This window comes from Lithobates pipiens, unplaced genomic scaffold, assembly GCF_037356315.1.
Source record: "Lithobates pipiens isolate NorthernLeopardFrog02 unplaced genomic scaffold, aLitPip1_a1.2 Scaffold_16, whole genome shotgun sequence".
In the NCBI taxonomy this organism is placed as follows: Eukaryota; Metazoa; Chordata; class Amphibia; order Anura; family Ranidae; genus Lithobates; species Lithobates pipiens.
This window is the reverse complement of record NW_027507748.1, coordinates 526,604,342-526,676,430: the sequence shown is the minus strand read 5'-3', so window position 1 is coordinate 526,676,430 and position 72,089 is coordinate 526,604,342.

Genomic DNA, 72,089 nt, shown 5'->3' with positions numbered 1-72,089 from the left:
GTAGGTTGTGATTAGCAGACTGTACCTCACTCAACCCTATATACTGTTGTACACTATACCTTACCAGTCCTTAGAAGGACCTTTGTGGAAATAGTAGGTTGTGATTAGCAGACTGTACCTCACTCAACCCTATATACTATAGTACACTATACCTTACCAGTCCTTATAAGGACCTTTGTGGAACTAGTAGGTTGTGATTAGCTGACTGTACCTCAGTCCCTATACTGATAAAGGACTGCTGCAGAATAGGGCAGCAGTCAGCAGTAGTGCACCTCAACCCTATATATTGTGGACCTATACCAGTCCTTAAGGATTAGCAGACTGTACTTCACTCAACCCTACATACTCTAGTACACTATACCTTACCAGTCCTTAGAAGGACCTTTGTGGAACTAGTAGGTTGTGATTAGCAGACTGTACCTCACTCAACCCTATATACTGTAGTACACTATACCTTACCAGTCCTTAGAAGGACCTTTGTGGAACTAGTAGGTTGTGATTAGCAGACTGTACCTCACTCAACCCTATATACTGTAGTACACTATACCTTATCAGTCCTTAGAAGGACCTTTGTGGAAATAGTAGGTTGTGATTAGCAGACTGTACCTCAGTCCCTATACTGATAAAGGACTGCTTCAGAATAGGGCAGCAGTCAGCAGTAGTGCACCTCAACCCTATATATTGTGGACCTATACCAGTCCTTAAGGATTAGCAGACTGTACCTCACTCAACCCTATATACTCTAGTACGCTATACCTTACCAGTCCTTAGAAGGACCTTTGTGGAACTAGTAGGTTGTGATTAGCAGACTGTACCTCACTCAACCCTATATACTGTAGTACACTATACCTTACCAGTCCTTATAAGGACCTTTGTGGAACTAGTAGGTTGTGATTAACAGACTGTACCTCACTCAACCCTATATACTGTAGTACACTATACCTTACCAGTCCTTATAAGGACCTTTGTGGAACTAGTAGGTTGTGATTAGCAGACTGTAGCTCAGTCCCTATACTGATAAATGACTGCTGCAGAATAGGGCAGCAGTCAGCAGTAGTGCACCTCAACCCTATATATTGTGGACCTATACCAGTCCTTAAGGATTAGCAGACTGTACCTCACTCAACCCTATATACTGTAGTACACTATACCTTACCAGTCCTTAGAAGGACCTTTGTGGAACTAGTAGGTTGTGATTAGCAGACTGTACCTCAGTCCCTATACTGATAAAGGACTGCTGCAGAATAGGGCAGCAGTCAGCAGTAGTGCACCTTAACCCTATATATTGTGGACCTATACCAGTCCTTAAGGATTAGCAGACTGTACCTCACTCAACCCTATATAATCTAGTACGCTATACCTTACCAGTCCTTAGAAGGACCTTTGTGCAACTAGTAGGTTGTGAATAGCAGACTGTACCTCAGTCCCTATACTCATAAAGGACTATTGCAGCAGAAGGGCAGCAGTCAAGTATAATATTCTTTCTATATTTGGAAGAAAGAATATTATACGTGTACAACCCTATTACCATGCCAGTCCTGAAAAGGACCTTTGTGGACCTAATAGTAACAGCTACTGATTAAACTGACTGTCCCTCACTGCCACACACAGCTTCCTGTCTGTCCCTATTTAAACTGACAAAACACATGCTGCTGCAACAATAACTTGAATAGCACTCAAAACTATATCCTGTACTACTACACCATACCAGTCTTGAAAAGGACTTTTGTGGACCTAATAATAACATCTAATGATGAAACTGACTGTCCCTCTCTGCAACACACAGCATCCTATCTGTCCCTCTCTCAGCACTGACAAAAGACAATCTGCTGCAACAATGACTTGAATAGCAGTGCCTTAAACCTATATCCTGAACTACACCTATACCATACCAGTCCTTAAAAGAACTTTTGTGGGCCTAATAGCTAGCGATTTGGGTCAGTGCAGTCTCTCCCTGCTCCACACAGCAACCTCTCCCTATAGTGACAGTAGAAAGAATGTAAAATGGCTGCCGGATCGGGTCTATTTATAAGTTAGGGGGAATGTCCAAGTGTCCATGTGCTGTAATGTCTCAATTGGCTGTCCTGTACCACATGATGGATGTGTCATCATAGGTCAAAGTTTTTTTACACTGTAAACACGTAAGTCCGCTGGGCGAACAGCGGCAATAGTCCGCCGATTGGGCGGACCGCGAACAGCCGAAATTCGCCACGAACCGACCGCCGGGCAAACCGTTCGGCCATCCCTACACACAAACACACAGAGGGCAGTGCATTACACACATAAACATGCATATATACAAACATACACAAAGCACTGCAGTACATACATAAAAATACACAAACAATCGCAACTCAGTCCTCAACCCAAGCTAAAGCCCCTTTCACATGGGGTGGACTCTGCTGAGCAGGCGGATGGCTTATCTTTGTCCGTTTTGCTTATGGAGAGCAGACACAGACACAGCCCACTCTCCTATATGAGCTGTTGGATGTAAACGGACCATCTGTCCACTGCAGAGTTGTGTTCTAAACCGGCATTGCAAGCTTAATACCAAGAGCATTTTTGTAAGTGTTAAATTAATTTTTTAATCTTTTATTCAATAAAAAATTGAATCACTCTATGGAGATCTCCTGTTTTTACATGAATAAAACCTCCTATCATCTTGCCATGAAGCTGAAAGCACAGCACAACATAGGATTTTGGTCATACTGGCAGACATTTTAACATCCAGAAGTCGGTGAGTGTGGGCACATAGGAGGGGAGCACCTTATTGCCCTTATTTGCACTTTACTGGCACAGAAGAATTGGAGCACGGAGTGCACTTTTGAAGATGATATTCTTCTGCACTTTCCACTTTGAAAACAGCACGATTATGCACTTCATTTATGAACTTCATCTATGAACTTTAGTTGATGTGATTTTTTTTGGATTTGAATTATCAATTTTGCACAGTTTGAGTATATATATATATATATATCTGAATTTATTTTTTTGTATGGGGATAGCGCTGGATCTTGTACATTTAAAGAGGCCTTACACTTCAGATTGTCTATGATGGTTACAGATGGCGCAGACACTGGACACCCTAAGGTACCTTTTCACAGAGGGACAGTTTTTCAGATGGACCCGATCTGACCATCCATTGCTCTTTATGGAGTGGCATGTGTCTGTTGACACCTGCTGACATCTGATCCTATCTGCTAATTGGATTGGATGCCCATCGGGTGTAAAGGGACAGGTGGTCCGTTTACATCCGACTGCCCATAGAGGAGAGTAGGTTGTGTCTGTGTCCACTCTGCATAAGCAGAACGGACATGGACAAGCCATCCGCTTGCTCAGCAGGGATCAGCGGATACATTCCTTGCTAAACAGGTGGAATTCTGGTGGAGTCTGCCCCATGTGAAAGGGGCCTAAGGAATATGGAGACCCAAGCAATTGACCAGTTACCAACTTTGTCTTTAACAAAAAAAACAAAAAACATTTTATTATAATTCTCTTCAATACTTCAATGTGCGCAGAAGATGTTGGAATTTCTAATAAAAGATCACAGCAGTAACTTTGCATCAGTTGACTAGATGGTATTATCTCTACAGGAAAGCAGGAGGGGGTGTGTGTCCCTTATTCTGAGTCATTTACATGACTCATTCACTTGTGTGTTTAACCTAAGATCCTGTATTGGAGACACCACAGGTCTGCAGTAAACCAGTGATATGAAACATTGGAATACTAGGCTCACATTTGCAACCTGCTGGCTGCAAAAAGGTAGCTATGACATACTTTTATGCAAATTGTCATACAATCCTGAATAAAACAAAATATATGAAATGTAATTTTTTTATTTACTCCTGAATCAAAAAAAAAAAAAAAATATATGTATATTTATATATTTATGTACTGTCAAGAGGGCATACAGCCATAGCAAATAATGCAACTGCAACGGATCCTTTAATTTGGTTGTGTAGTTTACTATAAAGATTTCTATAGTCTGGATATATCTGTTGGGTAAATAGTTTAAAGCCTAACTCCAAGAAAAAATTAATTACCCTATTTCATAGTTTTGATTGCAAACACCTCTTTTTAAGCCATCCTGCAGTGTAATAGATCAGTCTCTGTTTCCTCTATGAGCCAAGCTAATTTCCTGCTCGGTGGGACCAGATATTTTTCCCTGCTTGTTATCTTATTAGGCACTGGTCCCCTCACTGCCCCCATGAGTTCTCCTGCCTATGCAGCTTATGAGAGGACCCAGACTCTGCAAGTATCATCTCCACCAACTAAAGGTCATGCAGGTAGTGACACCCAAAGAAGAACTTCACGAAACAAAAGAAAAGAGAAGAATCATCATGTGTCCATGGCTTCAGGTAAGTAAAATGGGTATTTGGATTTTTTTTCATACCAGCAGTTAGTTTTAGGAATATGGAAGGAAAGGTTGCTAATATCTTGTAACTGGGCTTTAGGATATTTGTGATTTAGACATGCAACACAGCAAGGTGGCTGGTCCCAAATCCCTCGCTTCACAAGAGTCTCCATAGGTCCCAGACCTTGTCTAGGCTGAATGTCTACAAACAGATCTAAAGAATTGAGTCCATGTTGACAGGTATCAACATAAAGAGCCTTGATATGTTTCACACACAACATACTTTTCTGAATGACTAAGATTTCCATGTTCTGTATTGGTTTGCCATTGCAAGAGCATAGTATTCCGCTTTCTTCATATAACATGAGTTCTTTATAAGATTATAAATTTTTCAGTTGGGAAAAAATCAGCAAAACCTTAAAAAGGCTGGTATCCTTGGTAGTCTATAGCATAATTGAATATCTTGCTTTTGGTTATAGTCTATTTATCAACTTGCTTGAGGTGATTGTAGCCATATTAGTGCACTTGCAACAGAAACAAATGTGTTCTGTCCATAATACTTTTTTATTTGCACTAATACAATTTTTCAGGACAAGCTTTTGGGGTACCGTATATACTCGAGTATAGGCCGACCCGAATATAAGCCGAGGCCCCCAATTTACCCCCAAAAAAACTGGCAAACTTATTGACTCGTGTATAAGCCGAGGGTGAGACATGCCTGTCCATCCCTGTGTGTGTGTCCGTCCATCCCTGTGTGTCCGTCCATCCCTGTGTGTCCGTCCATCCCTGTGTGTCCGTCCATCCATCCCTGTGTGTGTGTGTGTCCATCCATCCATCCATCCCTGTGTGTGTGTGTCTCCATCCATCCATCCATCCATCCATCCCTGTGTGTGTGTGTCTCCATCCATCCATCCATCCATCCATCCATCCCTGTGTGTGTGTGTCTCCATCCATCCATCCATCCATCCATCCCTGTGTGTGTGTGTCTCCATCCCTGTGGGTGTGTGTATCCATCCATCCCTGTGTGTGTGTGTGTCTCCATCCATCCATCCATCCGTGTGTGTGTGTCTCCATCCGTGTGTGTGTGTGTGTGTGTGTGTGTGTGTGTGTGTGTGTGTGTGTGTGTGTCCAGCCTACCTGTGTCCCGAGCCTTTGTCCCGAGCCTCCGTCCCGTGTCGTGCCTTGCCTTCGTCCCGTCCCGTCCCGTCCTGTCCCGTGCCGTGCCTTGCCTTGCCTCCGTCCCGTGCCCTCTTCGTCGGCGGCCATTGTAAAATTCAAAAGCCGCGCCTCCTCCTTCGCCTGTGATAGGCGGAACACTGAATTTCCCAGCAGCCTGTGTTCCGCCTATCACGGACGTCGTATCATCCTCGTCCGTAGTACGAGGATGAGAAGATGCCCGTGATAGGCGGAACACAGGCTGCTGGGAAATTCAGTGTTCCGCCTATCACAGGCGAAGGCGGAGCCGGAGGCGCGGCTTTTGAATCATAGAATGGCCGCTGTCTGTCTGCTCGACACGCTGATCGAGCGGGCAGACAGCGATGACTCGAGTATAAGCCGAGGGGGGCACTTTCAGCCTCAAAAAAGAGGCTGAAAATCTCGGCTTATACTCGAGTATATACGGTATGTCCCCTTCTTTAAGGTTCTAGCAGTACTGCTAGGACCTTGAAGAAGTGGACACACCCCGAAAGCTTGTCCTGAAAAATTGTATGTTAGTGCAAATAAAACAGGTATTACAACAGCACTCAATTGTTTCTGTCTATTTACCAAAAAACTATTTCTAGCTCAAAGGGAAGGTGCACATGCGATACCGACTCCATTTTTCTCAATACAAGGCTTGACTGTAGCCTGTCAATCTGCTGATAGGCTTCCATTGAAATGGATGCATGAACAGATGGGTTCCCTCCCTAGCTGGAAAGATGTTGTTTGAAGTTGCGTGTCATGGGATAGGTTCACTGCAATATGGCCAGAGCCCCAGGAAATCATATGTTATTGGTAAAATTCTTAGCAAAGAGAAAGTGCAAGAAAAGATATGAGCACAAAAAACTCAACTATCCTTTAACACACAAGGACACTGTGACTAATAGCTTAAAACTTGAAAACTTATTTTAATGTTCGTATTGACATTTGCGACCTTAGTGTTGCTGTCCTTTGATAACATCAGCAAGATAATAATGGCATAACAGCAGGTATGCCAAGGGTTCTCTACCTTTTAAAAAATGCCTTTTTTTTGTGAATTCAACAAGAAGGAAATTCTATCAGACCAATGACTAATTATTCCTTACCTCATTGATGCATTGAGAGCACCAGCTAAGTAATGGCTCAGTGGCTGGACATTTGAACTGGGTTTCTTTAGAAAGAAATGTATACTTTAAAAGGAACATTTTTAGCTTCAAGGCTTTGTGTTAAACTGCAGCAAGCTCGGATAAAAGCATCCCTTCTGGATAATCTCATAGATGGATAAACCCTGATAGTATTTACCATGACATCTCAGTACATGAAAGGAGACTCTAGTAACATGATTTCACAAGGCTATAAATTACCACAGCATGCTCTAAATCTTAACTTAACAGATGGCTTTGGGTCATGTTGAACAACTCTGCCAGATCTCTCATTGCCCTTCAGAAAGGGAGGATTACAGATCTGAATGTAAACATGTAGGAGTTGGAAATCAGAACAGTCTAATTCTTGCTTGTCCTTAAAGACACTAAGTCATATCACAATGATAGTAACTACTAAGTAACACAGTAAGATACAGGATTGGTTCCCTACGATTGAAGTTCTGGTGATGGTATTAGCATGGGAGCCTGAATGAGAGGTCAGCAAGAATTATAAAGATTAAGCTATATTGGTAAATTACAGCAAAGGCTCAAATAAACTGAATAGCTACAGTTCTTGATATACAAATTGTATGCACTGCATATCTAGGCACATGACAAAGACCATTATATTGCGGACTACGCTATAGCAAATGGTAATATACTTTTGTTACCAGACTAAACTTGACTGATAAATTTGTTAACTGCCATCCTCCTGATGAAAGACCCTAATAACACACTGACTGCGGAAGTATGGGTTCCAAGACAGCAGCCCATTATTTAAGCATCAAAAACAATTAACAATTAAACTTAACAAATAGCATAACCACTGTTGAAACTGAGAAGGGGGTCTTTGGTGTCCACTTGCCACCCTTGTACCAAGCAGTACCTTACCAGCTCTAATATTGACTATAGTTAACTTCCAAGGGACTCAACCCCCATTAAAACAACTGACACCAACGAGGGTAGAACCATACTACCACATGAGATGGGCTTACCTTAATACAGACTCCTAAAGACCCCCTAATCCACCATTAATTTAAATGAACATATAGCATAACACCTGCTGAAATTGAGAAGGGGGTGTTTGGTGTCCACTAGCCACCCTTTTATCCAGTCATATCTCCCCAGCTCCAGTATTGATCATAGTTGGCTTCCAAGGGACTGAGCCTCCTATAAAACAATTGACACCAATGAGGGTAGTGCCATACCACGAGATAGGCTCACCTTTGTACAGTTTCCTAAAGACCCCCTAATCCACCAATAACATGTAAATCTAAGTCCATTGTCAAAACATTTACAAGGGCACAACTTTCCCTCCTCATTGACCTTCCAAAAATAATTTTTAGCATCCTCTGCAGATCCTACCCCTTTGGCTCTTCCCTACTACCTAACCCTTGATCTCCAATCAGGTAAAAACTAACCTACGGCAGGGCCACAAAAGACAGCATGGCTTACAAACCTCTTTTTATGAAACCTGGATGGTAGCCACAATCATAGATCAACTAAGGCGGTAAGACTGGAGTTAGGCTATACATTTTAATGAAAGTCAAAGTAAGTACCTTAATGTTCTTGTTAGACTAAACAGTCATGATCAAGTGCATCCACCAGATAATGGCACTGGTTAGTCACATCATAGTATTGGGTGACTAGCAGTTCTGTGTACAACCGTGCTGAACTACTTAGAGGTCACTTGTCTAAAGACAGGCTGCAGGCACTCTCTTCTTAATTATACAGGATTTTACACTACATATGACCTGACCTTTCCCTTAACATACACAGATGGTCAGCAAAAGTTCATAAGAGCACACGTGACCTTTCTGAAAGCCTTCTGGCTTGATCTTGCAGGGTGATGCTCCAGTTATAGTTTTGTAGTGAGTTTGCTTTTCTCTGTCCTTTTTGTGGGGGATTGTGTGGATATGAGAGAACTAATATAATTGATATTTGTACAATGTTATTTTTGGGTTGTACTGATACTCAGCTTAGCGTATTAATAAAATAGGTATTGTTATTGCACCAAATGTGATTGTTGTTATACATGACTTTTCAGTTCTTATTGTCATGTAACATCATTATGTGTGATCCAGGCCCCATGTGATGACAATCTAGCAGTTGCCCTTATGCCATGCTTTGGAACTTTTTAACTTTCTGGTTTGCTTCTAGTGACACTACGCCTACGTTCACATTGGAGGTGGGTTTGAAATTGTGCGTGTTCAGCTGAATTCACGCAATTTCAAACCCGCATTTCATTGCTAGTTCAGGGGCAATTTGAAGGACATCTGTGCAGGTTCATGCGCAGATGTCTAATGAAATCGCCAAAGAAGCCGCCAAAAGTAGTGCAGGAACTATTTTTGGAAATTGGTGGGGTGCCGCACCGATTCAGATGGTGCCGTTGCTGGCATAAGGCTATGATTTGGCATGCAGTTTGACATGTCAATCGCCCTGATGTGAACGGGGCTACAGGGGACACCTGTTGATCAACAGTGAATGGGAATGCCAGCACTGTGCCTCTCAGTATTTCTTTTGACATTACTTGCAGAGTTATGTGTTAATTGTATCTAAACCAAATAAAAAAAAAAACATATTGCAGCTTACCAGTCCTTAGGTCTGGTGGCTGCATTTGATTTCTTGTTTTTTTTTTCCCTGGCAATCATGCCAGTAATGCAATTCTTGTCCTAGGGTGATTAGAATAGGGCTAGACAGACAGAAACCCCCACCTCTCATTTTCTCCTAACATGTATGGGTGGAGTTCTTTAGTCTAGAGATGAGAACAATGTAACTAAAGTGCAGCACAAGCAGAGAGCAACTAACAGGATTTGTGGCAAGATCAATACATTTTTTTTCACTTATCAATCAGATATGACCAAACACTTTCAATAGCATATTTAACAGATCAAAATGGACTGAATAAGTAGAATTTACTGTTGGAGTTTTAATACACTTTTTTGGCGGTAGTAGGTTTTGGGATCATCTACCCCATAGCAGCATTATGTTTTATTATTCATGAGATACGATTGAGGAGGTTTTGCACTCAAATAATTAATGCCTACAAATATTTGATTCACAACATACACCATGTTTTTTTGTGGGATGTATGTGAGAAAGAAAGAAAGAAGGATGACACGAGTCACAATGTGAAATAATGTGTTTCATGCAAAGTAATGAAGTAGAATGCCTACAGTTTCTGTTTTTCTTCTCTTTGGAGATTAATAACAAAGTATATCTTGAAGTATATCTTGAAGAAATCCCTTGATACCGTCCTCTGTGCCTGAACTAGTGAAGAAATTAATGAACTAGTGAGGCATTTTTTTATTTTATTTTGTGCCCTAAGGTGATAATCTTTGGAAACTGAGTCATTTTTTTGAATCTGTTCAATAGAAAAGTTATAGTATCAATCAGTCTTCGACAACACACCCTGCACATTTATTATTACTAATATTATTTTACTTTTACATTAAGCCTGTTTATGCATCCTGCTGGATTAGTGAATGCAAATGTGTTTCAAAAAGCTAATTCTGGGAATTCAGACTAACAGCTGCCACCTTCCTTCTTTAATTAACCAAGTTCCAGTGGAACAGCTACTGTGAATTTGCAACATGGCAGTGACTTTGATAAGCTAAGCAGCTGAATTAAGCTAGCCATGAAATAGAAAAATAAACCCAAGGCAAATAGTGCTTGGTGCTTACTGTTAACCTGTTCAGGTAGTGTACATTATATATAACCAGGGCTACAAAAATAATATTTATTTAATAATAGCTTTCATTGGATTTAATATACTAAAGTAGAAAGTTAAATGCTTGTGGATAGTACTGGCTATACATTATGCGATTTTGATAACGCATGCATCAGATATGATAGCTGTTCAGTCTAATAATCAGTGATTGAACACTAATTAGTATTTGAGATAAAAACAGTATATGAAATATCACTAAGTTAATAGTACTAAGATTTTGTACATCTGATGTGATTATTGTATAAAATGAATGAGTCTGCCTAACTTAACTGATAATTGGATTGTTGATGGGTGCAGACGATTATTTCATATGCTTTTGGGACTATATTGCTGTTTAAAAAAATTAATTGCAATATCTCATCTGTTCCTATTGTCATCAGAAGGGATTGCCTAATGCACATGCAAATGCATTTACTTGTGTGTGGCTAGCTTTAAGAGGAGAATCAATTCCTTTTGCTTTACCAACTAACACACTGGGGTTTATTTACTAAAGGCAAATCCATTTTGCACTAAAAGTGCACTTGGAAGTGCAGTCGCTTTAGATTTGAGGGGAAGATCTGAAATGAGGGGAAGTTCTGCTGATTTTAATCCAATTAAGTAGAAGCAAAAATGTTGTTTTTTATTTTCCTTGCATGTCCCCCTCAGATCTACAGCGACTGCACTTCCAAGTGTACTTGCAGTGCACTTGTAGTGAAAAGTGGATTTGCCTTTAGTAAATAAACCTCACTATCTCCCAAATGTCCCTTTTTTGATGATCTGACCCTTTTTTTTAAACAGAATCCACCTGTAATATTTTTTCTCCTCCAGTTGCTCTTCTTTTTGATTTGACCTAGTCGGCCGGACTTTCCGAAGGACGGACCTGCCCACACACGACCAGACTTTTCCGGTGGGCTAAGTCCGGCGGACAACCTTGCGGACTATGGCGGACTATGCCGGACTTTTGAAATGAACGGACTTGCCCACACACGGAGGAAAGTCCGTTAATTTTGAACGTGGCTCCAGGCAGACGGAACTAGCGAAGGAAGTCAATGTCGCCGTCCATCGGCGGCGACAGAAGACTGGGCCACCGCTAATAAAAGAGCTAAAAGAAGGAGGGGAGGCCCGGCAAGAAGAACCGAAGAGGGGGACAAGACCCCCGAAGTCGGAAGAAGAGGCGGCGGCGACAGAAGACTGGGCCACTGCTAGTATAGGAAGCTTTAGGAAGAAAGCGGAGGCCCAGCAAGAAGAACCAAAGAGGGGGACAAGACCCCCAAAGTCGGAAGAAGACCCCCGGACGGCGGTGGCGACGAAGAAGAAAGCTGGGCTCCTCCGCTAGTAAAAGAGCTAGCAGAAGATAGCGGAGGAGTCCGGCGAGAAGACCCCCAAGAAGATGACCCCCAGAAACTGTGCAATAAATTATTTTAAAACCTTGTGTTGTGTTTTATTTACATTTTTTTCACCAGGTGAATGGGTAGGGGTACATTGTACCCCAAACTCATTCACATAGGGTGGGGGGGCCAGTATCTGGGGGCCCCCTTATTAAAAGGGGCTCCCGGATTCCGATAAGCCCCCCGCCCGCAGACCCGGACAACCAACGCTAGGGTTGTCGGGAAGAGGCCCTTGTCCTCATCAACATGGGGACAAGGTGCTTTGGGGTGGGGGGGCACACGGCCAAAGCACCCCCCATGTTGAGGGCGTGCAGCTTGGTACAGCACAGGAGGGGGGGGGCGCTCACTCGTCCCCACTCCCTTTCCTGACTGGCCGGGCTGCGTGCTCGGATAAGGGTCTGATATGGGCTTTGGAGGTGGACCCCCAGGCCGTTTTTTCAGCGTAGGGCTTCCCCTTTAAGTCCATACCAGGTGACGGGGCCAGCGACATGTCAATCTTGCCCATGGAGGCGGCGTCATTCACTTCCTTCGCTAGTCCCATCTACCTGGAGCCGCGTTCAAAATGAACAGACTTTTCTCTGTGTGCGGGAAAGTCAGTTAATTTCCAAAGTCCGGATTGTCCGGTGGACTGCCGAGTCCGGCGAACAATTTTCAGTCAAAACTTCTTTCTAAGTTTGCCAGATTTTTGGGGGAAAAAAAAGTCAGCTGGAGCCCACACACGGGCGCATTGTCTGGCAGACTCTGGTCCGCCGGACCAAGTCCGCCAGATAGTCCGATCGTGTGTACGTGGCATAAGCAATAAAATCGGGGCTGTTGCAACTTTTTATGTTAAACGGCATTTGCGCAGGCTTTTTTTAAACACATTTTTTGGGGGAAAAAAACAGTTTCATGAATATAAAAAAATAAAAATAAAACACTAAAGATGACCCGATTTTTTAGTATAATGTGAAAAATGATGTTACGCCAAGTAAATAGATACCTAACATGTCACATTTTAAAATTGTGCACACTCGTGTTATGGCGCCAAACTTCAATACTTAAAGAGGCGGTTCTTTGAATTTTTTTCAGATTACATGTTTAGAGTTACAGAGGAGGTTGAATGCTATAATTATCGCTCTAATGATTGAAGTGTATGCAACCTGTGTGTATTTGGCTCTTATACTAACCAGTGCCTCACCAGCCACTGACCTCACTGCATGTCCCTGGTTTCTTCTCACACTCCAAAGACATGGTGGTAGGTTTTTTGGATGGATCCTGTCTATGTTGGCTCTTGTATGTATGTATGAATGTGAGTTAGGGACCATAGAATGTAAGCTCCTTGAGGACAGGGCCAGATATGAATGTACAATATACTGTATATAAGTAAAGTACTGCATACATTGGCCGTGCTATATAAGTACCTGTAATAAAAAACGAAAATAAAACATATTGACACAAGTAGCAAGTAAATAATTAGCAATGTAGAAAGCGAGCAGTGTGAATATTGAAGGTATTGGAAGGTCTTTATGAAGACATTTTTCCTGTGTTAGTTACATACAGCTCAAACTCTCATTGTCCTTGGCTGTTTGAAGGTCATACACAAGAAACATTTTGAGCTTTAGCTCAGCTAGTTCCAAAATGATAATGCCTAATAGCAGTTTTTAGAAACACCTCTACACTTACCTTTTAGCAGGGATAAAGTGTACTGCACATACAAGCTACTTTTTATTTTTGTTCGGAGAATCTATATAGTCTAACATGCTTGGTTAACATGTTAGTGTAAAGATGAATCTTAATGTGCAAAGTGCAATAATTCATAGCAACCAATAAGGTTTTATCAACTTAAAAAAATGAACGTTGATTGGAAATGCCATAGCTTGTTGTATCCCTGAAATAGATATGTTATGAACAGGCAGGCATTCTTATTTAATAATATGACAAGTCATATGCCATTGCAGTGCATGTATTTAGACAGGAAATAGCTGCAAAAGGGCTGCGGGAGGGCATCAGAGGATGAAAAAAGTCGGTACAATATATATAAAAAAAAAAGGTTTTCAATATACCTCCATACCTCTATACTGGAAAGATCCAGAAGCCGGAGAAAGACCAAAAGATGATGTTGGCACCAGCAAGGGAGCCAGTGGAGGTGACCATACTTGCACTTTAACTTTTTTTTGTATGAGTCTCACAGTAATATAGTTTTAATAACTGCTGATTCTGCCAATAGATTAATTCATTTTCCCCTTCCTTTAAAAGGGAAACTTTGTTCATTCTCCAGCGAAATAATGCAGCAATGTTGCCAACCAGTTAATGGCCCCTCTATTCCACACTGGCCATTAATGTTCACTCTACTTTACACCACCCCTTTCCTATCCCATCATTGTCCTAATTTTGATACATCATTTTGATAATCATTTTGATACATTCAGAGCCCTTTCACACTGCCAGCGCCCGGGCATAGGCTGTAAAGCGCCACTAGTTTTACTGGTGCTTTACCGTAGTTTTTGCGGTGCTTTTTGGGCACTAGCGGGGCACTTTTAACCTCTGCTAGTGGCTGAATAAAGGGTTAAAAGTTCTCGCAAAGCTGTGCTGCCGAAGCAATTTGCAGGCGAGTCGGCGACACTGCCCATTGTTTCAATGGGCAGGGGTGCTTTAGGAGCGGTGTATTCACCGATCCTAATGCGCTGCAAAAAAGCTCTTGCAGGACTTTTTTTGCCGTCCTGCCAGTGCAGCGGCCCAATGTGAAAGCACTCAAGCTTTCACACTGGGATTGCAGATGAGGCATTTTTCAGGCGCTTTACAGGCGCTATTTTTAGTGCTAAAGCGCCTGAAAAATGCCTCCAGTGTGAAAGGAGTCTAAGTATTTTTATTAAAGTTTTTTTTTTAAATTGTATAATTTGGTGACGTGCTTACACATGTGTTTAATACATGATCTGAACATATACACACATGATTACATTTGTTTAATATTTTATATTTTTGAATACTGTAGTGTAATGTCTACTGGCAATATAGGGATGCAAGGCTATGTAATTAGGCATGTGGGTTTTTACTCTTTTATTTCTCCACAAGATGGCGATGTGCGCTCCCATTCCCATAATATTGTTGTTTCGTTTAAGGTTTTGTCCATTCGGGAAGATGGACATATACCTCTACCAATGGCTGCACAGATTATTTGCTCATTTCACCTATGATGGGCCATGTTTGAACATCCAATGAGTGCCTTTGGGTCATTTCGTTTGACCAATGGCAGTGCTCCCTTGTCGTGCTCATGGAGTATTTATACCGTGGGCACAGGTGTGTGTGCGTACCCCTGATGACGTCATTCATGATGAAACGATCATCAGAACGCTACGCACACATGCTCTACGCATGCACAATCACTTTTATGGACCTGTAACCTGTAAGGAATTGCTTTTGGCTTGTTTACAATGGAAATTTATACTGAGTCTGAACCAGTGTATACAAAATTGCAACATTACCAATACAACTGTGGACACTTGCAATGTTTAGTAACCCCTTCATGCTGCAGCATAAAGGGTTCATTAACAATGACACTAATGCAGCACAAATGAGTTAATTACCTGCCACTGGTCACTAATGCATCAGTGATCAGTAGTAGTACATTAACTCCTTCATGCTGCCCCCCCTCCCCCAAAGAGTCAAACACTCCAGCCAGTTCACTAGAAAAGCCTGATTACTAACAGTGTAACACATTGCAATGTCAATGTCTCAACAATTAGTTATGAAAAAGGATCTGTCAGCCCAGTCCCTTCTTAAATTATAGCTCACTTGTACAAGTGTCACTAAATGATATATTGTTCACACATGCCATGGTTATATGTGGAATTACACCCCAAAATACATTCTGCTGCTCCTTCTGAGTACGGGGATACCACATATGTGAGACTTTTTGGGAGCCTAGCCATTTACAGGACCCCGAAACCAATCACCACCTTCAGGCTTTCTAAGGGCGTAAAATGGTGATTTCACTTCCTCATTACCTATCACAGTTTCGGAGGCCAGAAAGTGTCAAGACCCCCCCCCCCCCCCACCAAGAAGACGCTTCAAGCTATTTGCTGAGAGGCATGTTGAGTCCATGGATTATTTTATATTTTGCCACAAGTTTCGGGAAAATATATATATTTTTTTTTTTTTACACAAAATTGTCACTAAATGATATATTGTTCAAACATGGTAAGGTTATGTGTGGAATTACAACCGAAAATACATTATGCTGCTTCCCCGGAGTATGTGTAAAAAAATAAAAAATAAATTGTAATATTCCAGAAACTCGTGGCAAAATATAAAATATTCTATGGATACAACATAGTCGGGATTCTAAAAGCTGTTGGGGGAACCCCCCTTAGATCGCATGGTGCTACATGCACTAATTCCACAATCAAAAAGGTGACTAAAAAGTGTCACGCTTGCGTAATAATTGTCCACATACAAGTGGTACCCCAGTTCTCTGACTCCACGTGACTATCTTTTCCCTTATAAACCATAAAACTATATGTATAGTCTGTTGCCCTGTCACAGAGCTTATACATCTTGACCCCATATCTGGCACACTTGCTGGGAAGATACTGTTTGATAGACAAAATGTCAGAAAATGTAATCAGGGACTCATTAATGCAGACAACTTGGTCAGGAGTAAACAAGGCTGCAAACTATTGGTTGAAGTGGTTTACGAGGGCCAGAATTTTGTGGTGCCAGGGTATCCAGGGTCACCCCAAGTCTGACAGAATTCATTGTCATTGAATCGCAAGATCTGCTTGTATCGTGTCCTTGTAATGGAGGCAGAAAACACAAGCATATGGTGAATTGGGTCAGTGGACCAATATGACAGCAACTCAGTTTTTTAAACTATGCCCATGAGGAGGGATAGGCCCAGGAAGGTTTTAAATTCAGAGACCGTAATAGGTCTCCAATCTCTGGCAAAGGCCAACTGGGGAGTAGCGGCGATGACTTGACCAGCATACAAATTGCTTTTGTCCACAACAGATCTATAGAGATCTTCAGTGAAAAACAGCAAATTAAAATCGCGTGACATAAAATCAACTGTTTCCACCTGAATTCAAGGTTGGTTTGTGAATGGGGGAAAGTATGGGTGCTGCAGAAGTGGTGTGCTCCCAAATGCAAATGCAGCAGAAAGGGCACTATGGGCTCGAAGGGCCTGTGTTTGTCTTCTTGGTGGCAGTGGGACACTACTTGTGCTAGTCACCTCCCCAGCTTGAACTGCATTTATGGGCTCGCCATGTGACCACGTGATACTACAGTGCTGGATGTATGACCAGGATGTACTAGGCCGCTAGTGCTTGCCAGTTCACCAGAAGGATGAGCGGCACTAGTACTGGCTCTCTGCTCCATACGAGAGCCCTGTGGTTTTTGCACCTCAACAACAGCAGAAGAACGCGGTCGGGTACACCTGACCTTGGCAGGGACCACTACTCCGTCATCAGAGCCATCTGTCAGGGTGCCACTGTTGTCTACTGGTTCATATTCTGAGCCAGTTTCGGATAGATGGGTGACTTCCTCTTTACTCTCATCTATTAGGCTCAGAAACATGTAGGCCTCTTCACTACTGTACCTTCGTTTGGACATTTTGGCCTCTAAATTTACTGGTACACTAGGGAGACTCACACCCGACTATCAGCGGCTGTTCAAACGCTACCAAAATGCGAATGCTGCAGTTATGTGTTTAGTGTTTTGTAAGTGACAGTGATCGGTTGATACTGCACTTGGGTGGGCTGGGCTGGTTTAAACCTCTATTTAGGTAATATATGACGTGTGTCCTGATGCTATAAGAAAAAAACTACTTACTCAACCGTGACACTAATACATTGATCACTGATGACAGGGGGTGATCAATGGGTTAAACCTTTATTAGGTGGTTTTAGGGGGTTCCTAGATCTATCTGGGTCTACTACTAAGTACCCTAATGCTGATTATTGTCACAAATGACACCAGTACAGTGATCAAAGAAAAATATGAACACTGCACTGGGTGACACAGTGACAGGGAGTGAAGGGGTTAAATGGGGGGGGCGATCGAGTTGTGATGGGGGTGACAAGTGTGCCTATGTGTACCGTGTCAGTGTAGTGTTGGTGCAACTTACTCTGAGATGTGTTCTCTCCTCTCTCTGGAACGAAAAGAGTTCCACGAGGGGAGATTACATCACTTTCCCTATCTGTGTTTTCACTTTAACAGGCAGGGGAAGGATTTAATTCGCCAGAACCGATCACCAGCTCTAGATCAAAAATCATTGGCCTGGGCCTGGAGACTGATTAGTTCTGAAGCGAATGCAATCGTCATGGCTGCCTAAGGGGCGCGCTCACCCCCCTGGGCGGTCACGTGCGCAACGTAAGGTAATGCCGCTTCGCCCAGCCGAGCCAACCTGCTGCAGTACAACTGCAGCGGCTGGTACAGAACTGGTTAAACTCTTCTGGCGGTGCTGGATGAAGCAGCACATTTTACATCTGATTTTTTTACACTGAAACATACCCATCAGATTGCAAAAGGTGGTTAATGTTCTGACTGAAGTAGTACAGTGAGGAATCCTACTTGGGGCTAACTTATTTTTCACACTTCTAGCTTTACGATAGATGACCCTTGGTCTCTCAGGCAAAACCTGAGCTAACTTTGGGTCCTGTAAAAGAATACCCCAGTGTCCTCTAATGATGTGTTCCAACGTTTTGTGTTGATTGTGATACTGGGTAATTAACTTGTCCTCTGACTTATTAACCAACGTTTTCCGCTTGTCCTGATTGGTGATGGGGGCTTGGCACTCCAAAAAGGTATTTAGAAGTAAAAGAAAAAAAAAGTAAAAAATATATACTGATGGCCCAAACCCTGTACGTAAACTGTATGTCCTTGCACAAATATAGCCATGTGGCCATATTTTGTCAGTGATGCCAGTGATATCCCTGCCCCTTTGTTTCTATTGCTGGGATTCTTGGTCAGCATATAAATATGGCCAGTGGCATCAATGGTTGGTAAGGATGCATCTGATGATGGCACCCACTGATTCCATAACAACCCTTGACCAAGCTCCTTTTTTATGAGCTAAAAGTCAAAGGTTCGTACAGGAGATGTTCAGTTCAACCTGTGTTTGGACCAAATCAGGAACTCATCCGTACTGTCTATGCCTTCCTCTTCCTGTGACAACAGAAGCCCAATGTTTCTGTCACAAGCAAAGAAAGACCTTTCAGGACGCCGGACACATGGATTCCTATGGCAGGGCGGGAGGGGGGTGCTACTTTTTGAAGCACCCGATTAGAGCCAGAGGCTCTAATAGGCATCGAAATAGGAAATAGGATGGGCTCGGGGCGCAGAGAGTGTGCCCTGATCCCACCCAATTGTGTGACGATAGCGAATTAATTTTTGCTATTTTCACACTAACGCTCCTCCCCACCAATCAGGGTGGCAGGTCATCGGACCTGTTTCCCAATTGGCCAAAGCGCCAGAGCATCCTATTGGATGCCTGGCGCTTAGGAAGAGGTGGCACAAAGGAGACACGAGGACGGACATCCCCATTGCCACTGCTGTTCCAGTGGACTCAGAACTGGCGGTAAGTACCTGACCACCTATGGGGCGGGGGCTGCCAGAGCCGGTAGTGGGGGGGGAATCAAAGCCATGAGCAGGGGAAGTGTCAGAGCCGCGACTGTTGTATGCTGATTTGTGGTGTAATACGGGCCCTATTTTTTGTGTATCATCATACATGAAAAACAACAGTTCAGTGCAAATTTTGCCATTGACCCTTTGCATGTTCCAGGAAGTGGGGAGAAAAGTGCATGTTAAAATGCGATGTAGTACACCGCAATGTAGCATACCAAAGCATGTTGTCACACTTGCATTTACCTGTGCTGACATTGCGCTATGCCTGGACTGGACCCTTAAAAAGCAATCCCTTAATGTAATTGAATCTCCCTACATCTTTCAAAAAAGTGGCAGCAATGCCTGAATAAATCACGTTGAAAGATCACATCCACAAGGCTTTCATATTCTATGTCTCGGTACCTAAAACCAATCCCGACCATCCTTTCCCCTTCAGCCAGGCAACTGGTTATGTGAATGCCCTTGTAAAGTCTTTGCAGGGAACTTCTGACATCCTTATATCAGAGGTGCCTGTGATTGGTTGATCTTTTTGTGATGCTCCCCAGTCTGTCGCACCTATGCACCTTCTTACCTTTTGATGGACATTATATGCAATCATCAGTGTTCCTGACAGCTCTGCATGGCTACGAGGGCAGTTATTTGAAAGCGGGGGGGGGCAAGCGTGGGGGGCTGTCAGGGCCGCAAGTGGGGGGGAGGGTTGCTGCACCCTGATCTGTACACCCTGTTCTGTACACCCTGATCTGTGTACCCTTATCTGTATACCATGATCTGTAAGGCTGAGTCACATACCTGTCCTGTGATGCTGAGCTGTACTGTATACTCCTGACACTATGGGTGGAAGCAAGTGGAATACAGGGAACAGAGTGGGTGGATTATATAAGGGGTGGGGCTTATGAGAACTGGGAGGGGTCAAAAAGGAAGGGCCAAGTCTCCCCCCCATCCTAAAACTTCACCAGCCACCACTGTATACTAGATATATTTCTATATACGGCTGCTGTGTGAACATACTATTGTAGTACCCCCCTGACCCTTCGTGTGGATTACTTAGGCAAAAGTGGAATGTGAACAGACGGGCGCCAGTATCTTTAAGCTGCAGAACAAAAATTTGTTTATTGACTCAAAACCCAGGGAAAGAGGGATAGGAAGCAGGACACTCATGAACTAGCAGACTAACAGACGCCACAAAAAGGAACAAAAGTACTTACAGTCCTCACAGATAAAGAATCTTGAAGCCAGCCTGGCATTCTTTCATTGTAGCTCCTGACTAAAGCACTTCCTAGATCATAAAGTGCAAATACAATAAACAAATTCTATGTCAATGTGCAAAAGTACAATCATATATCATCAAAAATATCATCTAAAAATGTCAAACACATGTATGCTGCTGGATTTTCCATTTATAGATGTTATTTTGTCTATTAAAAAAAAAACCTACGATTTTTTGAACATCTACACTATGGAGGCTCTTATATCCTTTATGTAACATCCTGGATCTGGAGATAATATTGGAAGAGTTTGGTGTGGAATGTGGATCACATGGGGAAAATATCCATCCATCCCTTGAGGCTGAAGTTGTTCCTTATCCCGCTGGGATATTTCTATTGAAGAGGAAGACACCACAGTTCACCAGGATCCAACATCTTGATGCATGACTAGACCCATTGGGGTCTATCCCTGAGGTGAGAGGCTAGAACACACTGAGTGTGGATTGTGGAAGGTTATCTACAGGCTATCATCACATTCTATCCTGCTGATTTGCAATTGGACACTTTTTCCCCCTCCCTCCCCCCTCCTGCTTTTGCACCTATTTTGCACAATTGAAGAGACGTTCAATCATTGTGATATCTGATGCACATTTTTTCTATGGTCATTGGACTATTTTTGATGATATATCATTTAACTTTAGCACATTGACATAGGATTTGTTTAGCGGTTTATTTTTATATTAAGAAATGTGCAAGCAATTAATTTGCCTCGCACACCAATGGGAGCATGACAGTTATAACATATATTTTTAAAGCCCATAGCAACAGGCAGTTTTTTAATTGTTGCAATATAATTGTTTAAGGAGGTCACATGGTCCCAACTGCCAGGACACTAGCTAATAGAAGTTATTTAAATTAAAAAAATCTGCGCAATTGTTTCAGTCGGCACTCAGCAGGAGAAGAAGAAACTTCCCACCCTTCCTCCCTTGTCGCGGTCCTATATGAATTTAAGATGTGTGTACATTATATAATACATTTTTGGTTTGGTGTGTAGATATTTGGTGATAAGACAAGAATGTAATATGTGTTATGAGATTGGATCAAAGAGCAAATAATTTATTGCCAATAATAAAGGGCCACTGACAATTTCAATACATTAAAAGTATGTCTAGTGTTTTTTTATTAATTATATTATTGAAGGGTTTTATATGGATTAATTAAGTACTGTCTACGATCCCATTGGATTTAGCACTTTATATTGTTATATTATTGTTTATAGTTTATAGCACTACTTCACTTTACTACTTATATATCTATTGGTGCTGGTGGTGACACTTTAGACGTTCGACAGCTATATATACTTTGATTTACACTACTTTAATCGTCAACATTTCTAGTAGTGCATAAGTACTTTACCCACTTCTTAGATCAGCTGCCAGCACTCTGGGTAGAAGACACCACTCCAGTGACGTCCAAGCTCCACATCCAAGCTTTGTTTGGCACCTCAAGACATCTGGAGGTCCTCTGTAGCTCTTAAATCCCCAGGCTCCAAAGGCTAGGCCCCCAATCCACACCTCTGTCCAGCCTCGTGGCCACACTCTAAGCCCTTGTACACACGGTCGGAGAATCTGTCGGAATGAGTCTTATCGGACTGTGTCGTCAGATAATCCGACTGTGTGTGGTATGCATCGGACTGATTCCGTCCGAATCTCCAAATCTCCATCCGATCCAATTTTCCAACATGTTGGGAATTTTTCCCGACCAACTGGGCCGGACGGACCTAATCCGATCATGTGTAGAGCATTTTCATCGGACCAAGTGCCACGCATGCTCAGATCAAATTCCTACATCAAAGCTATTGGCTACTAGCCTGAATGTAGTCCTATTGTAACGAAATTACGTCATCACGTTCTGAAAGATCGGATTTTTCACCAACTTGGCCCGACCGTGTGTATGCAACAGTTTCGGACACAATCCGTCGGACTAAATCCGACGGGCAAAATCCGACGGATTTGGTTGGCAAAATATCCGACCGTGTGTACGTGGGCTAAGGAAGCAGGCCTAAGGCCCCATACACACTCAGTTTTTCTGCTGATTTTTTCCTTCAGATTTAACAAAACCATATAATAAGAGGTCAAACCTTAGGAATTTCAATTGTATGCAGATTTACATGGTTTTGGTAAATCTGAAGGAAAAAATCAAGCAGAAAATCTGGTAGTGTGTATGGGGCTTTAGAGGTTTCAGCAGCACAACACACCCTTCCCCCATGCAGGAACCCCAGGGGAGAACAGACTGACTCCCCAAGATCACACTCCGTATGTTTATACCCTCTCCCAGCATGCACTAGTGACAAGAAAACTCCTACTAGTTTGCAAGAGATACATATACAACACTCTGGTTAGTGTAGCTCTCATGCTATTACCAGAAGCAGCAATGCCACCTATCAGGACACATACAGTAACCAGGGCCCAGGAGGAACCCAAATAATCTGAACTAGTAATCCACCAAAGCTGACTGCAGCTTAGTACAACTACATTTAGATAGACACTCCTGATTAGGGCATCATGGCTACACTATAAGACAACATATTGGCTCCACTAGTTTTCATGTATACTTTTCTACATATTTCTTTGTGATTACAGTGATGTCAGAAAGCCATGCTACATTAGCTGAAAATAAACATTATGCACAATGAGTTTTGACACTCTTTTGTTTTATTAGAAAAAAATACATCTGCTAGTCTTTGTTAACAGCGTTCTGATAATACCCCTGATAATATGCACTGGAACATTTTTTTTAATGTATATGAACTTTGGATTTTTGAATTTACCAAGCTGTTTATTTTAATTAAAAGCGGCACAATTCTCAATGACATTAAGGCTGTTCCTTCTCTAGTTACTGCTCGTCAATTTAGCTCTCTGTCAAATTAGTGTCTTGTTGACTTACTGGTTTGTCGACTTAATGCGCTTCACCCTCCAGGATCTTATCTACACATTTTAATATGGGTTGATAATTTTCCTCTACATTTGCTTGTCATTTACACTACATTCACTTCACAGTTTCTAAATTACAGTCATTCCGCATCCCATATTTCATTGTGTATGACAGCCTTGACTGCAGATGAAAAGAACAGGGGATAAAAGGTCCAGTTGTTACCAAATAAAATTCTACATTAAATGGACAAATTGTAAAACCCTCCAATTAATAAGGAGGGGATGTTTCATGCACTTTAGCAATATATTCTTTGCAGGAGCTATTTACTTTTCACTGATACTACAATGATCTGTCTTGTCTGGATTTCTTTTCCTCTCCATATCTTGCCTTGAAACATGGAATTTGTTCTAGAAATAATTTGTGTTAACTTGATTTAAAAGAGTCTGTGATGCCCTCAGCACATAAGCTTCTTGGGAGCCTTCATATGTTACTGTTCATGAGGAATCTTACAAATGTCTGAATAAAATAAAATAAAAGTGATCTCTAAAAATACTCTTAGGTATATGATGGTTGCCAGTTGGTCCTGTTGCTTTTGGCAGGAATGGGAAATGATTGCTTTGTCAATAGGCATGTTCAGAGCTTAGACACCTCTGGAGGAATGAACATAGCGGAAATATATATGATGCTGAATTTTATTATACAAAAGACTTTCCTTCCCCAAGAGTCCAGTTCATTTAAAAAAAAAAAAAGATAACCTGTAGGTCAGATCATGTGTATGTGCCAATACAGTTGATGCAGTTTATGTATTGCAGAATGGAGCGGTCCTCCAATCAAAAACAGCATTCAACTGGCAGGATCCATTCACAAAATGGGGTTGATTAAAAAAAAATGAGTGGAGAATGGCTGCATTTCAAAGTTAATGTTCACTTAGCTTACTTAATAAAGGGAAGCTTTGTTCACATCGAATAACCAATTCCATGCAGTAGAAATAAAATAAAAAAAACAAGAAACAGATTTGTAATTGGATGACTAGCATGGCTTCACCTTATTCACCCAAGATGTTCACATTTCATATTAGATTTACTTTAATTTAAACATTTAGAAATAGACCCATTGGTTAATAGGGTGAAGCTGTGTCCATCATTCATACCTTCCAAGCATATATATCCAAAAGTGTTATATTTTATAAGACAGATTTACTTTAACCACCTCAATACAGGGCAATTTCACCCCCTTCCTACCCAGGGCAATTTTCAGCTTTCATCTCTCTCACACCTTGAATGAGAATTACTCATTGAAATTACTCACTTATATTTTTATCATTTATTTTCTCACAAAGAGATGTTTCTTTTGGTGGTATTTAATCACCAGTGGGGTTTTTATTTTTTGCGCTAGAAATGAAAAAAGACCGAAAATTAAAAAAAATAGTTTCTGTTCTAATATTTTGGAGATAAAGTAATATCTCTTTATACATTTTGACCAAAATTTATACTGCTACATTTCTTTGCTAAAAATGTGTGTGTGTGAAAGCTATAGAGTCTATAAGCTATGTTACCAGTCATTGAAAATTGATTACACCTGATCACACCTAATGTACTGACAGCCTATCCCATTTCTTAAGGCCCTATAATGTCAAGACAGTACATATACCCCCCAAATTACCTCTCTTTAGAAAGTAGACAGTCCAAGGTATTTAGTAAGAGGCATGACAAGTTTTTTGAAGAGAGGAAGTAGTGCTATGAAAACAGACAAGACACAAGAAACATAAAAAACATATAACAATACAAACACAAATTAAAAACAAAGTCCGGACACCAACTACCATTTACAAAAAAGCTGTCATGCAATAATGATTGCATTAGTTCAAAAATATAAAAATAATTATTTATTAATATTAATTTCAACAGCTTCTTTGTGAATGGCCCCCAAGGGATCTAGGTCACTTCCTAATCTCACTGAAACTAAAAACCTGCTAAGCAGTTACTGAATAACCTAATTCGAAGTAGTTGCTATATAGCAAGATGAGTGATGATCTGGTCCTGTTAAGTAAATCGGTTAGAACATTACATTTTATGTCAGTCCACTTGTGCTATAAGTTGAAATTTAATTGGCAACCAGGATTTTTTTGAACAGTGCTCCTTAATCAAACTCAGTGCCACTTGCATTCACTGCGAGCAGCACAAATCAAAAGATTAGGGACATATCATCCCATTGAAGACAAAACTCGCATAGTGATTAGAAGGTGGTATTGATCAGGTACCAGGAACATTTAGCATGTGTTCCTATATGCTATCCAATCCACTAATGGAATCCTCAGCAATATCCCTGCTACTTTGCTTATGCCCAGCTGCAGGCAGCAAAAAATCGGGAAATCTACACGATCATTTCTTTCAGGTAATCACCAAGAAAAAAAGCATAACGCACTGTATTGACAGCAGGAAAATCAAAATTGGCTGCAGCGTGGATGGACAACATTAAAGAACCCCTGCTCAGTTCTCACTAACAATCAAGGCATTTCACATACCATGCTTCCGGCAGTCAGAATCAGCTGTTTCAAGGAGAGTTGCGTCCATACATTACCATTCCCTGGAGTCAGCTAGTTAACTTATCCCCCTGAATTATAGCGGAGCCAAGGTTTGGTTTTAATCATGCTTATGGTCCATGTGTTTTTTAGTAAAGGTGGATATTCCGATGAACAGCTGCTTGATCAGCGGCAATCGCCGCTTGAACTGTACTGCGGGGATGTATGCAAGGATAGGCGCCTTCCAACCTGCAATCTCAGTTTGAACTGGGCATTCCATAGCTGGTGTCATGTAACTGTAGTGACGTCAACGCATTTACCTAGGGGATTAGCGTAGCTTCATCTGGTTATGTTGTATCGGCTTAAAGCGGAGTTACATTCGTTTTTCAGTTTATTAAAAGTTAGCAGCTACAAAAACGTAGCTGCTGACTTTTAATAAACACAGTCGCCTGTTCCACGATCCAGCAATGTGGCTACCTGAATCCGTCGGCTCTCTCCCCCTCCTTTCCTCTGCGCTAACATTACTAGTGTGGGCACCCAGCTGTGACAGCTTGCTGATTCACAGCCAGGTGTGCAATGCACATACGCAAATCACTCTGTGCTGTCCTGAATGGCAAAGCAATCCTCTGGGACCTGTGACATGTCCCAGAAGATTGCAGGGAGGGAGGGGGGAGAAGAGGAGTCACCTAGGCACCATGGGCAGAAGTGAGAGCTGGATAACTGCCAAACTAGGTACCCACTCTCCCCCAAAAACAAATCACATGCCAAATGTGGCATGTCAGGGGGTTAGGACTCCTTAAAGTGGAAGTTCCACTTTTGGGTGGAACTCCACTTTAATGTTAATAAAGTGTTCTTAGGATATAATAAAGAGGGAGAGGATCTGCTTTAAAGGAGAAGTATGGGTTTGAGGTATTTTCCCTGATCATACTTACCAAGGTGGATGCAGCATTGGTCCGATTCTGCATCTATCCCCCAGTGTCTCTGCACTGAGAACCAAGCCATCGAACACTTCCGATCGTTCGGTTCTCTCGGCTCCCCGAGAGGAGAGCTGCTGACTGTCAACCTGCTCTCCTCACTGGAGTGCTGAGCTGTGGAGGGGTGTGGAGCAACTGCCTTAGCGGCTCCCTGAGAGGCTGAGACTGCCATCAGTCCAGGCACCTAGCGGATCCAGACTTCCGAAGTCGGAATGATGTGGTGCCTGGGCTGAACTTGGTGACGTCAGCAGAGAACGGACTTCAGACCGCTCTCTGTTGAAAACAGGTCACAGGACTGCAAAATGAATGGCACTCCTGTGACCCTTTGGAGAAGCCCAGCCAAACCAGCCTAGGCTGGACTTCTCCTTTAAGGGCAAGGTGGTTTGTAGTCCTTCAGGGGAAATTTTAGGTAGTGCTAAAAATATTCAATAAACAGGAGCCCACTGGATTTCTAGCAGATCAGATATATTTTGTTATTTGCAACATTTTTAAACAGAAAACAGAAAAACATGAATGAAGAGATGTTCTGTTCCTTTTTATTTTGACCAGACATGTATTTCAACTCTTCAAAGGGTTTTATTTTTTGTCCAGTAGTTTAAATAAAAAAAGGTAAGGGTAAGCCAAGACAGGGGTATCCTGCTTTATATGGAATGGATCATGGTGGAGGAACTGAACAAAAACAGGAGCCATGAAGGAAGAATCAGGGGCTCATAGAAAATTCCCCATGTGGGGGTGCTTGATGAACTGAGCCCCTGTTTGGAGGAACATAGCGGAAACCACCTTAGGAATAATTGCTCATTGTCCTGATGCATACAAAGAATATTGGTTTGATTGCCAACCACAAAACGCAATTGGATTTATCTTTTAGTTTAGCAAATTTATATACTAACTAAGCACATCATTAGCAACCTGGCAGATGTATCATAACTGATTTAATATTCTTTTGATTAGGTTCACAGCCTGCTTGATGTATGTGTAAATCAGAATGTAGCCGTAAAATGAGTTAGAAGGCATATAAATACACCTAAAGTTGTCTTAAGGTCACCACTTTTCTATGTGATATATCAATTACAAGGCTGGAATACCAGTGAATTCATAGTCACCTGATGTTAACTGATCGATTCACTATCCTAGATACTTATACATGTGGGAAGCTAATATCAAACAATTTTGTATGATTGTTGTTCATAGCACTGTGAAGATTAAAAACCAAGCTGACTGACTAATATCTCTTGATAGTATAGATTATAACAGTAATGGTAGAGCAGATAATGAAAGCTTATAGGCTTAGATGTGAAAAAATAAACTTGTTAAGATAAACTGTATCTTTGATCCTTAAGTAAAAAAAAAAAAAATAAGAATAATTTAACTGAAGTGATAGAACTGTATGAAAATGCAATACGATTTAATGATTTGCAATGCTGTATGAATCTGATAAAATATTTTCATAGAGATATGTAATGCATCAGGAAGTTTTTGCTCATTATAGATGGCTAAAATGTGTGCTAGCACAACAAAAGAATAATTGTTACAAAGAATATTGTTTAGTTTATGGAAGAACTATGAAACTGATTTACTCAAAAAGTTGAGAACCTTTACCTAAAACAATGTGTGAATATTTACTTAAATTTTAAGGTAAAGTGAAAAACATCTGCACATGATTTGGCATTCAAAGAAAGAGGTAAGTTGCTTTTCACATAACTGGATATTAATATTCACATTGTTGTTTGAGTGAAGATTCTCAACTTCTCTAGTACCTCAGCCTCTAGGCTCACAATACCCAAAAAATATTCACTTTTAAAACACTTGAATCTTATTTTAATAATTAGCGTTATTTTTGTTTTGTGTGTTATGTTCTCATAATAATTTTCCATTAAAAATGTGATGTTGTGTAAATAAATATTGCTTTTTTTTTGTTAAATGGTTATTATTTTTTTATGAATTCCATTTTATGTAATTTTAAGGCTGTACCTTTAAATTTTTACTGTTACCCCTTCTCAGAAGGCACAAGACCGAGTGTGCAGAGTTTTGTCAAAAAATGCATTCCTTATTCCCTAGTTTAATCCACTGGCTCATAGGTTGATGGTGATCAGTTGGTAGTAGGGACAATGCTCCAAATTTGTTTTTTTATTTGTGACTTCTTTACCTGTTTCTTTTACTACCTCTTTTTTTGTGAATATGCTTCCTGACTTTGTTCTAAGGCAGGCCATTCATTATGCATTTTTCTTTCCTTCAACCAAAAGTTGATTGTTGGATTGACTTCAATATAATCAGCCTATAGTGCAGCACTAAGATATATACAAACAAAAACAAATGCAAATAAATGCAAATAGAGTTCATTTGTCACACCGATATTAAAGTGTCCAAAATAGTGCTGTAATGAACAATCATGCACGTGACTCCATGAGAAAAACCTCCACCTCTTGAGACACTAGCAGCTCACCTCCCAACGTGGATCCTTGGAGGAATAGGGTCACAAACGCTTTCCCCTATCGGGGTGTATATGGAAGACAACACCAGGCTGAACTGACAGAAATGGATCACACTCTCTGCGCTCCAGTAAGGTACTGATTGTAACCTCCTAACCCGGACATGTGACATGTCCCATGGGCGATTGTTGTGGAACTCTGAGGGGGGTTGCACTCTGTCTTCTCCCAAGCCTCTTACTGATCCTTCGCCACATAACCGGCTACCGCTGCCCCAGGAGAAATGGGCGTGTAACCGAGGAAGGCCAATCCGGGTGCACATGTGGTTCCCCTATCACAACGTCAATACATTTTTATTACTTTGAAAGTCTTCACGCCATCGGGAAAGGAAGCTTCGGAAAGTGTCACCGGAGATATTGTCCATATCAGTTGGAGGAGACTGGAGCGCAGAGAGTATGATCCGTTCCTGTCAGTTCAGCCTGGTGTGTTCTTCCATATACACCCCAATAGGGGAAAGCGTTTGTGACCCTATTCCTCCAAGGGTCCACGTTGGGTGGTGAGCTTCTAGTGTCTCAAGAGGTGGAGGTTTTTCTCATGGAGTGACCTGCATGATTGTTCATTACAGCACTATTTTGGACAATTTAATATCAGTGCTTTTGTTTTGATAAATTAACTTTTTTTTGCATTTGTTTTTGTCCTATGAGCTTTATTTGCATATATATCTTAGCACTGCACTATATGTTTATATGTTTTTGTTTAAGGGATTTGACATTTTGACCCTGAGTGTTCAACAGCTTCAGGTCCTATAGAATTTTAATTGCACTCATTGACATCCATATACAGGTATAACCAGCCTGCCTATAGATGGATCACATTTCTATCAGTCTATGGCTGGCTTAAGGCAGGCCATACATTATGTAATTAATATCTTATGACCTGTGCCCCAGGACGACGTCACATGAAACACGCGTTAGGAGGAGTGACGTGCTGATATCATCACAATGTGTACCGTAGTGGAAGAGTGTTCGCTTTCCGGCCGGCTTTTTGTCTTTGCAAATTTACTTCTTACTATGTGTAAGTGCAACCTTTACTTTTAAATAAATGCTTTTTTAATACGATTTACACTATGGTGAGTCCCTCTTCATTTTGGGTTACCTTCTGTCCTCCAATTGAGACCATTGAATGACCAAATCCCTGTGGTTGTTTGCTTTGTGTTACTGCCACATCAAGTACCTGAAAGCTGTCATCGCCATCCCTTTGGAACAAGTCCCTGGCAGGGTTAATAGACGCAAGCTCATAATAGCTTGCCTCTGGTGGAGGAACACGAGTTTGTGGTGTTGTCACAAGTCATATGAAGAGCCCATATGTTTATACCTATGGACTAATCTTTAAATTCTTGTGGTGTTTGGAGCAATTTAAACTTTTATGTGCACTAGTTGCATTCTTTGTGTGATATTTTTTAGAGCAGCTCCATTTTCTAATTTCATTTGCTATATGTGTATCCCATATTGAGCTACTGTTGTGTTTTTTGTTTTATTTGCTTTCTTTTGTTTGTTCATTTAGCGAGGTAATTATTTTTACTTTTTCCTATAACCTGTGGTTGAAGAAGAGAAAAATTCTCAATTCACTAACTGTGTTGATGAGGGAAATCCTCCTGTAGTGCTATTGTGTTCTGTCGGCAGGGAACGTAGGAAGCCTTTCCCAACAGTAAAATGCAATGATTACTACTAGCTGCTATAGCTGGCGGCAGTGATTGACCAAAAAAAAAACAGGCTGGTTGTACTGAAGTCGACTGAGGGATCGACTTCACTATAACCAGCCTATCGGTAGACAGAGCGAAATTCAGCCAGTTCATGCTGAACTGGTCAAAGTTCAATCTGCCTATGGCAGGCTTAACCGCTTGCCGACCATATACAGTACATATACAGTAGCAAGGTGGCTCTCCTTTGCATAATTACATACCTGTACGTGATTCTGCACTTCTGGGTCTGGGGAGTGCACACCGCTGGTGACCCGCTCCCACTGTGATTGGACACAGCAGGAGCCAATCAGTGGGTGTGGTGGACTCAATGTCCACCAGGACCCACTGATCATTTGGTAGAGAAGCAGAAATGTAGTCTGCCTATGTAAACAAGGCTGAGCGCTGTTCTTCGAGAAGGGAAGGTAGTGAACTTATGTTTCTGCTAAGCGGGAACACGGATCTCTGCCTTCCCACAGTACAAGCACCTTCCCTACAGTTAGCAAGCACTCCCTAATAACACATCTAATCCTTTGATCATCCCTGATGTTAACCCCTTCCCTGCCAGTGGCATTAGTACAGTGACAGTGCATGTTTTTTGCACTGATTACTGTATTAGTGTCATTGGTCCCCAAAAAAGTGTCAACAGTGTCACTTAGTGTCCAATTTGTCCACTGCAATGTCGCAGCCCCCCTATAAGCCACTGATTGCTGTCATTACTAGGAAAAAATCCATAAATATATCCCAAAGCTTGTTGATGCTATAACTGCGTAAACCAATCAATATACACTTATTGAGATTTTCTTTTACCAAAAAAATATGAAGCAGAATACATATTAAGCTAAACTGATGAAAAAAAAAAAAATTAATATTTTTATTGAGTACGTTTTTTAGCAGAAAGTAATATATATATATATATATATATATATATATATATATATATATATATATTTTTTTTAAATGTACATTTTTCTTTGTGTTTATAGCGCAAAAAATAAAAACTAAAGAGCTGATCAAATACCACCAAACGAAAGCTTTATTTGTGGGAAAAAAAAGGCTATGAATTTTATTTTAGTATAGCATCCCACAACCACGCAATGGTCCATTAAAGTAACACAGTTCCGCATCACAAAAAATGGCCTGGTCATGAAGGGAGGTAAACCTTCCGGAACTGAAGTGGTTGAAGGAGTCCTAAAGGCAGAAGGTTTTTTATCTTAATGCATTCTATGCATTAAGATAAAAAAAAACCTTCTGTGTGTAACAGCCTCCCCAGGTCCCCCCCAAATCTTACCTGAGCCCTATCTCTCTCCAGCGATGTCCGGGACTCTCCTCCTGATTGGCTGAGACACAGCAACGGTGCCATTGGCTGTCAATCAAAGTCAGTTAGCCAATCAGGTGAGAGAGGGGATGGAGCCAGGTCGGGGCTCCGTGTCTGAATGGACACAGAGAGCTGTGACTTGGGTGCCCCATAGCAAGCTGCTTGCTGTGGGGGCACTCGATACGAGGGTGGGGTCAGGAGCAGTTGTGCAAAACCAACTGTACAGAGCAGGTAAATATAACATGTTTGTTATTTAAAAAAATTAGATGTTACATTTAGACATGTACACACTGAAATATTTTGTTTCGGAATTTTGTTTTCGTCCAAAAAATGTATTTATTAAGTTACTCCCGAAATTCGTTTTTATTTATTTTGTTTTGTTAAAAAATGCATTTTTCCGAAAATCCGAAATAATTAAGGTCCAATCTGTCATTGAAGGCTCATGGTGTCTGTCGAAGAAGATTCGACGGAGCAGCTAAACTGTAAGATGCCGCAATCGTACATTTCTGGTCGAATGTTCCGCCTACAAGCTATAGTAGAATTCTAATGTTGTATGACACTAGTAATAATTATATTTATTAATTATTATTATTAGTCAACCAACATTAGAATTCTTCTATAGCCTATGGGCAGAGAATTTGACCATAAATGTTCACTCGCTGCGACTGCTTTGTCGAATCTTCATGTTGCATCTCTTCTCTCTATGTCGAATAATCTTGGACTAATAGAGTTAGGTTAGGCACATTCAACCTTTTTTTGCTATTGTCTCTATAATGTCGAATCTTTTCTCTCTATGTCAAATCTTTTTTCTCTATGTAGAATAATCTTGGACTAATAGAGCTAAGGTTAGGAACATTCGACCACAGGTTGGACCACAGATGGACACTGATCGCTATTGTCAGTGTCGAATCTCCTATTTATATTGAACTGTTGTCACAAAGAAAACGAAAATAAAGCATTTGTTTATGTTGGATCTTTCGGTTTTCAGATGCTGCACGTTCGTTATCGTTTGTTAAAACGATAATGAAAATTCCCCAAAATTTGGACGGAAATGCATTCGGACGAAAACAAATGCACATGTCTAGTTGCAATCACTTTAAGGGTACATAGAAATTTTGCAACATTTTATGATTGCTGACCAACATACCTTGCTCCAAAACTAAAAGAAAATGGTTGGCCATTAGATATTGTATAATTTAATAAATTGTCCACCATAGGTTTATAGTCACAGCAGCTTCTAGCTAGGCATGAGAGTTTAATTTTGCTGAAAATTGGGAAATTTCAGTGAAAATGTTGTCATTACGAAACACCTATGTTATGGAGATGAGGAAAGAGGTGTGTTTATGTGTGTTGTAGTACAACAGGGGCAAAGTGGGTAGGGCTGACAACACTTTGGGATTTAGGTGTAACAGGGAGGGCATTGCCACCTCAGTTAGGAGCTCACTCCTCTTCAACAGGTATTTTATTCATTATTAAAGGGATACAAATGGGGAGAGTTGAAGAGATGCAATGAATATATTTTTTTGCCTTTGTTTTGTCTAGACATAGACTTTAATACCATAATTAAATAAATTCATTTAAAAAATAATTTGATCCTCGGATAAATGATAAGATTGCACAAAAAAGAATTACGCAGTTTCAATACACCTCCTGTGGTATAACAGTATAAAGTAAAATTACATCTGCCGTGATTAAAAGCAAATTCTCTGACACAGCGAAACCTCCAAAATATCAAAAATGTGTCTAACATCTTGAAGGATTGCAGGCAGCTTAAAAAACCAAAGGTTTAGGAAAAAAATCAATACACACTCCTAACCTTGCTGTAACTATTCCTTTTACAATTGTTTATCCCTCAGGATTTTTAAAATCTCTATGTATCCTAGGTAAATAATACATGGCAGAATTTTTACAAGAAGAACTAAAGATCTAAATATCTAGCTTTAAACCCCAACAAAACTTTCACTTTATATCAGCTGAATACATTTTAAGTGCATCAAAACAACAGGTGTACAAAGTATTACAGTTCACTTTCTTTAGAAAAATAGCCACAGACTAGAGTTGAAAAGCCTGTCCCTTGCCAGCATTCTACATAGGGGGACTCTTGCTATCTGTGTGGAAGCAGTGGTCTTCCTGAAGAGGTCTGATATGCCCCCTGCTAGAGCTCTCTAATCAGCAGAAAGTTCCACCCCTTTCACACTGGGGCCGCGGTCGCATTAGCGCTAAAGCGCCGCTCGTTTTAGGGTGCGTTTTTCGGCCGCTAGCGGGCCTGGAAGCAGTGGTCTTTCTGAAGAGGTCTGATATGCCCCCTGCTAGAGCTCTCTAATCAGCAGAAAGTTACACTCCTTTCACACTGGGGCTGCAGCCACATTAGCGCTAAAGCGCCACTCGTTTTAGTGTGCGCTTTTCCGGCCGCTAGCGGGGCTCTTTTAACCCCAAAGAAGGGGTAAAAAACTTCCGTGTTGCGGCCTTTCTGAAACGCTTTTCAGGCACATAGGAAGCGCTGCCCAGTCGTTCCAATGGGCAGGGCATTTGGGGAGGGCTAAATAGAGCGCTCCCAATCCGCCCCAAAGATGCTGCTTGCAGGACTTTTTGGAACGTCTCACAAGCGCACCACTCCAGTGTGAAAAGTCACACTGAAATGAATGGGAGGCGGTTTTTAGGCGCTTAGTAGAGGCTATTTCCAGCGTTAAAGCTCCTGAAAACCGCCCCAGTGTAAAAGGGGTCTTAAGATTTCCAGATTTTCAAAATGAAATTTGGAGACAGCCTACTTACCATATCTACTTTTACCCACACACACAAAACCACATCCCTATTTTTAACCACAACCACAAATATATGCCCTCAGTTTTAATAGGCCCTTAAAAATAGTCACAGACTTTTGAATAAGAAGCAGACTTTGAAGGCATAAAGTCAAAATGCCTATGGCACAACGAGTATAGAAATAATGATCTAAAAAGAAAAGCTGCGCTACAATTCCTGAAAAAACATATATAGTTAACCCATATAGTGTATGTGAAATAAATAATAGTACAAAGCTATTCCAAACAAGTTCAAATTATATCAAAATTTAAAATAAAAAATATTAAATGTCAAAAAATGTCCAAATATCGTTATAGAAATAAATCATACTCTGTCAATAAGGGGCTAAATAGTCCACACTCCAAATCCAACGATGTTTCTTGGGCCCTCCAAAGTGATGTTACACACAACACCCAAGAAGATGTGCCATAATATAGTAAAGGGATCCTCCACCAATAAAAATACTGCCGCTTACCAGCTAATCAGATCCCTTTTAAGGAGATCTAATTGTGCCTGTGGCTTATCCCCCAGCCAGGGTCTCTGTGTCAGAATGGCAAACACCGTTTTCCACTGCTCCGCTTGTAATAGCAATAGATATTCTCCAATGCACACACCGTATGGATTATAAGCTCATTTCCCATATAAAAGAACAGAACTACCATAGCGTAATACTGTAAACTTCTTCCTTATTTACAGAGTATGGTTTATTTCTATATCGATATTTGGACATTGTTTGACATTTAATATTTTTTATTTTCAATTTTGATATAATTTGAACTTGTTTGGAATAGTTTTGCACTATTATTTATTTCACATACACTATATGGGTTAACTATATATGTTTTTTCAGGAATTGTAGCGCAGTTTATGATATTATTGTGTGTATCTCACATTGAGTTGCAGCTATTTCTTTATTCACGTTTTACTTTAGTATTTCATTTATTGGAGTAATATTTCTTTATTCACGTTACATTTCAATTTTTCATTTATTGGAGGAATTTATTAGACAGTGCTGTATTGCCACTTTTTCTGCTTTCTATAGAAATAATGATGCTTGGCGCATTGTGGAAAAGTGTGTGGCCAAGTTACAATAACAGTGGAAGGGGCTTAAAGGGGTACTGTTAAATAAAACTTGAGCCTTTTCTTCTTTGGGTCAAGGGTGCATATTGCACACAGCAAAACAGAGAGTGCAGGGATCAAGTGTGTGTTATGCACAGAGTGCTTGTTAAATGGTGTGTAATACACTGGGTGCAGGAGTCAGAAGGAACTGGCCGAGATTTAAATTGCTAATGTGCAGGCTGAATCGATCAATCAACATGCGTACAATCAGCCTGCCACATTCTCTTGTGATCATCGCTTGTGGCAATAGCAGCTATCACTGTCTTCTCTCGGAAGCGCCCCCCCCCCCCCCCCTTCTGGGAGAAGACAATGGCAGGAGGGATTCCCCTGTTAGCACTATCTGCGTGGCTGGGGAAATCGTGCAAATTTCTTCAGGAAAGAAATTAGCACCTTGTATGGCCTGCCTTAGTAGTATATAGAGTGAAATTTTCAGGAGTAAGTAATCCAGGAGTAACACGCAGAGTGCAGGGGTCAGGAGTATGTAACACACAAATAGCAGAGGTCAGGGGTAAGTAATGCACAGATTGTAAAAGTCTAGAAATAGTAATGCTAGAAAGTAGTGTGTCTGGTATTTAAATGGCTTATACATAATAAATATAGCAATAAATGTTCCAATTTTACTGTCATGTTTTGCTAAACCATATGATGGCCTTCACTTTTCCACCTGAACTAAGAAAAGTGGATTGGCTGTGACAGCCAACTCTGGGAGCTGGTCTCTGCAGCAAAAATGTTTCCTCTGTTATTTAGAGGAAGGTAGGACTGAAGTAAAATCATCAGATCACTGCTTGCGCTAATCTGGAAAAGTGGCAGAATGTGTTTTTTCAGATACCTCTTCTCCAACTCAGTTGTACAAGCACTGAGATCTTGTAAGGTGCTCCTCAGTCCAAGAACACGTGTCCTCTGTAAAGTTTATGCAGGAAAATCCGAGCCATATTGTGTTGTGGTCACCCCACTATAGCACTGAGAGACTTAAAGTGATACTAAACACGCACTGTTTAACCACTTGAGGACCGGAAGATACGATATGGTGTCGCTGTAACCGACAATTGGTCGTGCAACGCTGTAGCCTAAAAAAAATTGATGTCCCTTTTTTTCCCCACAAATAGAGCTTTCTTTTGGTGGTATTTGATTACCTGTGCAGTTTTTATTTTTTGCGCTATAGACAAAAAGGACCAACAATTTTGAAAAAAAAAACAATATTTTTTACTTTTTGCTATAATAAATATCCAATTTTTTTTTTAAATTAATTTCTTCATCAGTTTAGGCCCATATGTATTCTTCTACATATTTTTGGTAAATAAAATTGCAATAAGCATATATTGATTGGTTTGCTCAAAAGTCTTTTTTATTATTACTTTTTTTTTACTAGTAATATTGGTGATCAGTGATTTTTAGCAGGACTGTGACATTGCAGCGGCCCGATCGGGCACTTTTGATACTTTTTGGGCCCATTGACATTTATACGCTGATCAGTGCTATAGAAAATGCACTGATTACTAGTGATGGACGAACTTCCGACGGGACGTTTCGCGAACGCGAAACGCGAACGGACACAAACGTTCGCGAAAACGACCGTTCGCCGCGGGCTCCATTGACTTCAATGGGAGGCGAATTTCGCAAACCTTTAGGTCGAATTTGCGGCCACGGGGTAATTATTAGGGGGTAGCACGTAGTCCCACCACCTGGACAATAGCATAATACATGTATGAGGTGAATTTGGGATCGATAACTACAAGCATTTTTTTTTTATTTGGGAAATTGTTCTGACAATTCAGGACTATGGAGCTAATGAAGGCAATGGAGGAGAGGGAAGGTCAGGGACCAGGGTAGGCAAACAAGAGGGTGCAGGAGATACAGAGCACTGACAGCAGCACCGTAATACAGAGCACTGACATCAGCACCGTGACATACAGCGCTGACAGCAGCTCCGTGACATACAGCGCTGACAGCAGCTCCGTGACATACAGCGCTGACAGCAGCTCCGTGACATACAGCGCTGACAGCAGCTCCGTGACATACAGCGCTGACAGCAGCTCCGTGACATACAGCGCTGACAGCAGCACCGTGACATACAGCGCTGACAGCAGCTCCGTGACATACAGCGCTGACAGCAGCTCCGTGACATACAGCGCTGACAGCAGCTCCGTGACATACAGCACTGACAGCAGCTCCGTGACATACAGCGCTGACAGCAGCTCCGTGACATACAGCGCTGACAGCAGCACCGTGACATACAGCGCTGACAGCAGCTCCGTGACATACAGCGCTGACAGCAGCTCCGTGACATACAGCGCTGACAGCAGCTCCGTGACATACAGCGCTGACAGCAGCTCCGTGACATACAGCGCTGACAGCAGCTCCGTGACATACAGCGCTGACAGCAGCACCGTGACATACAGCGCTGACAGCAGCTCCGTGACATACAGCGCTGACAGCAGCTCCGTGACATACAGCGCTGACAGCAGCTCCGTGACATACAGCACTGACAGCAGCTCCGTGACATACAGCGCTGACAGCAGCTCCGTGACATACAGCGCTGACAGCAGCACCGTGACATACAGCGCTGACAGCAGCTCCGTGACATACAGCGCTGACAGCAGCTCCGTGACATACAGCGCTGACAGCAGCTCCGTGACATACAGCGCTGACAGCAGCTCCGTGACATACAGCGCTGACAGCAGCTCCGTGACATACAGCGCTGACAGCAGCTCCGTGACATACAGCGCTGACAGCAGCTCCGTGACATACAGCGCTGACAGCAGCTCCGTGACATACAGCGCTGACAGCAGCTCCGTGACATACAGCGCTGACAGCAGCTCCGTGACATACAGCGCTGACAGCAGCTCCGTGACATACAGCGCTGACAGCAGCTCCGTGACATACAGCGCTGACAGCAGCACCGTAAGCAGCCCCAGGAGGAAGTCAGCACAGCACAGGGATGGTGTGATCCCCTCATAATAAGAACCCCCAGGAGGAAGTCAGCACAGCACAGGGATGGTGGGAGCCCCTCATAATAAGAACACCCAGGAGGAAGTCAGCACAGCACAGGGATGGTGGGAACCCCTCATAATAAGCAGCCCCAGTAGAAATATGACACCGCTCAACCTCTTCAAAGAGGAGGGTAGGGGCATATAGTACGGTGTGCTTTTTTGGGTCAGGGAAGTGAGCCAAATGAATTAAGAAGGTCTGTGTGCTTGATTCCAAAAATTGTTTATAGACATATACATGGTCTACTGATCACATGTGTTGAATTCCTCCGAGATCCATGCCTCATTCATTTTTAGAAATGTGAGGTAGTTAACACTGTGGTGAGCTAGGCGAGTACGCTTATCGGTCACAATCCCCCCTGCTGCGCTGAACGTCCTTTCGGACAGGACACTGGATGAGGGGCAAGCCAACAGTTCGATTGCAAATTGGGCAAGCTCTGGCCAGAGGTCAAGCCTGCCCACCCAGTAGTCTAGGGGTTCATCACTCCTCAGAGCGTCCACATCGGCCGTTAACCCAATGTAGTCGGACACCTGACGGTCTAGGCGTTCCCTGATGCTGGATCCGGATGACACCTGTCGATGGGTCGGCTGAAAGAATGACCTCATATCCGAAGTCACCAACACATCTTCAAACCGGCCTCTTCTTGCAGGCGCTGTTGGATTGGTACCCGCAAATCCTTCTCTGGGAGTGGGAATTGCTCCTCTGCCAGCGCACGCAAAAGCAGAATGCAGCATTTCTCGAAGCAAGGCCTGGAAGTGCTGCATTCTGACAGCCCTCTGCGACGGCGGTAACATTTCCGCCATTTTGTGTTTGTACCGGGGGTCTAAGTACGTTGCCACCCAGTACTGGTCCTTGACCCTCATGCTTTTTATACGGGGGTCCCTATTAAAACACTGGAGCATGAAGGCCCCCATTTGCACTAAAGTGGAAGCGGTGTGGTGGCCTGGCTCCTGCTCATCATCCAGGATAATGTCGTCCTCTTCATTCTCCTCTCCCCATCCTCGCACAACAGGGATCCCAGAAAGGTTTAAAGCATGCTCTTCTTGCTCCTGCTCATCCGCCCCGGCACCATCCTCCTCTGACTCCTCATCAGACTCCTGTTGTTGACTTGTCTCAGATAGAGTAGCCCCCCCTGGGAATTCATCCAGCATTGCGACTTCCTCATCTTCCCGCTCCTGCTCCTCCACAGCCTGATCAATGACACGACGCAATGCACGCTCCAGAAAGAAGGCATAAGGTACCATGTCACTGATGGCGCCATGGCTGCGACTGACCAGTTTGGTGATCTCCTCAAATGGCCGCAGAAGTCTGCATGTGTCGCGCATGAGCAGCCACTGGCGCGGTGAAAAAAAACCCAGCTCCCCAGAACCGTTTCTTTCGCAGAGTTCATACAGGTAGACGTTAACTGCACGTTTCTGCTGGAGCAGCCTATCAAGCATATAGAAGGTTGAGTTCCATCGCGTCGGGCAATCGCAAATAAGACGTCTGACCGGCAGATGGTGTCGCCGCTGAATGTCAGCAAGGCGAGCCATGGCCGTGTAAGATCTTCTGAAATGGGCCGAGATTTTCCTTGCCTGCCGCAAGATGTCCTGGACCCCAGGGTATTTGACAAGGAATCGCTGCACGACCAAGTTTAAGACGTGTGCCATGCACGGCACGTGCGTGATTTTGCCCTGTTTCAATGCGCTAAGCAGATTGGCACCGTTGTCACACACCACTTTACCAACTGTCAAATTGAGCGGTGTTAGCCACTCATCTGCCTGTGAACGCAAAGCTGAAAGGAGTGCCGGGCCAGTGTGGCTCTTTGCTTCCAGGCACAACAGACGCAGCACGGCATGGCAACGTCTCACCTGGCATGTGGAATAGGTTCTGGGGAGCTTGGGCGGTGCAGTGGAAGAGACGCTAGCAGCGGAAAAGGAGGAGGCAGCTGAGGAGGAGAGGGAGGAGGATGGAGTAGGAGGAGGAGAAGAAGAGTCAGGCCTGCATGCAATCCGTGGCGGTAAAACCAAATCTACACGGGTGCCACGGGTTACATGCTTGACGGCCGTCAGAAGGTTCACCCAGTGGGCAGTAAAACTGATATACCTTCCCTGCCCGTGTTTGCTAGACCACGTGTCTGTGGTCAGATGTATCTTGGCACCGACACTGTGTGCCAGAGATACATTCACTTGCCGCTGAACATGGCCATATAGCTCTGGGATGCCCTTCTCTGAGAAATACTTCCTTCCTGGGACCTTCCATTGTGGTGTTCCAATGGCCACAAATTTGCGAAAGGCCTCCGAGTCCACCAGTTTATATGGCAGTAGTTGGCGGGCTATGAGTTCTGACAAGCCAGCCGCCAACCGTTGGGCAAGAGGGTTATCCGGCGTCATCATTTTTTTACGCTCAAACATTAGGCCCACGGAAGCCTGCCTTTTTGCAGAAAAATGTGAGCTTGGCGTGATGGAAGGTGGAGTGGAGGACAATTGTGAGGAGAGAGGAGAAGGAGAAGTAGAAGACGAGGCTGGACGGTGAGAGCCTGCAGTGTGGCTTTGTGTGTTCCGTTGCTCCCACTGGGCTCGGTGATGGCTGCTCATGTGCCTTCTTAAGGCGGTCGTCCCTAGGTGAGTATTGGGCTTACCGCGACTAACGCGTTGACTGCAAAGATTGCAGATGGCAACGCTATTGTCAGCAGCGGACACGTTAAAAAAAGCCCACACTGCGGAGCCATGTGCCGGTGTCCTGGGAGCGCCAGATGTGACCGTACATGGTCGATGACTCGCTCCTGATACATTTGCAGTCTGCTTTGTCCCTGCTGTGCAATGTAAGTCATTGCTGCTTCTCCTCCCTATCTGCTGGTCCATATCTCCCTCTGAACTCCCCTCCTCTTCCTCTCTTGTGGGCACCCACGTGACATCACTAGACACGTCATCATCAACGTCACCTTCCCCACCGCTATAAGTAGAGTAGGCAGCAACACCGGGGACCAACCTCCTCCTTGGGCTGATCTGGGTACTGGCGTCAGACTGCTGAGTAGCGCTTGTTGCTACCTCCTCTTCCTGATCCAATACCAAGAGTGGCTGCGCATCAGAAATGTCCTCTTGATATGGATCGGAAAATAATTCCAGTGACTCAAGCGGAAGGTATGTGGTGGTGGTGGTGGTGGTCGTGTTGTTGGTGGTAGTGTCTTTGGGGGTGCACATAGCAGAGAGTGAAGAAGAGGGTGCAGATCGAGAGGATGAGGAGGGTGCAGAAGAGTAAGGCTGAGCGAGCCACTCAACCAAGTCTGGTGCATCCTTTAAAGTAATTGAACGCACCTTCTGCAACTTCCCACTTTGGCTCAAGCCTGTTGCTCCTGCCCTACCCCTACCACCCCTGCGGAAGGGCCTGCCTCTTCCTCTGCATGTCATTTTTTAAATGACCCTGTGACAAAACTCTTAGTCCCTATACCGCTGAAGGACTGCTGCAGTATAGGTGAGCGGTCAGCAGTGGTGCACGTCAACCCTATCTATTGTGGACCTATAGCGGTCCTTACAGAACAGCAGACTGTACCGCACTCAAGCCTATGTACCGTAGCACCCTATACCAAGTTACCAGTCCTTATAAGAACTTTTGTGGACCAAGCAGGTTGTGTATTAGTGTTTAGCAGACTGTACGTCAGTCCCTATACCGCTGAAGGACTGCTGCAGTATAGGGCAGCGGTCAGCAGTGGTGCACGTCAACCCTATCTATTGTGGACCGATAGCGGTCCTTACAGAACAGCAGACTGTACCGCACTCAAGCCTATGTACCGTAGCACCCTATACCAAGTTACCAGTCCTTATAAGAACTTTTGTGGACCAAGCAGGTTGTGTATTAGTGTTTAGCAGACTGTACGTCAGTCCCTATACCGCTGAAGGACTGCTGCAGTATAGGGCAGCGGTCAGCAGTGGTGCACGTCAACCCTATCTATTGTGGACCGATAGCGGTCCTTACAGAACAGCAGACTGTACCGCACTCAAGCCTATGTACCGTAGCACCCTATACCAAGTTACCAGTCCTTATAAGAACTTTTGTGGAACAAGCAGGTTGTGTGTTAGTGATTAGCAGACTGTACGTCAGTCCCTATACCAATGAAGGACTGCTGCAGTATAGGGCAGCGGTCAGCAGTAGTGCACGGCAACCCTATGTATTGTGGACCGATAGCGGTCCTTACAGAACAGCAGACTGTACCGCACTCAAGCCTATGTACCGTAGCACCCTATACCAAGTTACCAGTCCTTATAAGAACTTTTGTGGACCAAGCAGGTTGTGTATTAGTGTTTAGCAGACTGTACGTCAGTCCCTATACCGCTGAAGGACTGCTGCAGTATAGGGCAGCGGTCAGCAGTGGTGCACGTCAACCCTATGTATTGTGGACCGATAGCGGTCCTTACAGAACAGCAGACTGTAACGCACTCAGGCCTATGTACCGTAGCACCCTATACCAAGTTACCAGTCCTTATAAGAACTTTTGTGGACCAAGCAGGTTGTGTGTTAGTGATTAGCAGACTGTACGTCAGTCCCTATACCAATGAAGGACTGCTGCAGTATAGGGCAGCGGTCAGCAGTAGTGCACGGCAACCCTATGTATTGTGGACCGATAGCGGTCCTTACAGAACAGCAGACTGTAACGCACTCAGGCCTATGTACCGTAGCACCCTATACCAAGTTACCAGTCCTTATAAAAACTTTTGTGGACCAAGCAGGTTGTGTGTTAGTGTTTAGCAGACTGTGCGTCAGTCCCTATACCGCTGAAGGACTGCTGCAGTATAGGGCAGCGGTCAGCAGTGGTGCACGTCAACCCTATCTATTGTGGACCGATAGCGGTCCTTACAGAACAGCAGACTGTACCGCACTCAAGCCTATGTACCGTAGCACCCTATACCAAGTTACCAGTCCTTATAAGAACTTTTGTGGACCAAGCAGGTTGTGTATTAGTGTTTAGCAGACTGTACGTCAGTCCCTATACCGCTGAAGGACTGCTGCAGTATAGGGCAGCGGTCAGCAGTGGTGCACGTCAACCCTATGTATTGTGGACCGATAGCGGTCCTTACAGAACAGCAGACTGTAACGCACTCAGGCCTATGTACCGTAGCACCCTATACCAAGTTACCAGTCCTTATAAGAACTTTTGTGGACCAAGCAGGTTGTGTGTTAGTGATTAGCAGACTGTACGTCAGTCCCTATACCAATGAAGGACTGCTGCAGTATAGGGCAGCGGTCAGCAGTAGTGCACGGCAACCCTATGTATTGTGGACCGATAGCGGTCCTTACAGAACAGCAGACTGTACTGCACTCAGGCCTATGTACCGTAGCACCCTATACCAAGTTACCAGTCCTTATAAAAACTTTTGTGGACCAAGCAGGTTGTGTGTTAGTGTTTAGCAGACTGTGCGTCAGTCCCTATACCGCTGAAGGACTGCTGCAGTATAGGGCAGCGGTCAGCAGTAGTGCACGGCAACCCTATGTATTGTGGACCGATAGCGGTCCTTACAGAACAGCAGACTGTAACGCACTCAGGCCTATGTACCGTAGCACCCTATACCAAGTTACCAGTCCTTATAAGAACTTTTGTGGACCAAGCAGGTTGTGTGTTAGTGATTAGCAGACTGTACGTCAGTCCCTATACCAATGAAGGACTGCTGCAGTATAGGGCAGCGGTCAGCAGTAGTGCACGGCAACCCTATGTATTGTGGACCGATAGCGGTCCTTACAGAACAGCAGACTGTACCGCACCCAAGCCTATGTACCGTAGCACCCTAGACAGACCAAGTTACCAGTCCTGATAAAGAGCTTTGTGGAACAAGTGAGTTGTGAATGATTAGCAGACTGCAGCAGAAGGGCAGCAGTCAAGTATAATATTCTTTCTATATTTGGAAGAAAGAATATTATACGTGTACAAGCCTATTACCGTACCACTGATACCAGTCCTGAAAAGAACCTTTGTGGAACTAATAGTAACAGCAAGTCTTTAAAATTATCCTCACTGCCTGACACACTGCTTCCTGCCTGTCCCTATACAAATTGGCAAAAAAGAGTAGGCTGGAACGATTAGCTGGAACAGCTCTTTTGTGGACCTGATAGTAACAGCTAATGATGATGATGATGATGATGATGAAGAAAGACTAATCTGGCTGAGCTGTCCCTAAAATAGCAGCATACAGCGCTCTGTCCCTTTATCTAAACTGACAAAAGAAACTCAGGCTGCTGACCTAACACCTATACCAGTCCTGAAAAGAACTTTTGTGTACCAAATAGCTAGCGTTTTCTCTGTCCCTACTCCACACAGGATCCTTTCCCTACAGTGACAGAAGAAAGAATGTAAAATGGCCACCGGATCGGGTGTATTTATAGGTTAGGGGGAATGTCCAAGTGTCCATGAGCTGTCATGTCTCAATTGGTTGTCCTGTAACACATGATAAACGTGTCACGAAAGGTTAAAGTTCTTGTATACATTAAACACGTAAGTCCGCCGGGGCGAACGACGGAAAAAGGCGTTCGAACCCGCGGACGGCGAAAGTCGGAAATTCGCCGCGAAACGACCGCCGGGCGAACCGTTCGGCCATCACTACTGATTACTGTATAAATGTCACCGGTAGGGAAGGGGTAACACTAGGGGGCGATCAAGGGGTTAAATGTGTTCCTTGGGACTCTGGGAGGTGTTTCTAACTGTGAGGGCAGTGTACTGACTAGAGGAGGAGAGAGATCGCTGTTCCTAATCATTAGGAACAGACGATCACTCTCCAGTCCTCTGACAGAACAGGGATCTGTTTGCTTACATTGACAGATCCCCGTTCTGCCTCTCTGTGGAGCAATCATGGGTGGCCAGCGAACATTGTGGCGGCCAGCCAAGCGCATCAGCTCTCCCGCCCTATAGTGAGTGCACACTCCTGCTATAGCTGTTTAAAGGGCAAACATACAGTTACATCGATTTGTGGAAAATGAGCCAACCTGCCACAGCACAATGATGGTGGCTGGTCGGCAAGTTGGTAATTTACATTGTCCATTCTCTTTCTGTATATGAATAATTGCACTGCAATTATTTTAATAATAATAAAACAAAATTGGATTACCCTTTTCCTAATTGATATACAGCTGTCACATCATCCAGATCTTTTCCAGCCTGTCTGCAGGGAAACATAAGCAGGAATAGCTTCTAGTCCTCTGCTGCTGGTCACATGTTCAAAAATAAAAAAGCAGCCTTTGGAATACAGAGTAAAAATAAATAAATAATATCAAATTATGTATCAAATAAATTGGCATACAATTATATATTTGAAATCAAATCTTTATTATTTTGTGGAAATAACATGATGTGGGCAGATTTCTGACAGTCACAGGCTGTGTCACGCCCCTTCCAGCTTGTGTCTTAGAATAACAGGGAGGAGAAGCAACCATTAATCTACATGTAATATCCCATCCCCAATGTGTTTAGCTGGTTAGTGGGCATGAAAAAGCTGGAGGGATGGAGTGGGCTGTCATTTACCACTGTGTATACACCCACATGTGTGACTCTACAGTCACATGGGTTGCTCAGATATGATAGGGAGGAAATGCTCAGCATAGAAACTAACTAAAAACTGAGCATGTGCAGAGCTGACACCACAGCTGCAAAATACCTAGCTGAATTGCGGGCATGAACAGAAGATGGAGATAGAGAGCAGCAGGATCAACCAGGTTTTTTTTTTGCAGAATACAGAAAACAAATCTCTTAGTGAGTGAGTATGAACAGCATGTAATACAGCATTTATTGATGCAAAGGTCCTCTTGTGCAGTATTCTGGCAGGAGATAGGCTTTTCTACTCAAGCGCTGGTTGTTTTCTAAAGAAAAAGAACATGACTTTGCACACATGTTGTTCTGATGCATCTGTATTATATTTAGCTGACTTATACATTCAGTTGTATTTTAAAGTTATTTAAAAGTCCCCTTAGACAAACACTCCAGCTTTTCTAAAGATTGCATGTATCTGTATAGTTATTATTAAGATCTATTCATCATTTATTACGTATCCTACAAAACTGGTTGCTTACATACCTCCAAAAACATTTAACATTTTGGAGATTACTATTATTATTTTTTGTAACTCTTGCTTTCTAAAAAAAAAAAAAAAAATAATATATATATATATATATATATATATATATATATATATATATATATATATACTGTATTTATCGGCGTATAACACACACTTTTTTCCCCTTAAAATCAGGGGAAAATCGTGGGTGCGTGTTATACGCCGATCCTCCGTAATTTTTGAGCCTCTGGGCGGCTTTCAGCCTTCGGTCCTTCTCGGCGGCTTTTGCCCGCCTTCGGCCTTTCTCGGCGGCTTTCAGCCCTTCTCGGCGGCTTTCGGACGAAAACCACAGAGAATAGCCGAGAGCGGCCAAAAGCCGCCGAGAAGGGGCGAAGGCAGGCAAAAGCTGCCAAGAAGGGCTGAAGGCGGCTGTAAGCCGCCGAGAACGGCCGAAGGCGACTGAGAACTACTGGGCGCCGCTGAGATACACAGGACATCTCTGCGGCGCCATTTTTAAAAATAGAACCTGAAAATAACACTGACAAGTGGACAACGATGGACAAGGCTGCATTACAAGGCTGCAATGATGGACAAGCTGCATGACAAGGCTGCATTTGACACTGACAAGGCTGCAATGATGGACAGGCTGCATGACAAGGCTGCATATGACACTGACAAGGCTGCAATGATGGACAGGCTGCATGACAAGGCTGCATTTGACACTGACAAGGCTGCAATGATGGACAAGCTGCATGACAAGGCTGCATATGACACTGACAAGGCTGCAATGATGGACAGGCTGCATGACAAGGCTGCATATGACACTGACAAAGCTGCATTGATGGGCATTTACAAGTAAGTTTTTTTTCCTTAAACTTCCCTCCTAAAAGTTTTTTTCCTTAAAATTCCCTCCTAAACTTGGGGTGCGTGTTATACACCGGTGCGTGTTATACGCCGATAAATACGGGGTACATATATATATATATATATATATATATATATATATATATATATATGCAGTATATATGTGTATAAACACTGACAAAAGCTAGAAATGCATTAATAATATTTTTTGTTAAAAAACTTCAAGCCCTTTCTTTTCCAGCCCATGAACAAACCCTCCTTTTTCCTTTTGTTTGAAAGCCCATTTACATTTTTTTAAGGTGAATTAATGTGTGTTATGTCATACTGTGTTTTTCAAAGTGATTTCTCAGCAAAATAAGCATGGAGACATGGATGATGGGAGACATGGATGATGGGAGACATGGATGATGAGAGACATGGATGATGGGAGACATGGATGATGGGAGACATGGATGATGGGAGACATGGATGATGAGAGACATGGATGATGGGAGACATGGATGATGAGAGACATGGATGATGGGAGACATGGATGATGGGAGACATGGATGATGGGAGACATGGATGATGAGAGACATGGATGATGGGAGACATGGATGATGGGAGACATGGATGATGGGAGACATGGATGATGAGAGACATGGATGATGGGAGACATGGATGATGGGAGACATGGATGATGGGAGACATGGATGATGAGAGACATGGATGATGGGAGACATGGATGATGAGAGACATGGATGATGGGAGACATGGATGATGGGAGACATGGATGATGAGAGACATGGATGATGAGAGACATGGATGATGGGAGACACGGATAATGGGAGACACGGATGATGGAAGATATGCATGATGAGAGAGTTTGCTTTGAATAGCAACAATGAATTAAATAGCATTTGTGGTTTGTGGTGCTCAGATGCAGTGGAGATCTGCTTTAACCACTTCAGTCCCTTCGTGACAAGAGTACTTTTTACGATTCGGCACTGCGTCGCTTTAACAGACAATTGCACGGTCATGCGACGTGGCTCCCAAACAAAATTGACGTCCTCTTTTCCCCACAAATAGAGCTTTCTTTTGGTGGTATTTAATCACCCCTGCGGTTTTTATTTTTTGCGCTATAAACAAAAAAAGAGAGCCAATTTTGAAAAAAACACACTATTTTTTACTTTTAATATGCTTATAATAAATATCCCCCAAAAATATATAAAAAGGCCGATACATATTCTTCTACATATTTTTGGTAAAAAAAAAATCGCAATAAGAGATTATTGATTGTTTGCGCAAAAGTTATAGCGTTTACAAAATAGGGGATAGTTTTATGGCATTATTATAAAAAACTTTTTTTTAAATGGTGGCGATCAGCGATTTTTATCATGACTGCGACATTATGGCGGACACGTCGGACATTTTTGACACATTTTTGGGACCATTGTCATTTATACAGCAGTCAGTGCTATACAAATGCACTGATTCCTGTGTAAATGACACTGGCACTGAAGGGGTTAACCACTAGATCGGACTCTAGGAGCTTCCCGCGGGCGCACGAGCATGGCGCTGGTGGCGCGTGCACCCCTGCCGCCTCTTAAAGGGCAATGTACAGGTCAGTGATTTTGCCTGTACGTGCCCTTCTGCCAACGTATATCGGCGTGAGGCGGTCAGGAAGTGGTTAAAGTGGTTGTATACCCATTCCGACGACTTCTATGTAAATGGTCAATTGCAGGTTTTAAAACAAGTTGCGCTATGTGAAAGTCTCCTTACCTGCTTGCCATTCCTGTATTCTGTATATATTTCACTTCTGACGTCGTCCACGCATGCGCCTTATTTCCTATTTCTCCGGCAAGCAGAGGCCCTGCCGGAAAAATGCAGGGTCTATGCCGGGGCTGTGTCATTTCCGAGTGTCGACGTCAGCCCCGACATCACGCAAGACTTGATTGTAGTTCTGCAATGTGAAGAGAATCGTGGATAGTGCTATTACTGCGCATGTGCGGGATTAAGGACAATAATAGCTGCAGGTGGAAGTAAAATAGAATACAGAACCCGGAAGACCACAGTTCCTATGGCAGCAGCTAATATCAAGGATGGGCGTTTATAATATAAAAGAAAAAAAACAGTTAGAACCATTTTTGGGCGTACACTTAGAGCCCATTTGATTGAAAAAAGATATTTACATTCGAATGCTGTTTAAATAGGGTATCGCTTAGAGAGTTTACTACCGCATTAAGACGGGTAACTAAAATGAATTGGCTGCTAATACGGCAAAACAGCTTGGAAATTGGACATGCCACAAATTGAATATCTCAATGCATTATGATATGCAGAATTCTGCAATGAACTTAAATTGACTTAGTGTGGTGTGGGGGCCAGTTGTACTGCGGCAGGTTGGCTCTCCTGCGCGAATCGCCCTCATTGTATGTCAGGTGTATACGTGGCGATCTGTGGGCAACGGTGCATGTGCGTGCCCATTTGCTAGCGAGGGAGCCAATCAGCGGGTCCGGTGGACTCAATGTCCGCTGGCCACCTGCAATTGCTCCACAGAGAGTCAAAACGGGGATCTGCCAGTGTAAACAAAGCAGAATACATATTGGCCTAAACTGAGGAAGAAATTCGTTTTTTAATTTTTTTTGGGGGGTATTTATTATAGCAAAAAGTAAAAAAAAATATAGTTTCTTTTTCCAAAACTGTCACTCTTTTTTTGTTTATAGCGCAAAAAATAAAAACTGCAGAGGTGATCAAATACCACCAAAAGAAAGCTTTATTTGTTGGAAAAAAGGACATCAATTTAGTTTTGGTACAGCGTCGCACGACCAGCAACGCAGTACCGTATCACACAAAATGGCCTGGTCAGGAAGTGGGTCAATCCTTCCAGGGCTGAAGTGGTTGAGCTGGCTGTAAGTAGACAGACAAGAGGAGGGTGAGTGGTATTAAGCAGTGCTTACATGTGATTTTTGTGTGATGAATGATCAGTACTACATGTGGATGAGTATTAGTATGAGTTTTAGTTACGGTCGTTTACAGTAATCCATGCTATGTACAGCAGAGGTATATGTTAATAAAGTATAACTAAAGGCAAAACATTTTATGAGCATTGACTATAGTGGAGAGGGACTATCAGGTTGTATTGTGAAATCTCCCCAAAAGGTCAGAGATAGCCAAAAAACTGACAGGGGTTAGTTTAGACATTTGACTTTAGTTCTACTTTAAGTTCAATTTCTTCATAATTGCTATAGAAAAGCACACTTGTCAGCAAGAGATATTTACAGCAGTATGATGTTGAACAACCTGTAGGAGTAAAAGGCTGATAATGAAAGTATGCTAGAAGGGAGACACTGTTCTACTATAATTGTAACAGCCTCTAGTGTGTGCTACTAGAATTAGAGTAGGAAAACTATAGTCTGGCCCAGGGATAAACCTGAGTTACTGAATCTGGGTTAGGGTTATTAGAGGCCAGGGCTGGATGACTCATCCTGGCAGCTCTCTGGTGTCTCCCCCTGTTTCTAGAATGTTAGAGGGTGTTCTGGAAGATAGTGGGCGGAAGCCAGGAGGGGTTGCCTTGAATATTTAGGGTCCCTTAGCCAATCTCTAGTTAGGGGGCCTGGCAGGGAACTAAGGAGCCCTTAAATAGGCATGAGCCATGCCAGCAGGGGAGTCAGGTGAAAGATAAAGAAGCAGTGCTGAGGAGAGTCTATCAGTGGTCCTTAAGGGACCCCTGCCAGGGAGGGGTTTTACCTTAGGCTGCAGCTCCGGATACTGGCCTGGAAGGATCCCACTACAGAAGGCAGTTGGAGGGACCCTAACCAGAGAGGAAGCGGAGAGAGCAAGGAGAGACAGTGAGTAAATCAGCATTGTGAAGGGACAGACAAGAGACTGCTAGCTGTAGCAGTGCTCTCTTGAATACAGCGGTGTGCCAAGCCTTCATCCAACCTTGACCTGGAGAGTCTCCATGTGTGTGCCAGTCAGGAGGACTGGGAAGATAAAACAGCCAGGTGGGCTGGTGACAGCCAGGCGCGCTAGCATTTCTGCAAGCAGTAGAACTGGGATCAGTGTCTACGGAGAAGCAGAAGAAGGTGCGAGATGCTGTTCACTTTACATGTGCTATTTTACCAAGGGACTGCAAGTTCCTAGCCTGTAATGGGCTGTTGCTAAACTAACTAGAGACTGTTAGTTTTTCCTGGAGAGACTCAACAGAAGCTGTACAAAGGAATCACGTTTGTGCAGGTGGAAGGAAGGAGAGGAATCTGTAAATAGGGAGAAAGTTGTCCCGGGATTGATTGTTGGACATTTTCAATTTGTGCCCCCCATAATCCCTTACCACATCCAAGTTACCATTCCCTAATAAAACAACAAAAACAAGCCAAAGGGCTGATTTCTTTGTCTGGGTGCAAGAAGGAAATGCTGTGTGACTGACTGTGCAGCAGTGGGCAACTATGACATCAGAAACTCCTAGGGGGGAGTGCTACATAATATACAACAAAAATTGGAAATCATTGTTTAACTAAAACTCCACTTTTGCAATGACAATCCCTGCCTGTTAGTTATACATATTGTATATATATATATATATATATATATATATATATATATATATATATATATATATATATATATTTTTTTTTTTTATCATGATCATTAACATGAAGTTACCCTTTAGACATACAGTATGTTATAGCAATTTCTGATCATTAATCTGAGAAGTACTGCAGCTGGAAAACCTATTGTTAAAACAATGGCCACAATTCTTAATAATTGTTTCTAGAGAACACAATACATTATTATACCCTGCAGGTTTAATAATAAATTCTACCTATGTAGAGACTTTGAAAATAAATATGTGCTCATGGTCTACAACAAATGCAGGATCTGTTACCCAACTATATATAATTAAAAAAAAATGGCATTGTTAAGGTAAATGTAACCATTTTTTATCTGTACAAGTTCATTTTTAATCTTTTAACTACCAATTAGCAAGGGAAGCCTGGCAAGGAGGTAAAGATTGCAAATGCTTAACAGGTACTGGGGTTTTCACAAGACAGGTATTTTGTGTTATATGAACCAGGGGCCAGTTTCAGTGAATTATTTGCAAACTCATTGCCAATAAATTCATAGTCCACACCTGTTCCACCAGATCCTGCTCCTTCCGCCTTCCACAAGGACCTTCCAATTCCTGCTTCCTTCCCGCATTTTGCCCCTTATATCACCCCCAGTACTTCCAATCTATCAGGTGCAATTATGCTGCGTGTTTCATGTTTAGTCACTGGAATTGATTTTTGCTCAACATGATTGGATGATGGAAGTCAGGTGAGCTTCACCTCATTCACTAAGCACTGTGGAATATGACCTTGAGAAGTGTAACCTTTAATAAATCAACCCCACTGAGACTAGGTTGCTCACCACTGGATTTTTTAAGCTAAATCTAGGATTGTCTAGGATTGCCCTGGTGATGGAATCCTAGTGATGTAAAGTTCTCAGCTCCTACATCTGTGGTCACTACGAAGAGGTCCTAGGCTGCAAAAGATCCTTGTTGTCTCCTCAAACTGGATGCTCTTAACTAGCCCTCAAAGATTTGCAGTTTCATGGATAGAAGACTAATTTCAGTCAATGTTTGGCTATTCTATTTATTTATCCTTCTATTGTATCTATCCTTATATCCATACCTTTCATATTATAATTTTCCCTCTGTGCAATAACTTACCTCCCACTGCTGCCACATCTCATACTCCACCAACTATGCAGCTATATGTGTATATATCTCCCCTGCATCTTCATCACCCTCCTATGCCCCCATCCATATCCCCCTCCCCGTAGCCCAATCTCTTATCCCCAACAGTTACAACTTCTCAGCTTCTATGATGTTACAACAGGAGAAATGGTATTGAGGCGAATCCAAATGAGTTTACTCCATGGTTTGGAGTGGAATATATGAAGTGGAGTACAGTGACAGGTTCAGCTGCTCTCATGCATGCATGCCCCCCTTTCCATAAAGCTCTTGTATCTTGATAAAGGGGAACTATGTGCCCCTGAAAAATTGCATTAGATCTTCTGTCTGTAAGAGATGCTCACTTATGCAAGAGTGCTTTCTTCACTGAATTATGGAGCAAAGTCCATCTACACCTAATTTAAATCACAGAGCATGCAAATTCCTAGTGGTGCAGATTTTAGAGATAATCATCATTTCTTGGAAAACTGATGTATCTTTGGAACAGCGGGGATGGTGTTTGCCCGAGGCTTTAGTGGGGACAGGGACAAAGACTTAATGATTTTTACATAATGTTATATAAAACAAGGTTTAAGAAACCTTGGGAAGATCTGTACAACTGATAAAAATATTATCAGTTATAACCATGATCTCATAGACCTAAGGACAGTGGTATCATCTACATACCTTTTATTTTCCATTAGTTGGTGGGATTGGAGATCTTATTTGCAATTGTATTCAGTGTGAGCAGTGTGACAGTACCTGGCTGCATGTACAACAATATTAGAACTAGAAATGAATGCAACTTCCAAACCACAAAGTGGAAAGTTCTTAATTGCATTCAAGGAAGGCTGTAGATGGCAGTGTTCATTTTAGTCTTAGGACGAAAATGGCATTTTAGTTTTAGTCCCATTTTAGTCTTCTGCGATTGTTTTAGTCGTATTTAGTCGACTAAATCTCCAGTTCATTTTAGTCGAGTAAAATGTCCTACGTTTTAGTCGACTAAAATCTCCAGTACATTTCAGTAATTTCAATTTCGTTTTAGTCATAGTGTTTTGACTAAAATGGCATTTTAGTTTTAGTCTCATTTTAGTCTTCTGACTAAAATGGCATTTTAGTTTTAGTCTCATTTTAGTCTTTTGACTAAAATGGCTTTTAGTTTTAGTCATATTTTAGTTGGCTAAAATAGTATTTATTTAGTCAAGTAAAATGTTTTAGTCGTTTAATGCCACGTATACACGACCGGACTTTTCAACAGCAAAGGTCTAACAGAACGAATCCGTCGGACAATTCGATCGTTGTGTGAGCTTCACCGGACCTTTGCTGTCCAAAAATCCGACAGACTTTGAAATAGAACATGTTTTAAATCTTTCTGCCGTACCCAGTTCCTATCGGGAAACCCATTCGTCTGTATGCTGGTCCGACGGCCAAATACAACACAAGGGCAGCTACAGCACCTGCCCGTGAAAATGTTAGGATCGCGCTGGTTCTCGGCTGCAGGGTACTGTACATCTCACACTCGCTGCAATAGGAAAAACACATTTTCCTATTGCAGCGAGTGTGAGAGAAAGGTGACAATGTCCCTTAGGTCTGGTATGAATTTTAAGGGGAACCCCCTATGCCTAAAAAACTGTGTAGGGGGCCCCCAAGGTCCGTACCCTTATCTGAGCACGCAGCCCTGCTGGTCAGGAAAGGGGGTGGGGACGAGCGAGCACCCCCCCCAGAACCGTACCAGGCCACATGCCCTCAACATGGGGGGTGGATGCTTTGGGGAAGGGTTGCCCTGCGGCCCCCCACCCCAAAGCACCTTGTCCCCATGTTGATGAGGACAAGGGCCTCTTCCCGACAACCCTGGCCATTGGTTGTTGAGGTTTGCATGTGGGGGGCTTATCGCAATCCGGGAGCCCCCTTTAATGAGAGGGCCCCCAGATTTTGGCCCCCACCCTATGTGAATAAGTATAGGGTACATCGTATCCCTACCCATTCTCCTGGGGGCGGGGAAGTCAATAAAAAACACACTAGACAGCTTTTTAGAGTAGTTTATTAGGCAGCTACGGGGGCCTCTACCATTTTTGTGAACGGTGCACGGTGCACTACGACTTATATAGGCATGGAGCGGGGTCATCAGGTGATGTGATCCGGTAACCCCGCCCCTTATGATGGCACGGTCCCAGCATTCCAGTGACCCGGCCCCTTATGACAACACAGTCCCAGCATGCCCCTAGACTGTGCCGCCCCATGCCTATATATGTTGTAGCGCACCGTGCACACAGCATTTCAGCGGGAGAGAGTGTCATGTCAACATCAGAAGAAGACCAGAGGGAAGAAGACGATGGAAAACACCTCATCAACATGGGGACAAGGTGCTTTGGGGTGGGGGGCCTGCAGGGCGCCACCCTTCCCCAAAGCACCCACCCCCCCATGTTGAGGGCATGCAGCCTAGCATGGTTCAGGAGGGGGGGCGCTCGCTCCTCCCCACCCCTTTCCTGACCAGCCGGGCTGCATGCTCCGATAAGGGTCTGGTGTGTACCTTGGGGGGATCCCCACGCTGTTTTTTCGGTGTAGGAGGTTCCCCTTAAAATCCATACCAGGTGACGGAGCTCGCAAGGTGTCAATCTCACTGATAAAAGCAGTGAGATTGACTTCCTGTTCTAGTCCCATCGTAACGCATCACGTTCAAAATGAACGGACTTTAGTCCGTGTGTGGGCAAGTCCGTTCATTTGGAAGTCCGTCGTAACTCTGTCGAAAGTCCATCAGGAAGACCGTCGGACCTAGTCTGCCAGAAAGTCCGGTCATGTGCGCACAAGTCCATTCGTTTGGAGAGTCTGTCGGAACTCCAATAATGTGTACGTGGCATTAGTCGACTAAATTAACAATGGCAGATGGACAATGACGAAAAAAGTAACATTTGCATATCCCTGAACATATGGGTATCTACCTCTAGTGATGGACGAACTTCCGACGGGACGTTTCGCGAACGCGAAACGCGAACGGGCACAAACGTTCGCGAAAACGACCGTTCGCCGCGGGCTCCATTGACTTCAATGGGAGGCGAATTTCGCAAACCTTTAGGTCGAATTTGCGGCCACGGGGTAATTATTAGGGGGTAGCACGTAGTCCCACCACCTGGACAATAGCATAATACATGTATGAGGTGAATTTGGGATCGATAACTACAAGCATTTTTTTTTTATTTGGGAAATTGTTCTGACAATTCAGGACTATGGAGCTAATGAAGGCAATGGAGGAGAGGGAAGGTCAGGGACCAGGGTAGGCAAACAAGAGGGTGCAGGAGATACAGAGCACTGACAGCAGCACCGTAATACAGAGCACTGACATCAGCACCGTGACATACAGCGCTGACAGCAGCTCCGTGACATACAGCGCTGACAGCAGCTCCGTGACATACAGCGCTGACAGCAGCTCCGTGACATACAGCGCTGACAGCAGCTCCGTGACATACAGCGCTGACAGCAGCTCCGTGACATACAGCGCTGACAGCAGCACCGTGACATACAGCGCTGACAGCAGCTCCGTGACATACAGCGCTGACAGCAGCTCCGTGACATACAGCGCTGACAGCAGCTCCGTGACATACAGCACTGACAGCAGCTCCGTGACATACAGCGCTGACAGCAGCTCCGTGACATACAGCGCTGACAGCAGCTCCGTGACATACAGCGCTGACAGCAGCTCCGTGACATACAGCGCTGACAGCAGCACCGTGACATACAGCGCTGACAGCAGCTCCGTGACATACAGCGCTGACAGCAGCTCCGTGACATACAGCGCTGACAGCAGCTCCGTGACATACAGCACTGACAGCAGCTCCGTGACATACAGCGCTGACAGCAGCTCCGTGACATACAGCGCTGACAGCAGCACCGTGACATACAGCGCTGACAGCAGCTCCGTGACATACAGCGCTGACAGCAGCTCCGTGACATACAGCGCTGACAGCAGCTCCGTGACATACAGCACTGACAGCAGCACCGTGACATACAGCGCTGACAGCAGCTCCGTGACATACAGCGCTGACAGCAGCTCCGTGACATACAGCGCTGACAGCAGCTCCGTGACATACAGCGCTGACAGCAGCTCCGTGACATACAGCGCTGACAGCAGCTCCGTGACATACAGCGCTGACAGCAGCTCCGTGACATACAGCGCTGACAGCAGCTCCGTGACATACAGCGCTGACAGCAGCTCCGTGACATACAGCGCTGACAGCAGCTCCGTGACATACAGCGCTGACAGCAGCACCGTAAGCAGCCCCAGGAGGAAGTCAGCACAGCACAGGGATGGTGTGATCCCCTCATAATAAGAACCCCCAGGAGGAAGTCAGCACAGCACAGGGATGGTGGGAGCCCCTCATAATAAGAACCCCCAGGAGGAAGTCAGCACAGCACAGGGATGGTGGGAGCCCCTCATAATAAGAACACCCAGGAGGAAGTCAGCACAGCACAGGGATGGTGGGAACCCCTCATAATAAGCAGCCCCAGTAGAAATATGACACCGCTCAACCTCTTCAAAGAGGAGGGTAGGGGCATATAGTACGGTGTGCTTTTTTGGGTCAGGGAAGTGAGCCAAATGAATTAAGAAGGTCTGTGTGCTTGATTCCAAAAATTGTTTATAGACATATACATGGTCTACTGATCACATGTGTTGAATTCCTCCGAGATCCATGCCTCATTCATTTTTAGAAATGTGAGGTAGTTAACACTGTCGTGAGCTAGGCGAGTACGCTTATCGGTCACAATCCCCCCTGCTGCGCTGAACGTCCTTTCGGACAGGACACTGGATGAGGGGCAAGCCAACAGTTCGATTGCAAATTGGGCAAGCTCTGGCCAGAGGTCAAGCCTGCCCACCCAGTAGTCTAGGGGTTCATCACTCCTCAGAGCGTCCACATCGGCCGTTAACCCAATGTAGTCGGACACCTGACGGTCTAGGCGTTCCCTGATGCTGGATCCGGATGACACCTGTCGATGGGTCGGCTGAAAGAATGACCTCATATCCGAAGTCACCAACACATCTTCAAACCGGCCTCTTCTTGCAGGCGCTGTTGGATTGGTACCCGCAAATCCTTCTCTGGGAGTGGGAATTGCTCCTCTGCCAGCGCACGCAAAAGCAGAATGCAGCATTTCTCGAAGCAAGGCCTGGAAGTGCTGCATTCTGACAGCCCTCTGCGACGGCGGTAACATTTCCGCCATTTTGTGTTTGTACCGGGGATCTAAGTACGTTGCCACCCAGTACTGGTCCTTGACCCTCATGCTTTTTATACGGGGGTCCCTATTAAAACACTGGAGCATGAAGGCCCCCATTTGCACTCAAGCGGAAGGTATGTGGTGGTGGTGGTGTTGTTGGTGGTAGTGTCTTTGGGGGTGCACATAGCAGAGAGTGAAGAAGAGGGTGCAGATCGAGAGGATGAGGAGGGTGCAGAAGAATAAGGCTGAGTGAGCCACTCAACCAAGTCTGGTGCGTCCTTTAAAGTAATTGAACGCACCTTCTGCAACTTCCCACTTTGGCTCAAGGCTGTTGCTCCTGCCCTACCCCTACCACCCCTGCGGAAGGGCCTGCCTCTTCCTCTGCCTGTCATTTTTTAAATCACCCTGTGACAAAACTCTTAGTCCCTATACCGCTGAAGGACTGCTGCAGTATAGGGCAGCGGTCAGCAGTAGTGCACGTCAACCCTATGTATTGTGGACCGATAGCGGTCCTTACAGAACAGCAGACTGTACTGCACTCAGGCCTATGTACCGTAGCACCCTATACCAAGTTACCAGTCCTTATAAAAACTTTTGTGGACCAAGCAGGTTGTGTGTTAGTGATTAGCAGACTGTACGTCAGTCCCTATACCAATGAAGGACTGCTGCAGTATAGGGCAGCGGTCAGCAGTAGTGCACGGCAACCCTATGTATTGTGGACCGATAGCGGTCCTTACAGAACAGCAGACTGTACTGCACTCAGGCCTATGTACCGTAGCACCCTATACCAAGTTACCAGTCCTTATAAGAACTTTTGTGGACCAAGCAGGTTGTGTGTTAGTGTTTAGCAGACTGTGCGTCAGTCCCTATACCGCTGAAGGACTGCTGCAGTATAGGGCAGCGGTCAGCAGTAGTGCACGTCAACCCTATGTATTGTGGACCGATAGCGGTCCTTACAGAACAGCAGACTGTACTGCACTCAGGCCTATGTACCGTAGCACCCTATACCAAGTTACCAGTCCTTATAAAAACTTTTGTGGACCAAGCAGGTTGTGTGTTAGTGATTAGCAGACTGTACGTCAGTCCCTATACCAATGAAGGACTGCTGCAGTATAGGGCAGCGGTCAGCAGTAGTGCACGGCAACCCTATGTATTGTGGACCGATAGCGGTCCTTACAGAACAGCAGACTGTACTGCACTCAGGCCTATGTACCGTAGCACCCTATACCAAGTTACCAGTCCTTATAAGAACTTTTGTGGACCAAGCAGGTTGTGTGTTAGTGTTTAGCAGACTGTGCGTCAGTCCCTATACCGCTGAAGGACTGCTGCAGTATAGGGCAGCGGTCAGCAGTAGTGCACGGCAACCCTATGTATTGTGGACCGATAGCGGTCCTTACAGAACAGCAGACTGTACTGCACTCAGGCCTATGTACCGTAGCACCCTATACCAAGTTACCAGTCCTTATAAGAACTTTTGTGGACCAAGCAGGTTGTGTGTTAGTGTTTAGCAGACTGTGCGTCAGTCCCTATACCGCTGAAGGACTGCTGCAGTATAGGGCAGCGGTCAGCAGTAGTGCACGGCAACCCTATGTATTGTGGACCGATAGCGGTCCTTACAGAACAGCAGACTGTAACGCACTCAGGCCTATGTACCGTAGCACCCTATACCAAGTTACCAGTCCTTATAAGAACTTTTGTGGACCAAGCAGGTTGTGTGTTAGTGATTAGCAGACTGTACGTCAGTCCCTATACCAATGAAGGACTGCTGCAGTATAGGGCAGCGGTCAGCAGTAGTGCACGGCAACCCTATGTATTGTGGACCGATAGCGGTCCTTACAGAACAGCAGACTGTAACGCACTCAGGCCTATGTACCGTAGCACCCTATACCAAGTTACCAGTCCTTATAAGAACTTTTGTGGACCAAGCAGGTTGTGTGTTAGTGATTAGCAGACTGTACGTCAGTCCCTATACCAATGAAGGACTGCTGCAGTATAGGGCAGCGGTCAGCAGTAGTGCACGGCAACCCTATGTATTGTGGACCGATAGCGGTCCTTACAGAACAGCAGACTGTACTGCACTCAGGCCTATGTACCGTAGCACCCTATACCAAGTTACCAGTCCTTATAAGAACTTTTGTGGACCAAGCAGGTTGTGTGTTAGTGTTTAGCAGACTGTGCGTCAGTCCCTATACCGCTGAAGGACTGCTGCAGTATAGGGCAGCGGTCAGCAGTAGTGCACGGCAACCCTATGTATTGTGGACCGATAGCGGTCCTTACAGAACAGCAGACTGTAACGCACTCAGGCCTATGTACCGTAGCACCCTATACCAAGTTACCAGTCCTTATAAGAACTTTTGTGGACCAAGCAGGTTGTGTGTTAGTGATTAGCAGACTGTACGTCAGTCCCTATACCAATGAAGGACTGCTGCAGTATAGGGCAGCGGTCAGCAGTAGTGCACGGCAACCCTATGTATTGTGGACCGATAGCGGTCCTTACAGAACAGCAGACTGTAACGCACTCAGGCCTATGTACCGTAGCACCCTATACCAAGTTACCAGTCCTTATAAGAACTTTTGTGGACCAAGCAGGTTGTGTGTTAGTGATTAGCAGACTGTACGTCAGTCCCTATACCAATGAAGGACTGCTGCAGTATAGGGCAGCGGTCAGCAGTAGTGCACGGCAACCCTATGTATTGTGGACCGATAGCGGTCCTTACAGAACAGCAGACTGTAACGCACTCAGGCCTATGTACCGTAGCACCCTATACCAAGTTACCAGTCCTTATAAGAACTTTTGTGGACCAAGCAGGTTGTGTATTAGTGTTTAGCAGACTGTGCGTCAGTCCCTATACCGCTGAAGGACTGCTGCAGTATAGGGCAGCGGTCAGCAGTAGTGCACGGCAACCCTATGTATTGTGGACCGATAGCAGTCCTTACAGAACAGCAGACTGTACTGCACTCAGGCCTATGTACCGTAGCACCCTATACCAAGTTACCAGTCCTTATAAGAACTTTTGTGGACCAAGCAGGTTGTGTGTTAGTGTTTAGCAGACTGTGCGTCAGTCCCTATACCGCTGAAGGACTGCTGCAGTATAGGGCAGCGGTCAGCAGTAGTGCACGTCAACCCTATGTATTGTGGACCGATAGCGGTCCTTACAGAACAGCAGACTGTAACGCACTCAGGCCTATGTACCGTAGCACCCTATACCAAGTTACCAGTCCTTATAAGAACTTTTGTGGACCAAGCAGGTTGTGTATTAGTGTTTAGCAGACTGTGCGTCAGTCCCTATACCGCTGAAGGACTGCTGCAGTATAGGGCAGCGGTCAGCAGTAGTGCACGGCAACCCTATCTATTGTGGACCGATAGCGGTCCTTACAGAACAGCAGACTGTACCGCACCCAAGCCTATGTACCGTAGCACCCTAGACAGACCAAGTTACCAGTCCTGATAAAGAGCTTTGTGGAACAAGTGAGTTGTGAATGATTAGCAGACTGCAGCAGAAGGGCAGCAGTCAAGTATAATATTCTTTCTATATTTGGAAGAAAGAATATTATACGTGTACAAGCCTATTACCGTACCACTGATACCAGTCCTGAAAAGAACCTTTGTGGAACTAATAGTAACAGCAAGTCTTTAAAATTATCCTCACTGCCTGACACACTGCTTCCTGCCTGTCCCTATACAAATTGGCAAAAAAGAGTAGGCTGGAACGATTAGCTGGAACAGCTCTTTTGTGGACCTGATAGTAACAGCTAATGATGATGATGATGATGATGATGAAGAAAGACTAATCTGGCTGAGCTGTCCCTAAAATAGCAGCATACAGCGCTCTGTCCCTTTATCTAAACTGACAAAAGAAACTCAGGCTGCTGACCTAACACCTATACCAGTCCTGAAAAGAACTTTTGTGTACCAAATAGCTAGCGTTTTCTCTGTCCCTACTCCACACAGGATCCTTTCCCTACAGTGACAGAAGAAAGAATGTAAAATGGCCACCGGATCGGGTGTATTTATAGGTTAGGGGGAATGTCCAAGTGTCCATGAGCTGTCATGTCTCAATTGGTTGTCCTGTAACACATGATAAACGTGTCACGAAAGGTTAAAGTTCTTGTATACATTAAACACGTAAGTCCGCCGGGGCGAACGACGGAAAAAGGCGTTCGAACCCGCGGACGGCGAAAGTCGGAAATTCGCCGCGAAACGACCGCCGGGCGAACCGTTCGGCCATCACTATCTACCTCCATGAAGCAAATGTATGAAAATTATGGTAATAGGAAAGGTTTATTTTACTTATGACAACCAGTCAGTCTTCCACTTTTCTAAAGCCCCTGATTAAAAATAAATCAAGGATTTATATTGGCTGCTATGGGAAACCTTTTTTGAAACATTCTACCTTTAAAGTTTTGAGTTACCAAAAACAGATATCATTTAAACTCTGCTTTTATTGTTGGTTAAAACGGTGCAACACTGCTGCTATTTTTATAATTAGAAAGCATTTTGCAGCATGTCTGTTTGGGCAGAATTGGAGATCAATAAAAAGCTGTTTGCACCAATGGAGGTTTTTCTTAGCATTTCAATAATGGGAGCAACTGAGCACTTTAGGGGGGATTTACCAATACTGGTGCACATAGAATCTGATGCAGCTGTGCACAGTAACCAATCAAAGTGTTCAATTAAGTTTTGACAAAAAGCCTTCGTTCACATCGGCGCAATTCGATATGCGATTTGACATGTCAATTTGCATGCCAAATCACAGTCTATTGCCGGCAACGGCACTATCTCAATCAGTGCAACGTTGACTTTGCGGTGCCACACCGATTTCCAAAACTAGTTCCTGCACTACTTTTGGTGACTTCAGGGGCGATTTCAATAGACATCTGTGCATGAACCCACACAGATATTTTTCAAATCTGCCCGAACTCACACTGAAATGCGGGTTTGAAATTGTGCCAGTTCAGCTAAGCTTGCACAATCTCAAACCCGCGTTCAGTGTGAATGAGGGCTAAAACCCGGAAACTGATTGGTTACTATGCACAGCTGCACCTGATTCTGTGTGCACCAGTTCTGGTAAATCTCCCCCTTTGACTAACACTCATCTGCGTACTTTGGCCAGAACAGATGAAAACCTTTTGACATAGAATAGCAATGGATATATTCATGCATTTTCTGGTTAACTAGAATAAGGAACATAAGTATGTGGGCTAGATATTTAAAGGGTTTGTAAACCCCCATGTTTTGTTGTTAGGATGCATTAAGGTGAAAAAAATATCTGGCAGCAACCGGCCCCCAGCCCCCCCGTTTTACTTTCCTGAGCCCTGGAACTTCACCCGGTGGGGACGCGCTGTCCCTCTGCCCGGGGTTCTCGGCTCTTGATTAGATAGATTGATAGCAGCGCAGCCCTTGGCCTTCCACTGCTGTCAATCAAATACAATGAGCGGGCGCTGGGGGACGGGGCCAAGTCATACATTCAGCGACTATGGACGCTGAACAAACTCGGGGCGCACCCACCAGGTAATCCCCCAAGAGAGTGCTTTTCCTAGGGGGTTATCTGATGTGGGGAGGATCTACCAGAGCTGCTGGGGGACCCAAGACGACGAGGTTTCGGGGCCACTCTGTGCAAAACGAGCTGCACAGTGGAGGTAAGTATGATATGTTTGTTATTTAAAAAAAAAAAAAGAAACCTTACAATTACTTTAATTGTAAGTAGCTGTAAAGCAATATCAGCTTTTAAAATGCTTACATTATACGTTTGCTAGAGTGCTTACATTTAGTAAGCTTACACAATAATCAATTACGGAAACACAGTAAATTATATAAACTGACTACTATATGAGTGTATCATATACTATCCTTGCAAATTTATTTTTTTGTCTTATTGCTTAATGTAATATTTAGATTGCATGTCAATACTCTTGTTTGAAAATTCATAATAAAATCTTGTTTTTCTACTTGTTTTGTCACATTAAATCATATTTATAGATCTTTTCATAATGCATTCCAAGGTTGCTGCATTGTTTTACCATGTCCTTTCAGAAAATTTCTTTACGGAGAGTTGTTTTATTGCTGTCAGCTTAACTAATCCATTGATTCTTAGTAAATATGAGAAGGATATGGTCAGAGAGCTAATTTACAGAGGAATTATACCTGTAGGCAATGCTGTTCTACAATGTGCATAATAATAATAATGGTATTTTCATGGGTTACATACTAACACTCTGGAGGTTTATTTCCACTTGGGAATACACCGAGCAGTTCTCTGCTGATTAGCTCCTTTACAGAACTGTAGAATTAATTTTAAGCCAGATTCTTAACTTGGCCAAGTATTTTAGGTGCTCAAGTATGACAAGTTTACCAACCAAAGTCTCCAATATCTTCAGTTATTTTTATACATACGAACAAAATGTGATACTCTTAGGCAGGATATAGTGATGAAAAAAAAAATACAGATCCCTATCGCTCTATGAATTTAATTAGGGGTTTTATTGCAAATGCATAGCTGCCTGAAGATAGACTAATATGTTTTAGCAGATGCCATAAACCTGTAACATTTGGTCACAATGATAAATTCCTTTTTGCACATACTGTACTTTGCAAAATGACTTTACAGATAAACAGTAACCAATTTTTTTTTAAATGTCCCCTCAAACACGATTGGCTATTTATCTGCGAATAACATGCATTTTTCCCCCCCTGAAAATCAGGGGCAAATCGTGTGTGTGTTATACACCGATCCCTGCTGCCTCGGAGTGGAAGAAGAGGTTGAGTGCCGCTGTATTACACACAGCTGCGATCTCTTGTGCATCCGTGTGCAGTCACACACAGTCCTGCCCCCCCTGGCCCGGCATTGGACCACTGTTCTGTCCATCATATGAGGGCGGGACTGTGAGTGACTGAGCGTCGGATACACAGGAGATTGCAGATCTGTTTAACCCAGCACTGGCGTGGCTGCAATCATCGGCAAAGGCGAGTCTGCAGATGTGTACTAAACAGGCTGTAATGATGGGCATACTAGAGGCTGCAGATGGGCACTAAACAGGCTGTAATGATGGACATGTTAGAGGCTGCAGATGGGCCCTAAATAGGGTGCAATGATGGACACGTTAGAGACTGCAGATGGGCACTAAACAGGCTGCAATAATGGGCACATTAGAGGCTGCAGATGGGCATCTTAGAGGCTGCAGATGAGCACTAAACAGGCTGCAATAATGAACACAATAGAGGCTGCAGTTGGGCATGTTAAAGGCTGCAATAATGGTCATATTAGAGGCTGCAGATGGGCATAGATCAGGCTGCATTTATAGGCACTGATTGGGCTGCAGATGGGCACTGATAAGGCTGCATTGATGGGCACTGACCCTTATTTTAAAATATAAGATTTTTTTCTGACCCGGGAGAGCAGCTACTCTCATGCACATTACTGGACTGAGATAGGACTCAGGTAAGTATAAGGGGGTGGCTGGGGGAGCTACTCCCAGAAGCTTTTTCACCTTAATGCATAGAATGCATTAAGGTAAAAAAAAGTCTGCCTTTAGACTTTAAATCACTTCCTTCTCTTGCCCAGGACTACATGTCCCACGAGGCATTTCTCCTCACATATTCACATTCCCAAATTCTCAGGCACTTACTGGCATGTATGGATGGTGTACTGACCTGTATGTGTGATTCACTGTGTATACTGATACGTAAATAAATAATGCATTCTCTATGCAGGTCAACTAATCAACTGACCAACTAATCGATTATGAAAATAGTTGATAAGTATTTTCATAATCATTTATAAAAGCGATTAACCATTCGCGCCCGCGCTATAGCCAAAAGGTGGCTACAGTGGGGACGCTAACTGCTGGGAGGGCGTCCCTGGCCGTCCTCCTGTTTCCTTCCCCTCTGCATGCCGCCGCGGGCACGCAACGGGGAAGTTCTGTGTTGCTCGTGTCCCTTGGACACAGCCAATCACAGATCGTGCTAAATGGCCAATCACAGCGGCCATTTAGCACTCGATCGGCCTGTCCAATGAGCGGTGATCTCATATGTAAACATATGAGATCATCTCTCATCGCTGGCTCTCCCTCCTCACACAGAGAGAGCGTGTGAGGAGGGAGAGATGAACAGCTGCAGCTGCAGCGTCAGTGAGAACACACACACAGAGTAAAACACACACACACAGAGTAAAACACACACACACAGAGAAACACACACACACACACACACACACACACATGTCCACCTGTCACCAGTGCCACTTATCAGTGCCCTATGTCCTCTGTGCCACCTATCAGTGCCATCTGTCCCCAGTGCCACCTGTCTCCAGTGCCACCTATCAGTGCCACATGTCCCCAGTGCCACCTGTCAGTGTCACGTGCCATCAGAGCCACGTATCAGTGCCTCCTGTCAGTGTCACATGTCATCAGTGCCACGTATCAGTGCCATCTGTCATCAGTGGCAGGTGCCATCAGTGCTACATATTAGTGCCATCTGTCATCAGTGCCACGTATTAGTGCCATCTGTCATCTGTGCCACGTATTAGTTCCATCTGTCATCAGTGTCACATCAGTGTCACATGCTATCAGTGCCACCTATCAGTGCCATCTGCCATCAGTGCCACGTGTCATTGTCCTGGTGCTCCAGGGCCTTCAAAAGTGTAATAGGTAGTCAACAAGTTAGATGTGTCATTTATGCTCCTAGAACACATGATGGCGCTCCCTGCATGTTGGGCCTCTCTAAGTGGCCAGGCTGTGAAAAAGTCCCACCCACGTGGTATTGTAATACTCAGGAGGAGTAGCAGAATGTATTTTGGGGAAATATTTGTGGTATACACAAGCCATGTGAGAAAAATAGCCTATTACAATGACAATTTTGTGGAAAAAAAAAAAAATAAGAAAATCTTCATTTTGCAAAGAATTGTGGGAAAAAATGACAACACCAAAAACCTCACCATGCCTCTTCCTAAATACCTTGGAATGTCTACTTTCCAAAAAGGGGTCATTTGGGGGGTATTTGTACTCTCCTGGCTTGTTCGAGTCGCAAGAAATTAGTTAGGCCACCAGTACATCAGGTATGGTCAATTTTTTAGGATTTGCTCCACAACTTGTAGACTCTCTAACTTTCACAAAGACAAAATAATATCCACTAATTTGGATTCTTTTTACCAAAGATATGTAGCAGTATAAATTGTGGCCAAAATTCATGAAAAAAAAAAATGAATAATTTTCCAAATTTTATCACAGAAACAAAGAAAAATGTGTTTTTTTTTCAACATTTTCAGTCAAAAAGGACAACAAATTCATGTAGGTACAGTATTACATGAGTGATTGTCATTTAAAGTGTGAGAGCACCGAAAGCTGAAAATTGGTCTGGACAGGAGGGGGGTTTAAGTGCCCAGTAGGCAAGTGGTTAAGTTGATTAGTTGTTTCAGCCCTACACTAAATCAAATGGTTTATTTCCATGTACACATTTTCCCCATGTTCTTGGGTTGGAGACCCTCAATGAAATAAAAAAAGAAAATATGGTAGTAAGTAAGTTTTTAAGTGCTGTGATCCATTGAAGGTACAGGATTGGCATTCTTCTTGCTACTAAGCGCATAGTTGGTGCACATGTATACTGTAGTTTAACCATGCCTACCTACATCACAATTTGACAATCAGAGTTTTCTACAGGCACCCCATGAACTTCAACTCAAAACAGAGTTGTGAATACCCATCAACCACAAGATGGCAGGTAGTAGGTATATAAATACATCAATGCAAGACCATTTCTTGCAGCCCTAAGTAACAGCAAAGGAAGAAATAGGAATAGTAAATTTACTTACCTTAGGTAATAGTAGTAATTTACCTAGGAATAGTAATTTACCTATCTTATGGGTGTGCAGATATATTCTTTCTTGGGCAGGGCAGTTATTGTTTTTTTTAAATTCACCAGATTTTGAGTTTTAGACTTTAGGTTTAGAGTTCTACAGACAACATTTATTAGACTTCTTTATATTGTAGTTAAAGCCACAGTCCACCAATATTCAATGACTTGACCAAAATAAAGAAAATTGTTGAACTATAGCTATGTGATTTTTTGATATACAAGAACACACATCTGCTTGATACAGTAAGAATCTGCATTTCTTGCAATCCCATGATCCATTCCCATAAATTTGTGTACACAAATATGCCAGTAGCTTGATTTGCATGGAATTTGCTAAACTTACTTACCTGAATCTATGCAATTTTGTGATACAGTATTTGCTATGAATGGACAATTTGATTATACTGCATACGGTGTTAGACCTTATAGGACCTACAGAATTTGGTGGCAATTATACACCTGACAGGTTTGTTCCATACAAGAGACTAACAATTTTTTTTTATGAAATGAAGTATTTTAACAAATGCTGTTAATTATAGGGACATAGCTTTGAGCTGGAAAGTAGCACAAATGCAATTTGACTCTAATTGTAGGAAAAACTGTTGATAGAGAAGGTCTGTTATGCCCACATCCCTAATTACGGCATACCAGAACCAAACCCATTTTGGGTTTGGGTACCTTCTGTTGCCACGATCCATCAGCTGACAGAATTCTCTGGTTTTCATGTATGATCACATATTATATGTTATATAACAGTGACATTTCTGTGTTTTAAACTTCTCTACTGATTTTAATCAGAACAAGTAAAGTTTAGTTTGATTTTACATAGATGCATTTCTTGTGCTTTTAATCCCATATAGAGGGTTGGGCTCTTGTTTGCAAATTGACTAGTACACCAGCTGGTGAAATGTGGAACTATTGTGTAAAGAAGGGTATGGTGGCAGTTATGGGCCCGCTATCATGGGATTGCGATTGCTTTCTCCCTTATTTAAATTGCATTTTGTGCATTAGTTATAGCACATGTAATACTGGTACAAATTTAATTTATACTGACATTTTTTTACATACTTGGAGAACAGGTAAAAGTGTCCTTGGTGAAGTAGCTTGGAACCTTCTGCAAAGCCGGGAGATCAATATATAAAGAGCTTGCATGCTGAGGCGCAGCGCAGTTGGTCAGCAGAAGCAAAAGAGCTCCCTTATGCCGCGTACACACGATCAAACAAGCGGGTGGAAAAGTCCGGCAAACTGAAGTCCGCCAGACAATCCCCCCGTGTGTAGCCTCCGGCATACTTTTTTGACCTGAAAGTATGGCGGACTTAGTAGTTTTGCACTCCAATCTTCCCGCCGGACTCGCATTTCGGCGGACAATCCAGCCGTGTGTATGCCAGTCTGCTGTACTTTGGAAATGAACAGACTTTTCCCGGAGAAAAGTCCGCTCATTTTGAGCGGGTCTCCAGGTGGGCGGGGGCCACGAAGGACACGTCGCTGGCCCCGCCACCTGGTATGGACTTAAAGGGGAACCCCAATGCCGAAAAAAAGCGGCGTGGGGTCCCCCCCAAAGTCCACAACAGACCCTTGTCCGAGCACGCTACCCGGCCGGCCAGGAAAGGGGGGGACGAGCGAGCGCCCCCCCCCCCTCCTGAGCCGTACCAGGCCGCGTGCCCTCAACATGGGGGGTGCCTTGGGGACAGAAGACCGGGCCAACGCCTGTAAAAGAGCTATAAGAAGGCGCGGTGGCCCGGCAGAAGAACCGAAGAGGGGGACAAGACCCCTGAAGTCGGAAGAAGAGGCCGCGGCGATGAAGAAGAATGCCGGGCTCCTCCGCTAGCAAAAGAGCTATAAGAAGATAGCGGAGGAGTCCGACGAGAAGACCCCCGAAGACGGAAGACCCCCGGAGCTGTGCAATAAATTATTTTATCTTGTGTGTTGTGTTTTTTTTGTACTTTATTTTACAGGTGAATGGGTAGGGGTACATTGTACCCCATACTCATTCACATAGGGTGGGGGGCCGGTATCCGGGGGCCCCCTTATTAAAGGGGGCTACGGATTCCGATAAGCCCCTCGCCCTCAGACCCCGACAACCATCGGCAAGGGTTGTCGGGAAGAGGCCCTTGTCCTCATCAACATGGGGACAAGGTGCTTTGGGGTGTTGGGCCTGGTACGGCTCGGGGGGGGGGGGGGGGGGGGCGCTCGCTCGCCCCTCCTTTCCTGGCCAGCCGGGTAGCGTGCTTGGACAAGGGTCTGTTGTGGACTTTGGGGGGGACCCCCACGCCGATTTTTTTCGGTGTTGGGGTTCCCCTTTAAGTCCATACCAGGTGGCGGGGGCAGCGGCGTCTCCTTCGCGGCCCCCGCCTACCTGGAGACGTGCTCGAAATGAGTGGACTTTCCTCCGCGTGTGTGGGCGAGTCCGTTCAGTAGGGTGGATAGTACGGCGGACTTAGTACGCCGTATTAGTCCGCTGAAAAAGTGCCGTGTGTGGGCAAGTAGCCCGTTCGGAAAGTACGGCGCACAGTCTGGCGGGAAGTCCGCCAGCAGTCTGGCGGGAAGTCCGCCAGACTAAGTCCGTCGGATAGACGGCTATGTGTGTACGTGGCTTAACCCTTCCTCCCGACCTGAGCACTTTATGTGACAAGGGGGGACTTTTTTTTTTTTTTGCAAAATCTTTTTTATTGAGTTTTCAGTTAGCATACAAATTGCCCACATAGGGGCTAAATATTACCCACGCAGGGGCAGGTCCTCTGAAGCGGCAACAGACCGCAACAGGGCGCATCATACATAACAAACAATCTACCTGCGAAGCAGCAACAGGCTGTTGCAGGTCAACCATATAACATACAGTAACAGTCTTAATTACCTATACCCCAACATGGGGAGAGGTTTAGTTCAGGAGGATCTGTGCTCAACACTATAATGGCAGGATAGCATGACATGAGAGTAATTGGATCAATACACTACCATACTAAAGCATGCTGCTACTCTAGGAGTTGGTTACTGTATCTGTTGCCGTGGTATTGTCATCCAGCCAGAAGGTCCATACCTTGTCAAATTTTTGTGGGCTGCCCCTGCC